General features: G+C 32.3%; 3 protein-coding genes across 4 annotated transcripts; 1 reads left to right on the top strand and 2 right to left on the bottom strand.

Moving 5' to 3' along the window:
- Positions 1-12,694: 12,694 nt before the first annotated feature.
- Positions 12,695-14,009, bottom strand: LOC134699091 (membrane-associated tyrosine- and threonine-specific cdc2-inhibitory kinase-like). The gene has a single exon (XM_063560778.1). It carries the CDS (start codon positions 13,856-13,858, stop codon positions 12,821-12,823), a length of 1,038 nt encoding a protein of 345 aa, XP_063416848.1. The 5' UTR covers positions 13,859-14,009; the 3' UTR covers positions 12,695-12,820.
- A 16,145-nt stretch (positions 14,010-30,154) lies between these two features.
- LOC134698894 (sodium-dependent noradrenaline transporter-like) lies at positions 30,155-70,560 on the top strand. Its single transcript, XM_063560572.1, has 15 exons — positions 30,155-31,026; positions 45,462-45,879; positions 48,602-48,733; positions 53,472-53,709; positions 54,221-54,359; positions 56,477-56,611; positions 59,369-59,472; positions 61,027-61,151; positions 61,826-61,938; positions 64,019-64,156; positions 65,530-65,629; positions 66,111-66,211; positions 68,142-68,321; positions 69,012-69,083; positions 69,685-70,560. Exons 1-15 carry the CDS (start codon positions 30,361-30,363, stop codon positions 69,706-69,708), a joined length of 2,685 nt encoding a protein of 894 aa, XP_063416642.1. The 5' UTR covers positions 30,155-30,360; the 3' UTR covers positions 69,709-70,560.
- Positions 40,332-42,204, bottom strand: LOC134698895 (uncharacterized). 2 transcript variants are annotated; one of them, XM_063560573.1, is made up of 2 exons: positions 42,095-42,204; positions 40,332-41,480 (listed from the first exon to the last, which is right to left on the bottom strand). In XM_063560573.1, exons 1-2 carry the CDS (start codon positions 42,142-42,144, stop codon positions 40,427-40,429), a joined length of 1,104 nt encoding a protein of 367 aa, XP_063416643.1. In that variant the 5' UTR covers positions 42,145-42,204; the 3' UTR covers positions 40,332-40,426. The 2 variants fall into 2 exon arrangements, with proteins under 2 accessions (XP_063416643.1, XP_063416644.1); XM_063560574.1 differs by having other exon boundaries at positions 42,081-42,190.
- Positions 70,561-72,089: the final 1,529 nt, after the last annotated feature.

Genomic DNA, 72,089 nt, shown 5'->3' with positions numbered 1-72,089 from the left:
GATAACAAGCACTTTCTAGGGATATGCCCTTTCATAAATGGAAAAATTGTACAATTTTTTAGTTTCTGATCTCTTAACTTAAGTTTGTCTCCACTAAATTTTTCTCATTTCAGAAATTAAAAAAGAAAATTTCTTCAGATATTTTTTGTTTGAAAGGATTAATATTCAACAGCATAGTGAATTGCTCCTAAACCAAAAGCAAAACAAATATTTTAAGTTCATTAGACCACATTCATTCTGTGTCGGAAACCTAAGCTGTGTCATCTATTTAATCACAATCCAAACTCAGAGCTGTTTCCAGCTTGAATGTTCTGTCAATACTAGCCCCAACTGTTCAGGTTTCGACCTCTGCAGTCGTATAAAGCTGGGCTCTGCAGAGCATCTGGTCCATTCATTTCTTTATTTTTCAATTTGTGTGAATTAACATTGTTACAGTTAATGATAATTACTACACTTTCATACCACAACAAATATTGTATTGGTACATGTATCACTCATATGTGTATCCATCATGTCCATATAACAAAAAAAATGAAAAGGAATAATTTTGCATTACCTTTTTAGATATGTAGACATATTAAGACTAATTAGTAGATGTTGATTATGTTGGCTTAAAATGCTTGAAATTCTATCAGATTACTTTTGGAGCAGTTATGAGTTTTTGAAGCATGCTAACAAAGGTTCTTTTGGTGAAATCATTTTCATATTGGTCAAAATAATTTTCTTTGCTTCAACCAGCTTTGGAGGAGATATAATCAAAGAATTCATATAAATCAGCACACAAGTTCATTTCCTAGATCATATATCCCCAAGCATCATGTCAGGCATTGACGTTACTAAAAACCAATAAATGTATTCTAATCTGAGGAACAATTTGACATTTTAACACTAAATTTAAACTAACGATACTGACGATCCACCACAAAGTAATATAAATAGAACCATACCAAATACCAATATTAAGCAAATACATATAAAAAAGAGGTGGTACATGTTTGATTGCTAAAGAGACATTTCTCCACAAGAGACCAAGTCCACACAAAAATGAACAACTACAGGTAACTTTACGGCCATAAGCAATGAGCAAAGCCAATACCGCATAATCATCTATAAAATGCCCTGAAATGACAATGTAAAACAATTCAAGCGAGAAAACTAATGGCCTTATTTTTAGCTTACCTGGCCCCAAGGGCCAAGTGAGCTTTTCTCACCACTTGGCGTCCGTCGTCCGGCGTTGTCCGTCGTCCGGCGTTGTCCGTCGTCGTCGTCGTAAACTTTTTACATTTTGAACTTATTTTAGAGAACCACTGAATGGAATGAAACCAAGCATGGCATGAATGTTCCTTATGAGATGCTGACCAAGTGTTGTTACTTTGTAGCCGATCCATCATTCAAGATGGCCGCCAGCGGGGGACTTAGTTTAACATAGGACCCTATGGGAAATGCATACAAATGACTTCTTTTAGAGAACCACTGAAAGGAATGAAATCAAACATGGCATGAATGTTCCTGATGTGGTGCTGACCAAGTGTTGTTACTTTGTAGCCGATCCATTATCCAAGATGGCCGCCAGCGGGGGACTTAGTTTAACATAGGACCCTATGGGAAATGCATACAAATGACTTCTTTTAGAGAACCACTGAATAGAATAAAATCAAACATGGCATGAATGTTCCTGATGTGGTGCTGACCAAGTGTTGTTACTTTGTAGCCGATCCATCATCCAAGATGGCCGCCAGCGGGGGACTTAGTTTAACATTATGACCCTATGGGAAATGCATACAAATAACTTCTTTGAGAGAACCACTGAATGGAATGAAATCAAACATGGCATGAATGTTCCTGATGAGGTGCTGGCCAACTGTTGTTACTTTGTAGCCGATCCATTATCCAAGATGGCCGCCTTTGCGGGACTTAGTTTAACATAGGACCCTAAGGGAAATGCATACAAATGACTTCTTTTAGAGAACCACTGAATTGAATAAAATCAAACATGGTATGAATGTTCCTAATGTGGTGCTGACCAAGTGTTGTTACTTTGTAGCCGATCCATTATCCAAGATGGCTGCCAGCGGGGGACTTAGTTAAACATAGGACCTTATGGGAAATGCATACAAATGAATTCTTTTAGAGAACCACTAAATGGAATAAAACCAAACATGGCATGAATGTTCCTTATGAGTTGCTGACAAAGTGTTGTCACTTTGTAGCCAATCCATCATCAAAGATGGCCGCCAGCGGGGGACTTAGTTTAACATAGGACCCTATGGGAAATGCATACAAATGACTTCTTTTAGAGAACCACTGAATGGAATGAAATCAAACATGGTATGAATGTTCCTAATGTGGTGCTGACCAAGTGTTGTTACTTTGTAGCCGATGCATTATTCAAGATGGCCACCGGCGGGGGACTTAGTTTAACATTATGACCCTATGGGAAATGCATACACATGACTTCTTTTAGAGAACCACTGAATCGAATGAAACCAAACATGGCATGAATGTTCCTTATGAGGTGCTGACCAAATGTTGTTACTTTGTAGCCGATCCATCTTCCAATATGGCCGCCAGCAGGAGACTTAGTTTAGCATAGGACCCTATGGGAAATGCATACAATGACTTCTTTTAGAGAACCACTGAACGGAATGAAACCAAACATGACATGAATGTTCCTTATGAGATACTGACCAAGTGTTGTTACTTTGTAGCTGATCCATTATCCAAGATGGCCGCCAGCAGGGGACTTAGTTTAACATAGGACCCTATAAGAAATGCATACAAATGACTTATTTTAGAGAACCACTGAATGGAATAAAACCAAACATGGAATGAATGTTCCTTATGAGGTGTTGACCAAGTGTTGTTACTTTGTAGTCGATCCATTATCCAAGATGGCCGCCAGTGGGGGACTTTTGAGTGAAATTAAGCATACTAGGCTGAATGTTCCTTTCCTTATGAGGTTGTGTTGTCACTTTTAGCCAAATTTTATACTTTTTTATATGATTTAAAAAACCCAAGTAGAATCAGGTGAGCGATACAGGCTCTTGAGAGCCTCTAGTTATTAAAAAAATAAACGAAAAACTTATATGTAACACATAAACAAACGACAACCACTGAATTACAGGTTCTTTATATCATGTTCTTAAAACTAGATATCATCTCCCATTAAGAAGAAAAAACACGTGAAAAAAGAACCTATTATGTGTTGCTCTCCTAGCTACAAAATGTATCCAAAATCAAAGATGTAGAACATACTCTATTATCATCATTTGGTAACTAATGTAATTACTGTCTCCGCCATGCCCGTCTTGAACATAAAAAAATACAAGAATGTGTCCAAAGTACACGGATGCCCCACTCAATCATTATCTATGTTCCATGGACCGTGAAATAGGGTAAAAATCTAATTGGCATTAAAATAAGGAGGATTATACTTTAGGGAACATGTGTACTAAGTTTCAAGATGATAGGACTTCAATTTCATCAAAAACTACCTTGACCAAAAACTTTAACCTGATACTCCCACTTTCCTTTTCTATGTTCAATGGACCGTGAAATTTGGGTCAAAAGTCTAATTTGGACTTGAAATTAGAAAGATCATATCATATGCAACTAGTGTACTAAGTTACAAGTTGATTGGACTTCAGCTTCATCAAAAACTACCTTGACCAAAAACTTTAACCTTAAACTCCCACTTTCATTTTCTATGTTCAATGGACCGTGAAATTGGGGTCAAAATTTTAATTTGGCTTTAAAATTAAAAAGAGCATATCATAATGAACATGTGTACTAAGTTTCAAGTTGATTGGACTTCAGCTTCATCAAAAACTACCTTGACCAAAAACTTTAACTTAAAGCGGGACAAACGAACGAACGGACCCACAGACCAGAAAACATAATGCCCCTCTACTATCGTAGATGGGGGGGGGGGGCATAAAAAAAATTAATAAATAACACTCATAATGCTCAGATTGGTTGTCATCGTGCAACATAGTTAATGACACCATATAGGAAAAACATAGAACTCATTTTGTCAAACATCCATACATACTATCCACACTCATCTGTGTCCACACTTGTTGGATTAACACAATATAAATATCCAATAGATAATATACAGCATAATATAACATTTATACACAAATTATACAAATCAAGCAAAGAATTAAGCTGAGAATGACATATAGACATATTTAACTAAAAATAAACATTTGAATAATTAACCATTACGTGCTTTTTCTGCAGAAAATAAATATTTTCCTAGGTTGTTTAAGCTAAGCTGTAAAAGACAGGCGAAAGATACCAGTGTGACATTCAAACTCATCGAAAATAAATTGACAATACTATGCACGTGTCACAGTGGTAAAATGGACAAAAATGGATTTTGAGAGTTTTCGGACATTTTGTAAAAGATTTTGTAAAATCACTGTTTTGTTATATTTGCAATATTCCACGAAGGCATTTTGTTATTTTTATTGTTTAAGATTTAAGTCAATTTTAGAAGATTAACCTTATCTAATTTCATGTTTGAATTTTTGTTTTCAATTAGTGACATTTTACTTCAAAATGATCTATTATTCGTATATTATATGACAAGCCAAGACTTTAATTCCAAAAATAAGTCTGCAAAAAAACTATGTTCAAATGTTAACTGTTTATTATCTATGAGCTAATTTTTCTGTAATCCCTTGATTGAATTTTCACACTCATTTAGAGAAATATTTGTCAAGTCTATACTTATAGGTTAAACAATACTTGGTCATGTTTTATGAAGATTTAAGCCCAAGGCGAAGCCGAGGGCTAAAATCTTCATAAAACATGATCAAGTATTGTCTGACCAATTTAGAACATATTCACACTTTCGAGTGACCTTACACAATTAGCCTTTCCCATTGTAATATTCAAACCTTTATAAGAGTTCACATTTTATAATGAACCAAATGTTAAACATAGGTAATCAATTCAATGGATGGAATGAAATAGCACTGACAAAGTTTGTGAGGACCGCATGGATAAATTGTTTTTCTTCTGTTTCAGGTAAAATTTAACTCTTATAAAGTTTGAGATTTTTTTCTTTTAAAAAAGCAACACAATTTTATATAAATCCCCTTTTTAAAAATTTGATTTTTTTATAAATATAAAACTCTGTATAAGCATTTAAATTCAGACCATTCAAGGTTATATATATATCTTTATTTCTCAACAAACCAAATTACAATGGTATAGAGATACACACAATAATTACATAGTTCATATGTACAAACATACAAAATTAAACGAAAGCAAGAGGAGGTACATATCATATATTACGATATACATATTAAACTAAATGATATCAAGTACATGAATTACCCAGGAGAGCCTAAATGAATATTTACAAGTCTTATATATTTGCACAAGTTACTAAGATCAGAAAGATTTTTACTATTCATCAGTTCATTAAATTTCAATGCATTTGGTTGATTTCTAAATTTTTTTCTCAAAAACTGTTTCGATCATCATTGAATACAGAACACATAAAAATATAATGAAATTCATCTCCGATGTCTCCAGAATTACAAAGTAAGCATTTTCTATTTTCTCTTGCAACGTTTTGCCATCTACCAGTTTCAATAGGAAATCTATGACTTCCTGTTCTCAGTCTACATAATGTAATAATATTTCTATCATCTAAATTTTTTAAACAATATTCAAATTCATAGTTTTCTTTATACATACGGTAGTTTATAGCTTTTGGCGATTCTTGCACGTTAGTGTGCCATTTCTGTTTAAATTGATCAACAAGATTTTGTTTAACAATATTATAAAGCCATGTATCGTTTACAAAATATTGGGTATCCCACACAAATGATAAACCAGATTCATCAAGAATGGATTTAACATGTTTCAGCCAAGTAATATCATTTTTATATTTATACAATGAGTACTTGTATAGTATTGCAGGAAGTTTTTCTTGTTTTCCAGACAACAATTTAGTCCAGTAGTTAATTATACGGAAGTTTATATCAATTTCCAAAGGATATATGCCCAATTCTCCGTATATCATGAAATTAGGTGTAGAATTTTTTACCTTAAGCAAAAGTTTGCAGAATTTCATATGAACCCTTTCTATAACCGAATTATTACCAAAACCCCAGACTTCACTCCCATAAATTAAAATAGGTTTAACAATCTTATCAAATAATTCAATTTGACATTCAATAGAAAGATGGTGCAATCTGCCTTTTTTTTATAACGTCGTACATAGCACACATTGCTTTATTTGCTTGTGCTTTTTTAGCCTTTAAAAAACTTCCTGTTCTACTGAATAAGACACCTAGATAAGTAAACTCATTAACAATTTCTAGTACAATATCTTCATAATTAAATTTAATATTATTAGGTAGTCTACCTTTAGAGAAAATACAATTTTACTTTTTTGTACATTCACTTTCAGTTTCCACAATTTACAGTATTCAGATAAAGTATCCAGTTGCTTTTGTAAGTCAATCTGAGACTCTGATAATAAGACTGTATCGTCTGCATATAATATAATAAAAAGTTTAAGATAACAATCTAGTTCAGTTTCTAATTCATCTGATAGAGATTTCAAACCATCTATGTTCTTTTCTATTAGAAAATCTTCTAGATCATTTACATATAAAGAAAAAAGTATAGGTCTGGAGATAAATTTTCCCCTTGCCTAACACCAACATTACATGGGAAAAATTCAGAAAATTCATTACTATTACAAATTCTAGATTTTATGTTACTGTACATATTTTTAATAGTATTAAACATTTTACCATTCACAGAGTATTTAAGTAGTTTTGACCAAAGTCCTGCATGCCAAACAGTATCAAAGGCCTTTGCAAAATCAATAAAGGCACCAGCTGAAGGACGCCTCCGGGTGCGGGAATTTCTCGCTACATTGAAGACCTGTTGGTGACCTTCTGCTGTTGTTTTTTTATTTGGTCGGGTTGTTGTCTCTTTGACACATTCCCCATTTCCATTCTCAATTTTACAATACAGTTTTTTCTTTTTCTGTTTTAACAGTTCAAATAATAGATGAAGTACAAAAATGCTATCGGTTGTAGAATATTTTTTCCTAAATCCAAACTGGTTTTCCTTGAGCAATAAGAAATTCTCTAAAAATGAACTTACTCTAAGATTGAGTACTGAAGTAAAAAGTTTACCCAATCAGCTTAAAATAGTGATGGGTCTATAATTTTGTGGATCACACCGATCTCCTTTATTCTTGTAAAAAGGTATAATATTTCCAATAAGCCAGGATTCTGGTACATTTCCCGAACTAAATATCACATTAAAAAATTTAACATAAACAGGCATAAAAATATTACATGTAGACTTTATATATTCATTTATAATTAAATCATCACCACATGCTTTTCCATTTTTTAGTTTTTTTTATACATGTAAAAATTTCTACCTCAGTAATACTACTGTTAATAATTTCATTCAATTCTTGCAATTCTTCTGTAATAGGTATGTTTTCATCTTCAGAAGTTGAAGAATTAAGACTTTTAAAAAATTCGTAAAGAACATCAACAGAAATATTATCTGTTTTACCCCTCTGTTTGTATTCAAGATCTTCCAAAATTCCTTTGCGTTGCTGTTTTTTAATGTGTTCATCTTCTGTCTGATTTCTTTTTTATGTTTTTTTTATGGATCTATCTAGTTGTCTCTTATAATCTCTCTCTGAGTTTTTCATTTGTTTTCGATTATTTTCCGTCTTAATGGATTTATACCTTCTTTTTGCGATACGGAAACATTTTCTAGTTTTCCAGCATTCTTTGTTAAACCATGGCTTTTGTACCTTTTTATCGAAGTGTTTGTTTCCCCCCCTTGTAATGAGATCCCAATACTTTTTCTGCTGATTCTAGAATGATAGCGTTTACCTGTTCAACCACTTTGTCTATGTTTTCTTTAGCTAGTATGCTAGTTTCTAGCATGTTCAACTCTGATTCTAATTCGCTTAACTTATTTCTGTCAATGCTCTCAACGAATTCGTTTTCTTTTTCAGTATCCCATTTATTTATTTATCTTTTTTACATTTTGATCAGCGCATGTTTATATTTTTATCTATAGCACAAGTTTGTTTAAATAACATAGTCAACGATAAAGGCGAGTGAACATCAGAGTATAATGACGAAAAATCATGAACTAGCATTTCATTAATACAGTATAACAATCATTATGGATATGTACAAATAAAATGCTTACTTTTTTTATTGATAACTTAATATGTATTGTGTTTCTCCATAAAAAAAAACCTTTGCTTTTCATATCAGCAGTCTGAAATTGTTTTCTTAAAAGAAAAAAATCCCTCAAATGCCCGGTTTATAACAAATACATATTATTTTACCTACATCCTTACTCCCATTGTTTTCGTTTATTCTATATTATGTTTACCATTAGAAAATTTATGAAAATTTGCAAAATTCAAAATAATTTGTTTTAATGTTTGCTCTTTCATCTTTAATCAGTAGGCTGTTTTCCAAGGGGAAATGCCTCATGTGGTGGTACACTTCATTAGTGCAGTTATTATTTTTGACTCATTGGTTAGTCCTGTTTTATTATATGCTTCAGAGGTATGGGGATTTGAAAATAAAGAAAGCATTGAGAAAATACACCTTCAATTTTGCAAAAACATTTTGAAATTAAGAAGCAGTACACCAAATTATATGGTGTATGGGGAACTCGGAAGATTCCCTTTGGAAACCATTATTAAACGTAAAATGGTGTTGTTTTGGAATAACTTGGTATCGGAAAATAACAAGTTATCTTCCATTATGTATAAATTAATGCTCAAATTACATTTTCAAAACCCCACAAAATTTAAATGGATTACGTACGTTAAATCCATATTTGATGAAAATGGAATTAGTTTTATTTGGCAAAATCAACTTCCATTGGATAAACTGGGATTAAAGAACATTATTTCACAAAAACTGAATGATCAATTCATCCAACATTGGTTTTCACAAATGAATAACTCTTCAAGAGGTGCATTTTATTCATTTTATAAAGAGGAATTTCGTTTGGAAACCTATTTGATAAAGTTGAAGCTGTGTGACAGGATTTATATGGCAAAACTCAGATGTTCAAATTTAAAAATTCCTGTAGAAACGGGAAGATGGTCCGGAATTCCAAAAAATGCACGAATTTGTCATCTTTGTGGAAATGGAATAGGGGATGAATTTCATTATCTTTTTAAATGTCAAAAACAGGAAATAAAACTGCTTAGAAATAAATATATTCCACAATATTATACTGCAAATCCAACGGAGTACAAATTGAAACAGCTTTTAACATTTTGTCATGTAGAACTTTACAAAAACTTAGCAATATTTTTAAAAATTCTTACACGATACTTGTGATTTATGTTGGTTTTTAGTTGAAAGTTATGGTAGTTTGTAAATTGACATTTGCTATATTCTCTCATGTATGTAGCATTATTATGTTTAGTGTGAATGTATTGAGTATAAACATGTGTATACGTGTATATATGATGTCCTCTTGTACACCTATGTGTCTGAGGTTTATTAATAAAGTATTGTCTATTGTCAAAAAAATTAAGAGTTCACTTTCATAATTAACTGACAATGAAAAGTCATTCATGTATAGCATTTCATAGTCCATGGAATACCATGTACTATGAAAATTAGAGGGCAAAAAACTGACTTTTCATTGGACGAGAAGGGGTGAGTATGTCCTAAAAGTAGTTTTGGTTTGTTATATAAAATATATTGTTATTTGATGTGTCAGATTAGATTTAGTATTACACTGAGTAGTTCCAACTCTGTACAATTGTATTCCATGCTGAACTTATTAACTTATACATCGCGCTAACCAGAGTCGTCTTTCATTTCAAAAGCTTGTCCTAGAGTTAGAGTCCGTGCAGACTTGTCGTACTGTTTATTGTGTGTGTGTGGGGGGGGGGGGGGGGGGTGTATGTGTGCTGTTCCAGGCCAACACATTTCCCAGTCACAGATACACCCAGTTCCTATTTGAGACACATGACTAAAATAGATAAATAGATCAACGACCAATAGTTCAAAAACACAACATAGAAAACTAAAGAATGAGCAAGTAGAACCACCACACAAAAACTGGGGTGATCTCAGGTGCTCTGGAAAAGAAAGCAGATCCTGCTCCACATCTAAATCATTCAAAATGATAAAAGGAGGTTATACATTAAACAGAGTGTGTATATTGAAATGTCTCGCCTGCTTTTCTGCTACTTAATGAATTTTATGTTAAAAAACATGCCAGGCACCGGATAGAGCTGACCAATCATATTGCTCATTGACATTCCATGAAATCTTGACGTTTATTCATGAATCAGTAAATAAGGTCAGATAGATGAACATTATTAAACCGACGTGTATTCTTTCAACTTACAATCATTCCATATATACCGTATACAGTTAGCTTGTTGTTTGTAACTTTTAAAAACAAACCTCAACACGAAGACTAAACGTTGATCCCGAATCCATGAAATTAGATCAAGGTCAGATGAAGTCTGTCTTACGAGACGTATACGTTGCGAATAATCCATAATATATTAAAAACATTTTTCACTGTAATTAAAGACAAGTCTCAATTTGAAGGAAAAAAAATCAAAAGTTTTTTGCAGAAGTCTCTGAACCTAAGAAAGAAGATTATAGACAACATACATAAGTCAGACAGAAACTTTATACTTAAAGCATTTGTCCGTATAATGCAATATATAGGCCTATCTTACAACCTATAAAATCGAATATATAACCCAAGAATACAAGTATCGTAATGTATTCAACGATCGACCGAAGAACTGTTACACAATAAACCATATTTAAGCAAACACAATATATACAAACTACTAATAATCAAAAGAACATAAATACATGTATATACTATAAAAAGTACTACTCTATAGTGTTCAAGTCAACACGCAATATATTGATAATTAACAATACCCCACCAAAAGATGCTCGTGGTTAAGAAGAGCAAGCTCAAGGTATTAGTCAATAAATGCTTATATGAGATCATGCATATCTTAGTGTTTGTTTGTAATAAAAACCTTCAACTATCAGTGGTAAAGAACATTCTGAGATTGGTCCCAGTTTTTAATATGATTCTAAACTCAGTCTTTTAATGTTAAATGTAGTGTTTTATGGACTTATTTGTGTTTTGTTGTTTTTATTTTGATAATACATGTATTTTGTAATTTTCTTATAGCTTCGTCTGTTCCTCTTTTATTTATTAGATTTGAATATCCTGCCTCTTCTTTTTTTTAAGTTTAATGCAAAGATTTCAAAATGTCAATTGGAAAAACTGTTTTATGGTTTATTTGGAAAATACTGTGTTTACATAGCTTGTCTACTTAAATATAATAGCAAAGATTGAAGCGGTATGATTAATAATTAGAGAAAACTACCAACTACAATTTAAATGGGGTGGATGAAACCAAAAAAAAGGCAACCGTACGGACATCACCAATGAGAAAACCTCATACGGTATTATAGATTTGTTTTACTGGGCTAAATCTGGAGGGTTACATCTTACAACGTCTATCCGATTCATTTTGCACAAACCAGTGCTAGGGTCGTCTTAAACTTGCTGTGAGGTGAGCGTTGGTGTTTCGTGTTGAAGGTTCCGAGATGAAGAACAACATTAAAAGAGCTTTCTTTGCTTTCTGTGTGTTTTGTTTTAGTTTTGAGTCATGGATGAATATTCCACACGTATCCATGTTTTTCCCCATTTGTTTATTGATCGAGCACAAATAAAAGACATAACGATATTCTAAGTAAATAAATTATTTATTACAGTGGCATGTTGAATAACAGTGTGTCATGTAAATATGTTTTAAAAAACAAACCATTAAGATGCACCAACCAAAATAAGTCACTTTCAAAATCATAAAAAAAATATTTTAATATCATGGATTTTTTAACAAATAAAAATAGTGTGAGTTATTTAAACAAAACCATTGCTTGCCATGTTAGTCTGAATAAATTGTTTTGTATCTTTTCCTCTTTTTTATTATTGATACAGAATTGGGAACAAATAAAAACCCAACCATTCTTTATTCTACGTAAATCAACCATTCTTGATTTACTATGTGAATAAACTATCTAATTAATCTTTATGACTGCCAAACAAATGCCACATGGAATTATTTCGGTGCGGAATCGTGTAACTTTTATTGTTATTGTTGGTAAATAACATAATATTTATATTTTTACTTTGTGTCCACATACTCTGTAATGTAATATATCTAGAAACCTAATGACTAAAACAAGTCGAATGTAAACCACTATAAAGGCTCCTTTCGCTGACATATACTGTTGTAATTGCATCATTTATAAAACAAATTAATTTTCGCCTTTAAAAAATGACTTGACCAATAGAATACTTTGTCTATTTGATGGTTAATGCTCGTTGAAAAGTATAAATCAAACATATAGGCATAAAACATATCGGATACAACAACATTAACTAAATAGTTGATTGTTTACTAGAAAACTAAAGCAATCTTTTGAAAAATTAACTAATGGCAGTTAATCAGATAACACGAAATGGCGGTTCTGTTTAAGTAAAAATGACCAACCAAGAAAAATTACAACACGAACTAAATATTTTACAGAAATATGAGTAAGCCATTTAAGAAATATATAATACTTAATACATTTTCTGACACATTGGAAGCATTTAATATGTTTACAAAGTGCACTGCACATCCGCTCCTTGAGAGAGTAATTTAGTTACATTGTAATTGACCAATAGGAAAACAAAATAAATATTCACTTAACTTAACATTTACAACATGCAAAGTTTACTTTATGTGCGAAGATATATATTCAACTACTTCATCGATTAGTGGTCGATGAGCCGGACAGGGATGCATGCAGAGTTGTCCCTGTACCTTTAAAGGGCTTGTCGGGAACATCCTTAGCAGATATCCCAGACTGAAGATGTCTGTTGCTTTTGTCGTGGTCTGTCCGCAGCTTATTTCGGGGCCCATGTGCGGGTATTTATATGCATCTGCTTCGGGTAGATCAAAACTCCGTCCTCCCTTTTGGCTGGCATGGCCCATATCAATGAATTTAATTGATAAATCATGGGTATTAATCATGATATTATCACTTTTAATGTCGTTAACAAGAACACCAGCGTCATGAATTACTTTTAAACTTTTTGAAATATTTAAAGCAATATGAAGCCATGCAGAGTGTGTTATCGAAGGGTTTGACAAAAGTTTGTACAATTCCATTGAATTTTCAATTAGTTCCTCAACTAAACATAATGGAAAGCTATTATTTTGTATTATTCCATAGACTTTTGGTGTCACATTTGAGTTATTTAGAATTTGCAATATTCTCGCTTCTTGAACAATGTAACTAAAGTTTTTGTGCTGGTCATTAGTAAAAAGTTTAATGGCAATTTTCTTCACCCAACAATCATTATGCAAATTGCCTTGCAGCACCTCAGCTGTCGCCCCTTTGCCAAGCACCTTTATATTGCCATTGTCGGAATGTTCAAAACTGATTTCATTGATGTTGATACTAGGAATATTTTGCTGCGGTGGTTGAATTGGTAATTTGTCTGGTTGAGATGATATACTGGAATTATTATGCTGATTGGTTTCTGTTTCTGCTTGTGTCCAAAGGGATGGTAGTGAGAGCACCGAAGTCTGGATAGATTGATATGACGGAATCATGGCACAAGTTTGTAACTCTGGCGATGTAACAACCAAGACAGCTGTTTGTACCAGTGGCGATGCCACAATCATGGCACATGTCTGGAACCGTGGCGATGCCACTGTCACGGCAGCTGTCTGTATCAATGGCGAAGAAAATGGCAACGATACCATTTCCTCAAATTTCTGGTACGATAGTGAGTGATGCGTCGTGGGAAAATTTGAAGATGGAAGTATCGTTGTGGAATATTGTGAGGATGGCAGGATCACGGAAGTAGTAATTGATGATGTTGAAGCAGAAGGAGAAGGATGTGGTGTGTGAGTCGTAATAAGAGAAGAATTATCTTCTGTGTCATCTTTCTTGGCATAATTCAAAGACATTTGATAAATTTCATGTATGTCGGTTTTTTTGTTATTTGTTGGATTAACGGCTTCCCATGCCAAGTTAAACAATATCTTGCTATCATGGGTCTCTGTTTTCATCTGAAAGAATTAAAAGTAGCCGTGTTATCGAAGTACAATAGTAACAGAAGATCGAAGGTAAAATGACAACGCATAAAAAAAACCAACAAAAAAAACAGACAGACAAACAAACAAACAACAAACAAACAACCACTTGTAGTTTTGTCCATCTGATGAGTTTAGCCTTTTTGCAACTGATTTTTATAGTTCGTTCTTATATTGTGTTGTTATACCACTGTCCCAGGTAAGTTTGTTTTGGGGGGAGGGGGTATGGATCCCGTTAACATGTTTAACCCCGCTACATTATTTATATATGTGCCTGTCCCAAGTCAGGAGCCTGTAATCCAGTGGTTGTCGTTTGTTTATGTGTTACATATTTGTGTGTTTCGTTCATATTTTTACATAAATGAGGCCGTTAGTTTTCTCGTTTGAATTGTTTTACATTGTCTGATCGGGGCCTTTTATAGCTGACTATGCTGTATGGGCTTTGCTCATTGTTGAAGGCCGTACGGTGACCTATAGTTGTTAATGTCTGTGTCATTTTGGTCTTTTGCGGATAGTTGTTTCATTGGCAATCATACCACATCTTTTTTTTATATACAAACCAAGGAACGATATCAATGTAATTTAAACCATCTGCATTTGTTTGTACCTGTCCAAAGTCTGGAACCTGTTGTTAAGCGGTTGGCGTTTGTTGATGTGGTTCATAAGAGTTTCTTCTTTTCTTTTTTCATTAATTAAACTTTTGGTTCTCCTGATTGAATTGTTTTACACTTTCAGGCTTGTTGTTTGGTGTGAGCCAATGCTCCTTTTTAGGGCCATACTTTGACAAATAGTTTTTTACTTTATATATATAATTGTGACTTTGATGGAGAATTGTCTCATTGTCACTCATGCCACACTACTAGTAATAACATTTTTAAAAAATTATATAAAACAAGATAAAACAGCATACATTGTAGTGTATAATCTGAACCTCAAAAATTATTGCAAACCAACTTATTTTTCCGGATATATTATTTCGTGTTTTCTTTTCTGTCTATCCGACTTTAGAGAGATCTATTTTTGTGATTTACTTGTATGTACATATTAGAGTAAATCAAAGTTGAACATAATTTGCAGTGATTAAGTGATTAAGTTTCGTTTATTTTTCTACACGCAAAATTTGCAAAAACAAATACATGTAGCTCCCGATGATATTTTGGTTAAATATAGTTATTTACGACGGCTAAGCATTCTGTTGCCTTTATCAAGTAAACATTGAATTTCGATGATAAGACGTATTTGGTGATAGTACAAACAAAGACTTTGGAATATATCCGTGGTATTTGGTAACACAAAAATATTCCTTAAAATTTAACATCATGATGTCCATATATTCTCTTAAAATGAAAACTTCATCTTTACCACTCCTATATAAACTAATCTTTCTAACTCAGTGCACTGAACTGGTAAATATATTCTGCGACGCATATTACAGGAGTTACGAGGAACCTGAGCTTCGAAATACGCGAAAACCAAAAGAAATGTGTACTAAAAAATGTATCTTTTTTCGTTTCAAGGTTAACGAAAATATTATAAAGTACAGTAATTATCAATATATTCCATTTCAAAGTTGTTTTATCTATTTCTATGTTTGTTGTGATTGTATATCTACGGATACATGACATGTTCTCTATTGTCCTTTTTAAAGAGGAAAAGACAAAGTAAACAAGCTTGAAAAAAAGGAAAGAAAAACTTGAAAGATAGAGAGAAAGAAGTAAAAATAGACACTAATAATACAGATGTGTCGGTTTTCAATTTCACTTACCTCCGGAAACAATTTCTTCTTTCTGGGTAAGACAAAACTTCCACAACCAAACTGTGGAACATAATACTGGAATTGTGTTCCTGATATCGATGCTCGAGGGTGTAGCAGCTCAAAAAACATTTTGTAGAATCTTAGAATTCGTTACGGCTATCTTGCAACGTTTCGGTGAAACATTAGCGCAACCAAGCAGATTGTCGCGAAGTGTGCCATTGGACAAGGCTTATTGTGACGTTACGACATTGTGTCGCTGCAAGAATAGTACAGATCAAACAAGTAACAAGTTTGCCAAGAGAGGATACACGAACAAATAAAATGTTCTTGTTGCTTCTATTCCTTGAGATTTTTTTATAATTAGAAAATTAAAAAAAAAAACACAGTGAAAGCCTTGAATAAGCATACCAACATGTGGAATTATTGCTAATTAGAAAAACTATGGTAAAAAATTATTTGTCAAGCTGACATGAGCAATGACAGATTGCTTGCCAATTTTTTATGATACAAGAAACAATTTGCCGGAAAATTATCCATCACAGTTCGACCCTATTTGCAATATTCAGTCCACAATTGTCGTCCCTTGACCACACATATATAATAGTCCCTAGTGTTGATAGTGGGTTACTTGCCAATATTTTTTTTATCCCCCTTCCAAATTAATTTCTCCATGTTTCATGTCTCAAATGGCAAGTAGGGGGTGAAATTACACTGTGAAAAAATTGGGTCCAGAACTTTAAAGGAAAGTAGTGATCATTTGGTCCATTTGAAAAAGGTTAAAAACTAGCACTTAGGAGGCTATCAAAAAATTTCAAGACGCCCTAAACATAAAATTGTCCCTATTTCGAGTTAGAGTCGATAAAGTTTTCTATAATTTTGATATAATTTGTCCCAAAAGTAGTACACCACACTGTAAAATTTTCATTGAGAAAGCGCAGGTACGGGGCGCCGAATGGGTCTCTTGTGATTTTGTACAAAATTCAATTCTGGCATAACAAAATCATTTTTGTATTACAAAACTATGTGATACAGACTTGTTTTATTAGAACTTCAATTTTGTGATGACAAAATTCATTTTTGTAGACATATTTCATTTTTGAAGAATTTTTGTAGACAAAATTCATATTTGTAGACAAAATTCATTTTTGTAGACAAAATTCATTTTTGAAGAATTTTTGTAAACACTTATTTGAATACAAAACTGACTTTTGATATCTGATATGGAAATTAAAACACAGCAGTCAATTGTGTGAGACAAGATTCAATTTCTTGAGACAAAATTGACTTTTGTGTGACAAAATTGACTTTTGTGTGACAAAATCGACTTTTGTGAGACAAAATCGACTTTTGTGAAACAAAATCGAATTTTACTTTTTGTGAAACAAAATTCAATTTCTAAATTTGGTCCCACAAAAGTCAATTTTGTAACACAAAAATCAATTGAATTTTGTGACGGTGACGAATTCAATTTTGTGACGACAAAATTGACTTTTGTGAGACAAAATTTACTTTTGTGAGACAAAATCGACTTTCGTGTGACAAAATTGCCATTTGTCTCACAAAAGTCTTTTTTGTCTCACAAAAGTCTTTTTTGTCTCACAAAAGTCTTTTTTGTCTCACAAAAGTCTTTTTTGTCTCACAAAAGTCTTTTTTGTCTCACAAAAGTCTTTTTTGTCTCACAAAAGTCAATTTTGTCTCACAAAAGTCAATTTTGTCTCATAAAAGTCATTTGTTTTATAATTTTATAAAATAAAAGTCAATTTTGTGTTACAAAAGTCAATTTTGTATGCTAATTAGTTCACAGAATCCAAACTAAATGAATTTTGTCATGACAAAAGTTCATGACAAAAGTTACTTTTGTCCACTGAAAGATAATTTTGTAATGACAAAATTTTAAATTTGTAGTATGCTGCAAATTTTGTTAAACTGAACTCCTTTTTGTTGAACAAAAGTCACTTTTGTCCGTACAAAATTGAATTTCGAGTACAAAACTACAAGAGTCCCATTCGGCGCCCCGTAGTGCGTGGGTTTTTTTTAATTTTCATTTATGTTCTAAAAGAAATGCACTACGAAATAATTGTGGTATCGGACCTGAACAGATAACAACAGAAGGTCAGCAACAGGTCTTTGATGCAGCGAGAATTCCCGCATTCGGAGGCGTCCTTCAGCTGGCCCCTAAACCAATATATATATATATACTAGTTCATTGATAATAAACGTCATACTAAACTCCAAATTGTACACAAAAATCTAAAACTAAAGATAATACAAGACTAACAAAGGCCAGAGGTTCCTGATTTAGGACAGGCGCAAAAATGCGGCGGGGTTAAACATGTTTATGAGATTTCAACCCTCCCCCTATACGTCTAGCCAATGAAGAAAAGTAAACGCATAACAATACCGTACGCACATTAAAAGTCAGTTCAAGAGAAGTCCGAGTCTACTAGCAGATAACTGACATGCCAGCCCCAGACTTCAGTTGGACTGATATGAATTATATGAATATCAGGCTAACTCCTTTCCGTTAGGGGTTTGGTATAATACCATCATAACATATATGAGAAGAACATAACCCGTGTCATGCCAACAACTGGTTTTAAATAAATATGTTTAGTTTCGATGCAAAGACCCTATTAGTGAATCAATATTAACGCCAACATATGTAATCTTTAATGACTTGACAACAGTATCGTACCTATATCCCTTCTAACTTCACTGAAATAAGTCTATTTAAAGTTTTTTTTAGCTTCTGATGCGAATACTGAAATTTGAATTGAAAGGGCAGTGGTCATTGCTAGCATTGGTATTATCTAAAGTTAGTTCTGAATCATCTCTTTAGTATACATACTGAAGTCGTCATTATTAAGAGTCAAAATATCATCAAAATATCTAAAAGTGTTATTAAATTTGTGTATCAGATGTTGTTTCGATGGGTCCTCACGGAAGCGCATTAGGGACATAGAAAAAATAAAACTGGCAGTGAACTTTTTTTTCAATTCGATAGGAGCGAGTTTAATATTAAATTCTCATTGGACCATTGTTAATTTTAATTCATAAATTAACTCAATCAAATAATTACCCCCCCCCCCCCCCCCCCCCCACACACACACACACAATTTTTGTACGGTAAGTCACATGAAATTGAAAAATTGTTTATATAAACCATGTAAACATATGATATTTCTCTACGCTAACTTATAAAATGACAGGAACATAAATTTGTTTACGATTTGTTTTTGGAAATTGTTAAGATATATTTTGATTTATTTTCTTTTTGTTACATTGGAATTTGCTTATAAACCTTAAATGAAAATGTATCAAATTTTATATTTATTGGCAAAATGAAGCCATTAAAGTATCAATTAAGCCACTTTTGACATTTTGTTTTCATAACAATCATGACAATTATTTGCTCATTATTGATAAATGTATATATATTGAATTGATTTTAACTACAAAGCTGTTTCAGTTATAAAACTTTTAGAAAAATGCAAAATAAGATATTTTCAAAATAAGTGTTGTCTTGTTAAAAAAATTCATATCAAAACTAAATTGTGACTTTGTGTCCTATGACCTTTTTATACTTTTTCGAAGATTATATTTGGGTATTTAGCTATACCATACTAAAACGTTTTTGTGATTAGGTTAATAGGATAGGAACGACAACTCTTGGAGACAAATATAAAATAAAACAAATTAAAAACAAAGTTATACATACCAATGAAACTTTTAAACAAGGCTGGAATATGTTTTTTTTGTTGTTAAATTTGATGCTGATTTTACTTTTGAATGGAGACACTAATTTGGTCACTTTCCGCCAATCAAAACAAAATTATTTTTGTCTTCCCAAAACTGAATTTATATTGATAAGAAAAGGAAGATACCTTGTCAAAGAGAGGCGAAAGATACAAACTGAATTCATCAGTCAAATTTAGACTGAAAAAGTATGTAAAATAAAGACCAGAACACAAAACACATCATAGAAAAAGTAGAAAGACGTACTGAGAGCAACACGAACCCCGCCAAAAAGACAGGGATTAAATTAGGTGCTCTGAAAGGATAAGCAGATCCTGCTTGCGTCACATGGGACACCCGTCGTGTTGATCATGTTACAACAAACCCTGGCCTATAATAAGTTTAATTCGGTAAGTTACAGTCGGAGCAAATAGGACTGGATTGTTGTTCCGACAATTGAAGCATATCAGCAACATGAAAACTGCTTTAAATAACGATTATAAAAACAAACTGTCTTGTCAGTTGTTCCTTGAACGGTCCTTCTATTGCAATAACTCTGCAGTTTGTACCTCAATTCAAAGATCACCATTCTTATGGGCGATAAGTTTTTGCGCCAAAAAGTAACTCATTTGCGCCACAACTTAATATTGCGCCAATACTTCTTTTAATTGCGCCACCGAATTTTCTAAACTATAGGTATCATTTGCGCCAATAAAAAAATCATCTAATTGCGCCAATTTAATTTATTTTGATTTATTTATAACAACTAAATGATTGACTTCCCTCTTCTGACTTCCTTTATCCGGCCTTATGACCGACAGTTCTTTTCCGTTTATTTATGCATTTTATTATTGATACACTCAATCAGCCTTAATGTAATTGTGCCACGTTGTACAGTATATATCCAAATACTAGTAACAGCTATGTCTGTTTTTCTAAGTTTTAATTAATTTTCCTAACTGTAGACCTTTCACGGGAAAAAAACGCACATTTGTCATACATGTTTTAGATACATATGCAATGAAAGGTAACTCTCCTTTAAAAAGTTGTGTTTATTAACAGAAACCATGGAGAGGAACCACTCTCTCATCTGTGTCTGCCTCTTTTCCATCAATCAAGACAAAAATGTTTGCAATCAACTAATTTAAAAAGTAGTGCACCAGTGATGCACAACATTCTGTAGACAAAAACAAAAGCTATAAACATAAAAACATTGATATGTTGAAAACTTCATTTCAAGATTTCTAAACACAATTATATCTAACCACAACAATTGTTAGAACTATTACATAAGGATCAAAATATTACATCATTTTAGAATTTAGGTTTACCAATCTTGTAAAGCATTTAAATTCATTTAAAACAATTATCACAAAAAAAAATGGAAGAACATGTAATTATATATGTGACGGAAAATATTATCCATAATGAAAATAGTTAAAACAAAATCACACTTACAAAACTAATAGACAGGAATTTTCGTAATCAGTTTCAAGAAACAATGAAGACTTTATTTTGGAGAAAGCTACAATGTATTTTGATCGACAGTTCAACCTCTGACCTTCCATCTCCAATATGTCAGCGTAAAAAGAAATAACGACATGAATCTTGGAATACAAAAGCGAAAAAAAAACCCACCAAAATTGAGCTTAAAATGAAAATAGACTCTGTTAATTAACAAAAATGAAAATAGAATCTGTAAATTAACAAAAATGAATAAAGACTCTGTAAATTAACAAAAATGAAAATAGACTCTGTGAATTAACAAAAATGTAAAACAAGTATACAAGTAACGTAAAAAGAAATAACGACATGAATCTTGGAATACAAAAGCGAAAAAAAAAACAACCATAATTGAACTTAAAATGAAAATAGACACTGTAAATTAACAAAAATGAAAATAGACTGTAAATTAACAAAAATAAATATAGACTCTGTAAATAAACAAAAATGAATATTGACTCTGTAAATTAACAAAAATGAAAATAGACTCTGTAAATTAACAAAAATGTAAAACAAGTATACAAGCATGTGTGACTTTAAAAAGGAGACAGGAGATGGGATACAAAACATAAATAAAAAAAATAAATATGACGAGTAACTGCATTTTAAAATTTTATTTTTGAAGTTATATACATGAATTGTGCGGTATTGTAAAATTTAACTATAGGTTAAACAAAGCAAAGGTCCAAAACTTAATATGCATGTTTATATTTTGTGCATTTGTTTGGTATCAATACTGAGAATATTGAAGTTAACATTTAGCAAGTGCGTTTATACAAGATTTCGACCTTTGAACCATCAGAGACGAAGTGCCAAGACTAAATGTGAGGTATTGATAATCAGAACAAGTAGAAAGTATGTTATATCATATATTTATGTTGACCCAGAAAATAGACGCAAGGAATATTAGTTTATCATAACAACAGAGGTATAAATTACACATACGATCAGTACCATTTGTTAATGTGATTTATGCTTTTTAATTGGATTAATTAGGACAACTTCTTACTTATTAATCGTGCAAAAAACTTTTCCTTGATCATTAACATTGCCATCTGTTCTTGTTTATGCTGCTTATTTTCAAATCGATTCGATCTCAAATAGTTTTTTTTAAAATGAAAAAAAAAAATGAATTGTTTCAAAGAGATGTAACTCTCAAACGGGATGTTAAATGATTTGCAGCCTCACATGGTAGTATATCATGGTGAGATCTACCTATTTTCCAAAAGCAACGAGGGCGGGGCATATAGAAAAATAAAATAAAAGGAGCATAACTTCTAAAGGGGATGATGAAATCATACACAGTCCCATCTGGTAAAATTATGATGAGGTTTATCATTGATCCATATATATAGTCATAATTACTTCAACAGATACGGCTGCCGGTATGTAAAAAGATTTAAAGAAAAGAAAAATAAAGAAAAACATTAGAAAAACCAGAAACTGTCTTTTCTCACGTGTTTGGAAGACCCTTTAATTATCATAAATATCGATAATCAGGCAAACAGGTTTTTTTTATGCACATTTTAAAACAAAATAGCCAATGATTTCAGTTTCAAATATACAGGGAAGAACACAAATTAGTAAATATATTGAATAGTAGAACCAACAAAGAGGAACTTCGAATCGGAAAGTTAAACTGAAAATGGTATTTCAAAGAGTAATCCCTGGCTGATAAGAAAATCAACAAATTTTTGGCTGCCATGAAGAATTATACATTTATAAAAAAAAAATCAGGGCCATAGTTGAAATATAACAAGATGGTAAACAAATCCATTAAAAAGATTCTCACGGGAACAATTTGGTGAATTATAGTTTTTTTTAGAGGAAGGGGGCGGACAGTTGCTAAAACGTTGATAAAGGGCTGCGCTTTAGCGCATGATACGCCCGTTGCTCTTTTAACTTGTCTTTTATGCTTTAAATGAATTTATATGATCAACTAGAAATAGTGTGAGCCCTGTCAAATACCCCCCCCCCCCAAAAAAAAAAATAATAGATAAAAATGCACAAAAAAATTGGCACTACTAAGGCTACCTCAAATTTAATTAAGTTTGTTGTCTTAATTTTTCATCCATACATAAAATTTTGTGAAAGTGTTAGTTATTGTCCTAAAATTGGAAAAATCCCCCCTTTTTTAAGCATAAAAATTCATAACACGGAAATGTAAAATCTGAAATTTATAAAAATTGAAAGGGAGCTTACATCAATAGATATAAACAATTCATCAAAGTTTCATGGACATTGGTGAAAGCCTTTTTGAGTTATTGTCCGAAGTGTTAAAAATCCCCCTTTTTTTATGAATAAAGCCCCATAAATCCAAAACTTAAAATCTGAAATTTATAATAATTGAAAGGGAGCTTACATCAATAGATATAAACAATTCACCAAAGTTTCATGGACATTGGTGAAAGCCTTTTTGAGTTATTGTCCGAAGTGTTAAAAATCCCCCTTTTTTTATGAATAAAGCCCCATAAATCCAAAACTTAAAATCTGAAATTAAAAAAAAACGAAAGTGAGCTTACATCAATAGATATAAACAATTCACCAAAGTTTCATGGACATTGGTGAAAGCCTTTTTGAGTTATTGTCCGAAGTGTTGAAAATCCCCCCTTTTTTATGAATAAAGCCCCATAAATCCAAAACTTAAAATCTGAAATTAAAAAAAAACGAAAGGGAGCTTACGTCAATAGATATAAACAATTCACCAAAGTTTCATGGACATTGGTGAAAGTCTTTTTGAGTTATTGTCCGAAGTGTTGAAAATCACCCCTTTTTTAGGAATAAAGCCCCATAAATCCAAAACTTAAAATCTGAAATTAAAAAAAAGGAAAGGAAGCTTACGTCAATAGATATAAACAATTCACCTAAATTTCATGGAAATTGGTGAAGGTGTTTTTGAGTTATTGTCCGAAGTGTGGACGATGGACGGACGGACGGACGGACAACGGTATACCATAATACGTCCCGTCCCGGGCGTATAAAAACTGTTTCTGGTTGTAAATGTTGTTCACATTTTGATTTACACGCGATCGATTTTGCTGATTATGTATTACAGAAGACAGAAGCGCTTACCACCGTAATAGTTGCACTGATGTACTAATATAGATCTATGGTCAAACCGGTGCAGTAGAAGTACGGACAAAGACTGCACCTAAAAGTTAACTGATATTCACAGGCAGGTGGTATATTTCGAATTGAATTTATTCAGTTCTCGAAATCTGCTTACAATCTAAAACAAACTGTAAATCATTATTCAAAGCTAGATGTATCATTTAAAATTGAACAATCCTAAATTATATGAACTGCTTGAAATCATGTTGCCAAAAATCTGAAAACCAGTGCTATTCGTGAAATTTCCTTTGTAAATACTTTATCTTAAATCTATAGAATTAATTTGATTAATGATTAATATAGAAACATATAGATATTTTTAGAAATATTTTCATCTTTCGCTGTAGGGAGCACTATCTTCACGACAAGTTTGTATATCTTAACATGTTTTATCACAAAAATAATCGTAAATGTATAAAACATTTTACAGATATTTGATAGCAACTAAAAATTTAACTTTTGCTCTTGAAAATTCCATGTTTTAAAATTGACGTAGATCATAGATTTGAAACCTGTTTTATAGGTATTTTAATAGAGTTGTGGTGAATACACCTACATTTATATTTGGATTGTATACTCATTAACTTCAGATTGGCAAAGTAAATTACCCTTGAATGTATGGTATCTGATTATGAATCGAGTAAATGGATGAAAAAATATTTGCTGACTTGAGAACTAAAGGACTCCATATCGTTGTTCGAAGTCTGAATATTATAAGTATAAACATTTTCTCGAATTTGCAATTGAAGGCCGAATTTTTCATATTATAAGTGACTGAATTGGTCGGTTGTACATTAACCTTTCTCAACCGATATCTGAAGTTTCAAGATCTAATCGAAGAAAGGGACAATTGATTAGGCGTTCATGCATCGAGTATTGGATTCTTGACAAAGGAACAAAACTTAGATTAGATAATTCAATTGGTTTCTTTTGTGAGTCTGGCGTTGAGGTGTTGCTGTCTCATCAACGTAACCTGGTCATATGTACCACCATCCATTTCAATCAAGTATGTTTTAAAGCTTTACCTTGAAATACAAAACATTTACAGATATTATCATAAGCATTTTCTTAAGAAAGACAATTTATTTAAGAAGGTCAACGTAAAATCACAGTAAACGCAAAATTGCCTCCGTCAACATATCGCAGACAAATCATTTAAGGTGGTACCTAACACTACAGGGAGATAACTCTGTAATATCAGCTAAACGATTTAATTCCGTTGCGTTGTACAGGCAATATGAAGCTTCTTAATGATTAAAATTAGTGTTTGTCGAACTGCTTTATAACCAGTGTATTTTTTCTGATAAAACGCTTGGTTCAAACTTTTTGATTTTTTAATATTTTTGTTAAAGGGTCAAAGTAAATACTTTGTCAAAATTTCATGAAAATTAATCGATCCAAGTTAATTTTAGTGAAAGTGTTGGGTACCACCTTAAATGGATAAAAAGACCGGGGGATAACATTCATCCCTGTTTAAGATCAACTTTTTCATTTGAACAATCAGACTCGTAATTACCGAAATCGACTTTATTGTTCTCATTTTTCTGAACAGTCAACTGACTATTTTGGGCATGCAGACGTCTTTGAAGACCGTTGTTTTCGCTAGGTTTTTCTGCTACAGTTTTTAAAATAATATAACAAAAAGCACACGATTGGTAAAAATCGTCTTGTTACTCTGTTGAGTTAGTTGTAGATCTTGTCTTGCAGATCGTTTGCTATTAAAAGTTTCCATTTATCTATTATTGTTTTCAATTAAGGTTATATATAAAATGACAGGGAAAAATGGTAAAATTAGTCATTCAAGAGTAATAACTCATATATAAGAAGTCGTTCGACACTATCTCAATATTCTGAACATTTCCGTTCCATTCAGATTTTCTCTGGCTATAGTGGTTTTAATTAATAGACATATTTACTTTTTACAGTATGCTTTGGTTTAGACATGTCGAAAATGTTTGTAAAAGTTAACGGGCGACACCACAACTCATGTGGACCTTTCAGCTTGGTAAACAAACCAAAAAGGTGACCTTTGCATCCAGCGCCTGTTGTAAATATTACTATATAGCATCTGCATAGTACATCCGCACGTATGTTATATATTACACTCTTGCAACCTTGAAACTAGGTGGTGCCCCATGCATTGGGATATAAAATATAGATATTGGTAGATTAGAATGATGTTAGGTTTGGAACTGATGCTGACACGATAATAGAAATTTATTTCTTGACTATCGTAAATTAAGTATCTCTTTATATAGTTTTTACTAGCACGATCAATATTGAATTAGAAAAATAAAATAAATAATTCAGAAGTTTGTGTTTGATTAAAAAGGCTTACGAGCAAAATTACAGCAGGTATTCAAATTTATATATAGTTGTTTAAAATTAACGCCCTTTGTCACGTTGTTGAATTAACTTGATAGAATCTAAATACAAACATATCTTTTAATGAAAAATATTAGCTTCTGCTAAAAGAATTTAATTTCCTAATATATTTCGGTAATGATGCTCTATTGAAAACAGACAGAGGTATTCAGCACCAGAACACATCTGACATGTTCCACATCACCAGTAAAATATAGTACGATTTGACAACGAGGTTTAGCAATGGTTCTAATCCAAAAGGTGCCCTAACAAGCACACTAAAAATTATTAACAAAAAAGCTATATATGTATTTACAATGAAAATCGTAATAATAAACTCAGAATTATAGCATTTGAGTCAAGAAACAGTGAATGAGACATATGCTCTTTGGAGTTTCAGGTTGAAGATGCTCTCAACATACTGGATGATAAAAGTTTTGTCATACTAGCTGATTAAGCCTAAAAACTTTCAGATGAAAACACCATGTCATGTTAAACTGGTTTGAATCAACAATATATCTGCTTATTCCACTTACGCACCGCACACCTACGCCAATAGATATAGGAAGATGTGGTATGACTATGAGTGCCAATGAGACAACTCTCCATCCAAGTCATAGTTTGTTAAAGTAAACCATTAAAGGTCATGGTACGGTCTTAAACACGGAACCTAGGCTGTAACCGAACAGCAAGGTATTGAGGGTTTCAAAAATTTAGTACCTTTCTCGCTTTAAAAATATTATTTCACATTTTGTCATTTTGAGGTCTTTTATACCATCATACTTTGTGATATGGCTTTTCCTCATTGTTGGAAGCGATACAGTTCCCAATAAATCACATCATCATCATTTGGTATTTGGTTGATAGTGGTCTCATTGGAAGTCTTACCACATCTCAACATTTTTATATGTTTAGCTCCAAGTTTTACTAGGTTAACCGTTGGTAGTTAACAGGAGAAGTGTTTCGGTCAATTTTCTCGCCAATTAATACTGTCAGTTTTATTAATGAAGCAGAAAAAGGATGGATGTATCATTATTTCGGTGTCATTGTCTAACCAGGGGTGCAGCTGACTAAAACCAGACAAATCAGTATTCTCAATTAACTCGTGTTTAAAATAAATACATGGCAGAGGTTTATATGAATCTGCACTGTAGTTTGGCAGTGTCAGACACTTTAGTACAATACTTTCTGTTTCAATTGGAAAATCAATCCTTTCTGTACACAATTTATCTTACTTGATATAAACAGACACTTGAGGATTTTTGACTTTATAATAGACAGGTGGTAAATCTCGTACCGATCTGTTGACAGACATAAAGCCACCTTGGCAGATCTAGCCGCTTTTTTTAACCTTTCCGATTATTTTTTGCATTTGTTTGGTTTGTTATTGTTTATCTTTCCCTTCCAAATGTAGATTTGGTACAGCTCTTTAAGTTTTTCTGTCTGAAATACAGCACAGAATAATTGCAACACGAAAAAAATCAGATGTAACAAAATGAAAAAACATACGCGAACAACGCATTTTTAGAATAGTTTGGCTATTATTACTACATATCAATCATTTTTCTTATTTGTAAATAAATTTTAATGCGCGATAACTTTCATATTTGCGAAATCTACAGGGGCCAAAGTGCGAAACCACACTCATAAAAGAGTGGCGAAAGATACCAGAGGGACATTCAAACTGACAACGTCATGGCTAAAATAGAAACAACCAGACAAATAAATTAACATATCCGATATCATCTGAGAAACGGATATTCCGTCATGGTAAACCAACTCGTGATGGCGTTCGTACAATTAAAGAAGCCGGAATAATTTCAACTACACCATTTTGATCTGTTAAATAGCTTCCTTATAAGCAGCAACCTTCTATCAAGGAAATCATAATAGGAAAAAGAAGCCCGGGAATATTTTATCAATTGGGAGATACATGTATATACTTCGTATGAAGGTGATGGTGGAATGTTGCGACATAGAAATAGAAAGTTCACAATTGTTGTTGCTACAACAAAGGAAAGTTCCTAGATGTGTACTGCTATTTAAACAACAATGTGTAGTATAGTGAAAATGGACGCCATACTAAACTCACGTATAAAGCCTCGGAGACTTTTACCTCCATATATATAAACATTTATACAAGTTGTTTATGCCATCAGCGCAACAAAAGTCTAGTAGTATTTGGTCGAACGCGCTGCTATTGTAATTTCCGTCTATAATTGGGACGGATGTTCATCTGTTCAGAATAAAGTGCATCGGCTTGAATTGTACATTTTCAGTTTTAAAACGAATAATTATAATATATTTTAAAATAATATGTGGTATGATTGCTAATGAGACAACTCCACATGAGACCAAATAAAACAGAAATTATCAATCATAGGTCACTGTAAATCCTTCCACAAGGACCAAAGCCCATAACGCATAGTCAGCTATAAAAGACAATGTAAAACTATTCAAACAAGAAAACTAGCTGCCTTAGTTTGTATATTTTGAATTAAGCAAACAACTGTCATATTTATGTTTGAAGGAAAATGGGCTTACACTTGGTTATCAGCACAGCTAGCTTAACCTTACACGTGTATGCCAGTTGTAAATAGTTCTGTTACGTTGACAAAATTATGCGAGCGAAACAAACAAACATAATTGGTAAACGTGAAAATAAAAACGTATACTCCTATTCGTCTCGACGGAGTTGTGTAATCTTGACATATACAATGTTCTGTAATGCCAATGCTGGTATGTATCATATGTTTTTGCAGTTTTCACTATTTTATTACGAAAAAGCACAAATGATTATATAAAACGATAAAGACCCCCTCCAACCTCAACCCCCAAAAGGGAGGTCTTACTCGATTTTTCCCGAAGGAGTTTCAATCTTTAATAGTTTTGGTGCATTTTCAAAATTTATCAACTTTATCTACAACATTTTTTAAGATAAAATTATAACTTTTACATGTTATAAATGAGGGCATTATACCACAAACTATATTTTAATGCATGAACCGGGAGGTCTTATTTTCTCTAAGAGAGATGATTACCCAATTATCCATTTATAACTAAAATACACATACAAGATTTTGAGCCATCCACTTTCTTTTTTTTAATGACAATATTATCAGAATTTCCAATTCTTCATAATGACATTTTCCAAAATTTGTTCCAAATAATATTGATACTAGATGATTATAAAAACTGCACAATGTTACTGTCAATCCTGACGTAATTTATTAAACAGTCAAAGGTGAACGTTCATTCCAATGCACACCTTTCTCAGAATGCCAAAATACTATGCACTTAATCGCGAACGTTATAGCCTTGCCCCTAAAATGCATCATTTCAAAATAACTATAAAAGATATCGACTCTCGTGGGAGAACTGATTGAAGTTTTATTGTTTGGATGTATGTTTCCTCTTTTCTGTATTACCTTTTTGTCTACGAAACATAATTGAAACATAATTTATCCATTTGATAATAACACCTCAAAGAAAAGGCGGAAGGAACATGTTTATAGGTCTCTAATTATGTTTAAAATAATAATTTTATCAATGGTGTTGAAATTACATCTGCATGGAAAAACATTCATTGTTATTTTCATTATTTTTATCATAACTGACGGGAAGTTATAAAATTATAATGCCGTAGACTCATACAGATTTTGATTCTTTTTACTTTTTACGAAAGAAGATTTCTATATGAATGACGGAACTAACAGAGGTCGTTTGTCAAATAGAAGACGATTCAAAACTTAATACAGAAGAAACAATATCCGATGAACAATTAGATAATGATATACCTCAGGAATATGTTATTCATCAAAATACAGGACTTGAAACCATTTTCAGTTCATTCGTGTTGGAGAATAATTGTGAAAATGCACTGGAAGTTCCACAAAGCCAACATGCAACAAATGAAATGCTTCAAAACGAACTTGAAGAAACCCAGTGTTCACCTTCTCTGGACGAAACGACTCAAACGAAAGAACAAGAAGGCCAACCAAATGAGCTTGCGTTCGAAAATGACATTGAAACTCCCCGAAGTCCAGCTGGATCTGAGGGAAAATCCCCGAATGCCCCACGGAGTCCACCCGTTTTTAAGTTTACTTCCGAATGGTACTATGAAAATCCGGAAACAGATAGTGATTCTAGTTGTTGTGTAATAAAAGGAGACACCCTGGACCGCCGTTTATCCAGGGACTCATTCAGTGCAGAATCCGATGTAGATTTGGAACCACTTCCAATAGTATCCGAAAGACGTAGTTCAAAATGGAGTGCAACAATTTTATTTGTGGCATCAGAAATTCAGATGATTATAGATCTTGCCGAGTTTTGTCCTGACGAAGGTTTTGTGAACGCCCCCAAAAAGGTTTGTTGCTTTTGATTTTATTATTTATAAAATTGAAAGTTTATGTAATAACTTAATATTTGATAAAAGCAAAAAATCTATACAATATACAAATTAAAAATGCACAAAACATTGACTTTAAAGTGTTCGGACTGAGAAATAATATACCGGTATCTGCTTGACCATTGAACAAGTTGATTTAAAAAGTCTTACTCTAAACCTGGAAACAGTATATCTAAATTATATGTTCCTGTTTAAAGGAAATGCAACGTTTATTCTCTGTACCACAAAAACTTAAAAAAAATAATTAGATAAATATGAAATTCTTATACTGTTGCGATTGTAAAAGCAACAAAAAAATTAACAGATCACAAATAACAAAATTTAATGTTTATATTAATTCTATCAGAATATAGAATAGGAAAGGAATTTTAAAAAGTAATCAGTTAATAATCCTTTCGCCAGGATTTTTTTTTTTTTTATTAAAACAAGTTATTCGTATCTGTATTTCTTGCAAACACTAATTCGATGTTTCACGTCATATTGTTGGTTAAATAAATGTATTTTTTTAAGGAGACAGATTTAGAAAAGTTTTTTCCAAACTTGTTTCCAAATCCGATATTTGAATTTCATGTAACAATGTTATACTTTAGTGTTGTAATTTTTCATCAACTATTCAACTAACCTAAACACTACTTAGTTTCAGAAGGAATGTATAAAAAAAAAAATAACGAAAAAACATTCGCAGAAATAAACGACATGTAAAATAGATTATTGTTAAATATCAAATTGGTCGTTGTCAAAGTACAATTACAGGAACTAGATTATTCGAACAAAAGAACAGTTTGTTTTTACCTTGTAATCTTAGGTGTTTAGAAAGCATTGGCACTATACTAAGCATACGTCGTATGTTTGTGTCTTACATATTTGTTTTTCGTTCATTTATTTTATATAGATAAAGCCGTTTGTTTTCTCGTTTTAGTTGTTTTACATTTTCATTTCGGGGCCTTTTATAGCTGACTATGCGGTATGGACTTTGCTCATGGTTGAAGGCCATACGGTGACCTAGAGTTGTTAATTTCTGTGTAATTTTGGTTTCTTGTGGACGGTTGTCTCATTGGCAATCAAACCACATCTTCTTTTTTATATATAACAATTAATTATTACGAACCCTGAAATTCATAGTTATAACGAAAGCAGATATAACATTCATATTTGTAATGTTTCTTAAAAGATTGAATCTTGTAAACAGAATTTTTGTGCTTATCATATTCTCATTAAGAAAAATGTCGGTATAGTAGTACAAATCATAAACTAGTGTTTTGTTTTCAGGTTACAGATTTTCTAAGAACATGTCCTATTGTGCATTGACCTTGCTTTACTTCTGTATCATTTTACCTTGCACTCCATTAAGAGTTACTGGCTCAGTTCTAATTGTGACACAAAAATGATGTGTTGTTTCTAATGTATTAAGTCGAGGGGAACATGATGACTGTCAATAAAACGAGAGGTTTTAGCGCTATAAAACCAGGTTAAACCACCATTTTCTTCATTTGAAAAGGCCTGTACCAAGTCAGGAATGTGACAGTTCTTGTCCATTCGTCTTTGGTGTATTTTTTCACTTGAATTTGCCATGTGATTATGGACTTTCCGATTTGATTGTCCTCTGAGTTCAGTATTTTTGTGATTTTACTTTTTATATCCATTTCGATCGTTAATTTTAAAGTTGCATTCTGTACCTTCTTGGCAGAACACACGACCTTAACGTGCCTAGGTAACTAAGAAAAAAAAACCCAACAACATTTCTGCTTGCTGTCAGAATACTGCGTCTCAGCAAGTTGACCATCCTACTTCGTATTAAACATTAGTGAGCTAGTCCGCCAACGAGTGGTAGTGATAGTCTAATCGAAAGCAGACTTCACTTTCATATCTGATTAACATGTTTTCGTCCTGAATATTGCTAAATATTGTTTCTTATCCCTCCTATTCTTATTTCAGGCTGCAGGTGCATGTTTGACCAAATTAAATTTATCATGTGAGGTGTGATAAAATTGATTACTTAATCATATATGAATTCTATTTTATTAACCATCAAATTTATCATTATATCACTATACCCTGAGATCAAGCTACGCCAATAAAAATTCCAGGTGTTGTAACTGTATTAGCGACCTTGCACCTGCCAGAATAAACAAGTTAATAGGGCGTCATTGATATAAAATACAATAATTATCAAAATGATAATATATGCCATGTGTATCATTTACAGCTACCTGGTAAGCAGGAATGTCTGAACTTTACCTTATAACATTGCTCAAAGTTCAAATGCATAACTGTTTTTCATCGAGGCGTTGTGTTCACCTTCAAGTTTGTTCTATATAAAAGTTGCCTCGCTGAACCTGCTGAAGTGCTCATCACTGGGTTAATATACCGTACCGATTCTATCATGTAAATTTGACGATAACACTTAAATAGTTTTATTCTCTCTTGCCATTGAACCCCTAGTAATTACAATTTTATCTCACATAGACAAGATTCCAATGTAGGCTGAGATACCTGTCGTTTCAGAAGATATTTTACATATTATGAATGCAAAATATTTTTCGTTAATCGGGGCCTCATTGTTGAAAGTCGTACGGTGACCTATAGTTGTTAATGTCTGTGTCATTGTGGTCTTTTGTGGATAGTTGTCTCATTGGCAATCATACCGCATCTTCTTTTCTTTTTTTTTTTTTTTACATATAAAGACATGTTAGGAAAACGTCAATGAAACAGAATTCAAACAAAATATTAAAATCAGAAATATAAGAAAGGCGAAGGGATATGCATGACCCTTGACACAAAATAAGTACATGTATAGTAAAAAATTAAAAATAAAGCAAAGACATAACGCTTTTATTAATAATTTGAATCCAACCTGTAAGTCTTCTGGATTCGACTGTAGACAATAAAGCCAAACTCATTAAAAGTATAAAAGCTTGTATTCCTACAAAATTGAAAAGTTGCATTGAAATCACATAAGGTTCCAGACTCTAGAATTGAAAAGAATTAGCGTTTTTTTTTAGAAAAAGAGTAAGGGTTCAGAACCAAACTTGAAGAAAGGCAGACAACTGGCAACGTTACCAATAAAGAAAAGTGACGAAAATACAAACAACAATTAACAGTCGTCATAAAAATATCCAGAGAAACAAATCACAGTAAATAACATTCTACACAGAAAACCATACAACAGTTCATGCAACATTACACACAGAAACATACAACAGTTTAAAAAACACGTCACTTAACAGAGAACCAAGCAACAAATCACATCACAGTTCATAAAACACTATACAGAAAACCATACAGCACTTCATAATACACTACAGAGAGAACAAAACAACAGCACACACAACACACGAAAAGTTTACAACACACTATAAAGAGAACCAAATAACAGTCACAAAATACTACCAGGTAAAATATACAACCGTTCATAAAATAAAACAAAAGACCATATACCAGTAAACCAAAACGCTATATAGAGAACCAACCAGCAATTCTCAAAACACTACTCAGAGAAACAAACAACAGTTCTTAAAACACCACACAAAGAACCAATTAAAAGGTCACAAAAATCCTACACAGAAAACAATACAGCTGTTCACAAAATATTACGCAAGGAACCACCCAACAGTTCACAAAACATCCCTAAGAGAACCAAACAATAGTGTACAAAACACCGCACAGAGAATCCAACAATAGTTTATAAAACACCGCACAGAGAATCCAACAATAGTTTATAAAACACCGCACAGAGAATCGACAATAGTTTATAAAACACCGCACAGAGAATCAAACAATAGTTTATAAAACACCGCACAGAGAACCTAACAATAGTTTACAATACACCACACAGAGAACCAAAAAACAGCAAACAAAACAGTTTAAAGAGATTAAAATAACAGCACACAAAACACACCATTCAAAACCATACAACAGTTAAAAAAAACACTACTAGTATATACAGAACCAATCAACCGTTTACCACAAACTATTAAGAGAACAATTTCAGAGACAAAACACCGTCCAAAAACACCAAACAGTGAATCATATAACTGCGCACTAAACACTTCACTGAAAATCAAGCAACAGTTGACAATACACTATACAGAGAACCAACAACCGCATAAAACGCTACACATTTAACCATATACCAGCACACAAAACACTATATAAGAACAAAACAACAGATGACAAAACACATAAAAGAAAATAACAGAACAGTTAACAAAACACCACACAGAGAATCTAACAATTATAGTTTACAAAACACCACACAGAGAACCTAACAATAGTTTACAAAACACGACACAGAGAACCTAACAACAGTTTACAAAACACCACACAGAGAACCTAACAATAGTGTACAAAACACCACACAGAGAACAAAACACCACACAGAGAACAAAACAATAGCGTACAAAACACCACACAGAGAACCTAACAACAGTTTACAAAACAACACACACAACCTAACAATAGTTTACAAAACACGACACACTGAACCTAACAACAGTGTACAAAACACCACACAGAGAACCTTACAATAGTGTACAAAACACCACACAGAGAACATAACAATAGCGTACAAAACACCACACAGAGAACCTAACAACAGTTTACAAAACACCACACAGAGAACCTAACAATAGTTTACAAAACACGACACACTGAACCTAACAACAGTGTACAAAACACCACACAGAGAACCTAACAATAGTTTACAAAACACGACACACTGAACCTAACAACAGTGTACAAAACACCACACAGAGAACCTAACAATAGTTTACAAAACACCACACAGAGAACCTAACAATAGTTTACAAAACACGACACACTGAACCTAGCAACAGTTCACAAAACACCACACAGAGAACCTAACAATAGTTTACAAAACACCACACAGAGAACCTAACAATAGTGAACAAAACACCACACACAGAACCTAACAACAGTTTACAAAACACCACACAGAGAACCTAACAACAGTTTACAAAACACCACACAGAGAACCTAACAATAGTTTATAAAACACCGCACAGAGAATCGACAATAGTTTACAAAACACCACACAGAGAACCTAACAATAGTGTACAAAACACCACACAGAGAACCGAACAATAGTTCACAAAACACGACACACTGAACCTAACAACAGTTCACAAAACACCATACAGAGAACCTAACAACAGTTTACAAAACACCATACAGAGAACCTAACAATAGTTTACAAAGCACCACACAGAGAACCTAACAATAGTATCCAAAACACCACACAGAGAACCTAACAATAGTGTACAAAACACCACACAGAGAACATAACAATAGTGTACAAAACACCACACAGAGAACCTAACAATAGTTTACAAAACACCACACAGAGAACCTAACAATAGTTTACAAAACACGACACAGAGAACCTAACAATAGTTTACAAAACACCACACAGAGAACCTAACAACAGTTTACAAAACACCACACAGGGAACCTAACAACAGTTTACAAAACACGACACATAGAACCGAACAATAGTTCACAAAACACCACACAGAGAACCTAACAACAGTTTACAAAACACCACACAGAGAACCGAACAATAGTTTACAAAATACCACACAGAGAACCTAACAATAGTTTACAAAACACCACACAGAGAACCTAACAATAGTTTACAAAACACCATACAGAGAACCTAACAATAGTTTACAAAACACCACACAGAGAACCTAACAACAGTTTACAAAACACCATACAGAGAACCTAACAATAGTTTACAAAACACCACACAGAGAACCTAACAATAGTTTACAAAACACGACACACTGAACCTAACAATAGTTCACAAAACACCACACAGAGACCTAACAATAGTTTACAAAACACCACACAAAGAACCCAACAACAGTTTTTTTTACAAAACACCACAGAGAGAACCTAACAACAGTTTACAAAACACCACACAGAGAACAAAACAATAGTTCACAAAACACCACACAGAGAACCTAACAACAGTTTATAAATCACGACACACTGAACCTAACAACAGTTTACAAAACACCACACAGAGAACCTAACAACAGTTTACAAAACACGACACAGAGAACCTAACAACAGTTTACAAAACACCACACAGAGAACCGAACAATAGTTTACAAAACACCACACAGAGAACCTAACAACAGTTTACAAAACACGACACACTGAACCTAACAACAGTTTACAAAACACAACACAGAGAACCTAACAACAGTTTACAAAACACCACACAGAGAACCTAACAACAGTTCACAAAACACCACACAGAGAACCTAACAATAGTGTACAAAACACCACACAGAGAACCTAACAATAGTTTACAAAACACCACACAGAGAACAAAACAATAGTGTACAAAACACCACACAGAGAACCTAACCATAGTTTACAAAACACCACACAGAGAACCAAACAATAGTGTACAAAACACCACACAGAGAACCTAACAATAGTTTACAAAACACCGCACAGAGAATCCAACAATAGTTTACAAAACACCACATAGAGAATCCAACAATAGTTTACAAAACACGACACAGAGAACCTAACAATAGTGTACAAAACACCACACAGAGAATCCAACAATAGTTTACAAAACACGACACAGAGAACCTAACAATAGTGTACAAAACACCACACAGAGAATCAAACAATAGTGTACAAAACACCACACAGAGAACCTAACAGTAGTGTACAAAACACGACACACTGAACCTAACAACAGTTTACAAAACACCACACAGAGAACTTAACAATAGTTTACAAAACACCACACAGAGAACCTAACAACAGTTTACAAAACACGACACAGAGAACCTGACAACAGTTTACAAAACACGACACACTGAACATAACAACAGTTTACAAAACACCACACAGAGAACCCAACAACAGTTTACAAAACACGACACACTGAACCTAACAACAGTTTACAAAACACGACACAGAGAACCTAACAACAGTTTACAAAACACGACACACTGAACCTAACAACAGTTTACAAAGCACCACACAGAGAACCTAACAATTGTTTACAAAACACGACACAGAGAACCTAACAATAGTTTACAAAACACGACACAGAGAACCTAACAACATTTTTTCAAAACACCACACAGAGAACCTAACAATAGTTTACAAAACACCACACAGAGAACCTAACAATAGTTTACAAAACACCACACAGAGAACCTAACAACAGTTTACAAAACACCACACAGAGAACCTAACAATAGTTTACAAAACACGACACACTGAACCTAACAACAGTTGACAAAACACGACACAGAGAACCTAACAATAGTTTACAAAACACCACACAGAGAACCTAAAAATAGTTTACAAAACACCACACAGAGAACCTAACAATAGTTTACAAAACACCACACAGAGAACCTAACAATAGTTTACAAAACACGACACACTGAACCTAACAACAGTTTACAAAACACGACACAGAGAACCTAACAATAGTTTACAAAACACCACACAGAGAACCAAACAACAGTTTACAAAACACCACACAGAGAAAAAAAAACAATAGTTTACAAAACACCACACAGAGAACCTAACAACAGGTAACAACACTCCACACCAGAACATTACAACAGTTCACAAAACACCACACCAGAACATTACAACAGTTCACAAAACACCACACCAGAACTTTACAACAGTTCATAAAACACCACACAGAGAACCTAACAATAGTTTACAAAACACTATACACAGAACATTACAACAGTTAACAACACTCCACACAGAGAACCTTACAACAGTTCACAAAACACCACACAGAGAACAAAAAAATAGCACAGAAACACTTCAATCAAAACAAACCAACAGTACACGTAACACTACATAGAGAACAACCAACATTTCACAAAACACCAAACAGATCTAGAGAACCTTACACCTTACGTTTTATTCAACTAATAGTATTTAATTGTCCCCTTAGCACCTTCTAGTAGATCAAAATCAAATTTAAATTCTCTATGTCTCCATGAAAAATCAAAACTTTGAGTATATACATGTATCTATCAAATATCCGTAAACCGACGTAGGTTCAATATAATAACTTGGTTACTTCACCTAATTTATTAGAGTAAATAGATGCTTCTAGAATAAATGTTATATTTCATCCTTGTCAGTCAAACGAGATCTTATGACATATATTTGATCTTTAGAGTACTTTTTCGAGACAAGTAAACAAATCCAGATGTAATACGAAAACACCCATTGTAATATAGGATATTATTCGACTAGTTTGTAAATACCCCAGGTAAGAAACAATATCAGTTACAATTATCGTATTCCTTGACAATTTTTTAAATTGTTTTGTAAATTTCGATTTATATCGCTTTTTTGTTTTTTCTTTTCTTTTGACCAGTCAAGTTCATTTCTGGTTATCCCAATATATATAAAATTCTTTCCTTTCATTTTGTTTTTTTTCCTTTCATTATGTTTTATGAGAAACAACTGAATTTTAACACTTATGATACATCGACCTATTGTTCAGCTGATAAAATATTATAATACAAAAAAAGCTGTCAAACTTTACGGCTATTCAATTCCTGAACGGATCATTTTCTCTGGCATTCGCTACATTTTATTATAATTATGAAACATGAAAAGTTTTCTTGTATACACGTTGGTTTGCTATTTCTATCACCAATGTTAAATCGCGCATAACGTTATCCTCTTGCAATCTCATTATTTCAGCTCACACGGCATGCATAAGGGCGCGTTGTTTAAACACTTAAAGTATATTAACTATTCGTTAGCTATCATAATTGTCTGAAATGTGCGAAATAAAACAGCTAAAGTTTGCCTGTATTAACGATTATACAGATTTCATTTATTGTTTTACGATCGATATGTCAAAACAAGTGTAATGGAAAGACAAACTTATAAGTTGCATTTCATACTAGATAAAGATCAAGTCTACACTGTCGCGCTTTAAAGTTGAAAATAAACGGCAATTGATCCGCTCAAATATTATTAACGGACTTTAATTTTTTTTTTCTCACAAATTACGACAAAACAAATCTTGATACGTATTTTAAAAGAGTTGGTGCTGATTTTATAAATCACAATATCATAAATTAAAAAGAACCAAAGAAAATTCATGGAAGACATAATTTATTGTGCAAAGTTATCGTTACTCTGTATTTATAAATGATTATAATTCATTTTTCATTTTTTTCATTATTTCGTATTCGTACATGCTTAAAATAAAGTTTGATCTTTTTTGCAATTTTTTCATTATTTCGTTACCATACATGGTCAAATATATTTTGCAATATTTTCATTATTTTATATATAATTATATTCTTGTTTTTCACATTAAAATCTCTACTGTTTTGTTGAAAATGTATCGGGAAAGGTTATCGCAGAAAAAACAGCCATTCTGTATATCGGTGGGGTTCCACCAAACATAAAATGCAAGGTAACACAGTCCTACTATAGCTACAATAATCAACATAGAAAGGAAAAATAATCTTTGGTTGTCCCATGTGATAGTGTGCTTCTGAATGCGAGGTTGGCTGAATGCGTTGCATTGGTCTCCTCCTCCAATGTCACATGGATCCCCTCCAATGACACAAGGGTCACCACCGACAATAACGCACGGGTTTCCTCCTCCAATCACATCTACTCTATCAAAATCTGTAGCTAAGTTTGAATCCCTCATCGCCTCTAGAATTTGTACCTTGACTTGATTTGAATCAACGTCTTTCCAGAATGATAACATATTTTTGAATTTTGATTGATCTGCAGCAGATGCCACAACGGAAATCGCAGACGAATTTGAATCGTCGTCTGCTTTTATCTCATCTTCCATAAGTCCAATATCTTGTAACAAGGATTTTATTTTATACTCGAGTTCCATTTGTAAATCTGCTTCCTCCTTGGCCTCTTCTTCTTCTCTTTTTTTTCGTTGTACCTCTTCTTTTCTTTCGTTCTCTGCTTGTTTGATTAGTTTTATTTCCAATTTGTAAAATCGATTTAAGCGTTCACCGAGATGATTAATCTTCTCTTTCCGGGTTAGATTTTGAAATGAAAGATATTCCTTGCCCATTATAACTTCAAGTTCGGGTGAATATAACTTCTTTGTGGCGCGCATCAACTTGTTAACGATAACTTTTGTGTCGCATGTTTCAAATAAGGATTTTAGGGCACTCAGAATTCGCATGTCTTCTGTACTCATTTCGTTTGATAGTTTTGTATGCTCCTTCATAGCCTGAATGCTTGTAGTATTTTTAGTTTCGTTTGTCAAAGGTACCAAATAGCCCATTTCTCCAGCTTCTGAAATCTGAAATTTGCTTATTTGCTTATTTATCCATTTTGATTTTTGTACTGTATGTTTTGTAGTTTCCGTATTTGGTTCTTTGTTGCTGTGAAAAAAATTATAGAAATGTCTGTCAATAATTTTAAGTAAATTTGAAGCTGAAAACAATATCCATTAAAAAGTATATAAATATGGTTCTACACGTACCCATACAGATACATATATTTATTTCAAGTCTTTTTTTTACGTATGCCGCCACTCACGGCTTTGTTCATATTATCCTAACTCTCAGAATTGTATTTGAATTAGTCTTATTTATTCATAACGGACCCGTCTTTTTATAATTGGCGTATTGTTTTTTTTTTTATAATAGACCTGTTTTTATTGTGATGGTCCTGTTTTTTCACAATGGCCATATGTATTCGTAATCATGCATTGTTAGTCTGTAATCGATTAGTTTTGATTTTACTGATAAACGGTTAGTTGCATACATAATGAACTAAACTGGTTCTTAAAATAGGGTAATATATTTAATCTTCGGGTGCAACCCTCATATAGGTTTGTAACCATAAGCCTAGTCTATACCTAACATTATAACACTGGTCCTTACATAACACATATGAATCCTGTTCCTGAGAACACTAACACAAATTCAAAAATGAAGACCCGAATTGATTACTTCAAAAATTAGTACACAAGAACACACCGGCAATGACTTACTTTTCCACATTTACCGCGATATAGACCGTCGGGCTTCCAGCGTCGGCCATTTTGGACGTTGTAATGTTGAATCGCGAATGGCAACGTGTGTATAACGTCGCTATGATTGTATTGTGTCGCAAACGTTTATACTCTATCATGTGACTGTAAATGTAGCAGCAGATAGATGCATCACCATGGCATGGTATATGGTATATGAAACGAGTACAATAATATGATGTACAAAAACGTCTCTAAAATATCAAAAATAAAAAATGTGTCGCAAACGTTTATACTCTATCATGTGACTGTAAATTTAGCAGCAGATGCATGCATCACCATGGCATGGTATATGGTATATGAAACGAGTACAATAATATGATGTACAAAAACGTCTCTAAAATATCAAAAATAAAGAATGAATGTATGAATGTTAACTGTGTACATGTACATGTATTCTGTTTTGAGGGCCTCAATGAAAATAAGACTAGTTCTAATTAGGTTACCATCTTTAAAATAAAGAATTTATATTATTATTATTCTTTAGAATTGACAACATACAAAAGTTTATATAAAGGTTGTACCATACACACTAAACACGACGAGCATACTTTGAGCTTGAATAAATAACTGCGAGAGCTAGTTTTTATTGAAAGATAGAAGTTATGATTTAGCTATTAAAGAAATGACTGTGATCTATTTTTGTCTATGAAGAAATAACATCAGCAATGTGGTGCACACTGAATAACCGGCGTAGTATGGCACAAGTGTGTCTATGAGCTGATAGACAAAACACTTTCAACCAATCAGAAGGCGTGTAACTACCAAATTTAAGTTATTAACAAAGAACATTATTCTAAATGACAGTTTGATAAAACCAGTGACGATTTTAAATGTTCTACACAGCAATGTATTTGATTATTGACTAAAATTATATGTTTTACAGTGTGAAGCCAAAAAAAATTAAAATGGCATTATACAGAAGTATAAGACAATTCAAGCATTTGTCGTAAATAGTAAAGAAGTATACAATGAATATGTTGTAACTCGTATGTATTAGATTAGGGATGTTTTAATAACCACAATAAAGAATAGCTTAATAAGCTAAGGATTTTTCCATAATGGGATACAGATTAATCATTTATATTTTATTAAAAAAACACTATTGCTTTGTAAAATAGCTTCTTCGTTCTTTAGTGTTCCCACAGCGAATAATGAAAATAACTTTTTTACTGACACAATATGGTAACAAACATCATATTGTTTTTCGTTCATTTTTTAAAAACATAAACCAGGCCGATAGTTTTCTCGTTTGAATTGTTTTATTAGTTGTTAATTTCTTTGTCATTTGGTCTCTTGTGGAGAGTTGTCTCATTGGCAACATACCATATCTGCTTATTTATATATTGACTATTATCTTAGGAATATCTAGAACAATTTTGAAAAGTATCAAACTTGTCCTTCAATCTTACAAGAACCCTTTCATATTTCAATTTGCCAGTGAGTAAACTGAAAATAGTGACATCGACCTTGTCTTAAATTATGTTCATTTTTTGTTTGCTAACAAAACAAAACGAAAGGACATTTGGCAACTTAAAATACACAAGAAAAGTGGTTTATTTTGCATTCCTTTACCACAACTTAAAGACGCTTTTCAAAAGGGTTAACGAAATCTTAATTGCGTTATGTATTGTCTTCAATTTCAAGAGTAAATATTTACTTCTGTGTTACAAAATATTTCGTAGGAACAATTTATTTTCTAACATTGTACTTAACACTGTAGATTGTTGTCTCTCTGTGATACCTGTTTTATACCATTGTTATAATCTAAATGATTTAACAGTTAACTTTTAATAAAAACACTTTGATCTACAATTATTTGTGAAATATCAAAACTTAAGATAGCCATCTGCACTCCCATTCAGAACCGTTTTAAGATTAATTTATAAGCCGATAGCAGAAGCAAGGTTAAATGGGTAAGCACTTGTGCTCTGTTTTACATACGACTTTAATTGTATAATCATTAACGTATTATTAAGTATTTTGAAGAAGTGTACTGTCATTGTATACTCTGAAAAGGCAAACATTTAAAAGTGATGTAAATATTTGTGGTATTCTAAACACGTGTTAAAATGTTGATCTTCATAAATTATATCGTTTTTTGTTTTGTTGGATTTCTGTCTTATATGGCAAAATAAAATTTTATTCGGTTTAACAATCAATGATTATTGTATAATTACGAAGCAAATTTGTAAATACTTTTGTACAAATACGTGTCTGAATTGAGTAATTTTAGAGACCGAATTATATGTTTGAGAGTAGGGCGAAAGGTGTCAGACGGACATTCAAACTCATAAATAAAATAACCAATCTGACAACGCCATGGCTAAATGGCTAAAAGAGAAAACTACAAACAGACAAATTAAGGACACAAGACACAACATAGAAGCTAAAGATAGATCAGAAATTGTAAACCAATTAAACACTTTTCTCCCCCCCCCCCTTCCGAAAAAAAAAATAAAAGAAAGGAGAACATTCGTTTCAATTATAAACTTTTTCTATGACCTGTTAACGTGCAATCACTTCAAGGTCTTGAGAAAAAAACACATCTTTAATATCGAACTAAAAGAATTAAGAATTATCTTTACATCTGAAAATATCACCGACGCCAACTTGGTTCGATATTTTAATTAAGTAAAACATACAAATACATAAATCCAGACTCGTTTAGAAAAGTGCCAAATTAATACTTTTAAGAGCTGGTTGTGAGGTTAAGATGCTCCGATTAATTTTCTCGAAATAAACAAGATGTCAACAATTAGAAGGCACCGCTGCACAAATAACGTCACTACACACGCGTTGCCTGAGTTTGTTCAACATGGCGAAAGTTAAACACCCTATAACACAAGAACTAATAAATCCAGCACATTCATTCTGACAAATAATAACTCTGTTATTGATAAATTTTTCTCAAATTAAAGGCAGAATCAACTACATATGAAATTTATTGTCTGTCCCAATTTGAAGTTGATATTGAAAATTTTAGGTCAACAAACGACGCTTCATAGTTTGTACCGCCGTGTATGAACTGTACAATCTCGCAAAGAGACAATATAAGTCAGACAAACATAAACGTTGTACATACGGATTCAGAAACAAGACCATACTATTAATGAATTTGTCAAAATCTTACAGAATGAAATGACGTTTGAAACTATTTACATGTGTCTGTGTCCATGTAGAACATTTCAAGACACAGTAATGATGTTATTTATCTGGAATACATGTATTTGAGAGTTAGATTGTTCATCTATACCTTTGAATTGTTAGTATATATATATATGGTGGTAATTATTCAATTTATTACCGAAGACTATTATGATTTTAGGGTGATCCTATAGGTGATGAAAATTCTAATATAATGGCAGAGGAAGATAGATTGATAGAACTACAACCTATAAAAGACAAATTTACAAATGGAATTTCTTACGAAACTTATCAAATACCTCCGCACGACACAGTTATTATGAACGAAGTTTACACGGGTAGTAACGGTGATATTCCGAACGACAATGATCCAAATGAAGATCCACCTAAAGATCAAAAAGACGAAGAAACACAGGACTCTAACAGTGAAAAAGATAAACATGAGTCTCAGAGTCCGAATGTAAAAGATGACGGCGAAATAAAATTCCCAGTGGAAAACTGGTCGAAGAAAAGTGACTATTTATTAGCAGCAATAGGATATTCAGTTGACTTGGCCAATGTTTGGAGATTTCCATATCTAGCTTATAAAAACGGTGGCGGTAGGTATAGTTCTGTATGAAAGTATTCCTGCGTTCACAATCTCTTGGTGTATAAAATACTTGCTTAAATTACCCTTAAATTACGCTTAATGTTTTTTGCTATTGTTTCAATGTTAATCACCGATCTGAGGAGTCCTTTCAATCAGAATTTTATAGTTTTTTTTCTACCACTGTTCAGGGTAGAGGTAGGATTAGGCGCGCATATACATCATTTGCAGCCCGATACAATATTATGTATACCTACCGTAAGTATTCCAGTGTTGTTTTCTTTTGTTGGCTTGCTGTCAATTGAAACAAAAAGTAGTCATGCAGTACTGTTTGTCATTGTTATTCATCAAGTGTGCATTATCTTATTAATTTGCGAAGAATTTAGGTAGACAAAAAATACTATGATTCACATTTTAGAGTCTTAAAAACAACATAAAAACAATTGTCCCCCCCCCCGTATAATCAATAGATGATTGAATTGCTTAGAACTTTTTCAGTTTTGTATATTAAAAATTTTAAGCAACCTCAGACGACTCTTCTGTCAAAGAGAGTAGTATTATGATAGTTGTTCCTCGCAAGATATTTCCCTGTCATATTTTTTGCGAGCACATTCACCGAGATTAATGTCTTTAAGTAATTATATCTATCAGAGTTGACATATATGAGAAAACCATCTGTTTCAAAGATTTATCGGGCATACCATCTTCTTTTACGTGTCATTTACATGGTAATTAATACCATTCTATATCATTGCATACATTTATATATCATATTGAACTTTATAAATGCAACTGTTTTGTTAATAATTTAATTTCATAAGTCTAGCAGTCTAAACAAAGACGATAGTGTATCATAACAAGTTTCAGACCGTTAGTTTTCTGGTTTGAATTGTTTTACATTTGTCATTTCGGGGTCTTTTATAGCTATCTATGAGGTATGGGCTTTGGTTATTATTGAAGTCCGAACAGTGACTTATAGTTGTTAATTTCGGTGTCATTTGATCTTTGTTGAGAGTTGTCTGATATGCAATCAAATGACCGTGATATAAGCATTTGATATGTATGCATGTGAGCTGTTAAAAAAAAGTCGGATCAAAGCTTGTTTGGAACATGATAATAATAGTTTGTGATTCCTAAGTTATTTCCTTACAGAAACTTTAATGATTGACAAACAAGCTTCTATAAATTTGTCTTTCGATTTTTGATTCTACGTTGAAGACACAGATTTATAGATGAGCTTTTAATTAAATTAAATGCTTTCAATAATGACTTTATTCTTCCGCAGTTAAAACAAATAGTTTCAGACGCTTTATTAATCTCAATATTCAATTCCTTATCTTTTAAAATCTTTTATGCTCTTATGTTAATACATTGTAAACTAATTATTCCGTGGTTGTTGTTTTTTAATGTGTTACGTACTTCTTTTTCGATCATGTTTTGTACATAAATTAAGTAATTAGATTTCTCGTTTGAATTGTTTGTCATTGTCATTTCGGGGCCTTGTATAGCTGACTATGTAGTTTGGGCTTTGCTCATTGTTGAAGGCCGTACGATGACATGAGAGTTTAAAATAAATTTGCAGAAAGATTTAGCGAACATTGAGAAAATAACAGACATATAGTGACTCATGCATCAAAAAGGGGAATACGCCGAATGGGAATCACAAACAGAAGGTAGAAGAAAGATCAAGTAACAACTTGACAATAAATCCAAATAAGAGACAAGAAAACATCCACAATAAGTTTGCACTGAATGAGTCTATCAAAAACCGGGTTTTACTCAGAAATGATTCCTGCTTCACAAGTGGCACACGTCGTATATATAATTTTCATCCGTTTACAAATCAATCCACAATATAGCACTACCAACAATGGTAGCCGCCATTAAACTCTATTTAGTAATAGCAAAGCAATCCGTTATTTCCATTTACAAATAAAACAAATAGTTTCAGACGCTTTATTAATCTCAATATTCAATTCCTTATCTTTTAAAATCTTTTATGCTCTTATGTTAATACATTGTAAACTAATTATTCCGTGGTTGTTGTTTTTTAATGTGTTACGTACTTCTTTTTCGATCATGTTTTGTACATAAATTAAGTAATTAGATTTCTCGTTTGAATTGTTTGTCATTGTCATTTCGGGGCCTTGTATAGCTGACTATGTAGTTTGGGCTTTGCTCATTGTTGAAGGCCGTACGATGACCTATAGTTGTTAATGTCTGTGTGTATGGGCTTTGCTCATTGTTGAAGGCCGTACGATGACCTATAGTTGCTTATGTGTCATTTGTTCTCTTGTGCAGAGTTGTCTCATTGGCAATCCAATCACATCTTCTTTTTTGGTCTTGATAGTCCAGTTGTAGATAAATGAAGTTTGTTGTGGCGAATGTCGGAGAGATATTACTTGGTTTATGGAGTGATGGCTAAACTGTTCGAGCTCAATTACATATAACAGAAAAACATGTCTAAATGGCACTCATACCACATCTTCCTATATCTGTAATCGTCCTTTAGACAAAGAAAACAACAAATATTCAAAATAGAAAAGTCAATTTCAAGTAATAAAAATGATAAAATAAAATCATGTTTATTTCTGAAAAGGGACACGAACGCTGCAACAATCTTGTTTCTCTAAAACTTTGACTGACATAGCAAATACTGTTTCTTGAACAAATATGCGTAAACTTTAAAAAAAACTCGATTTTAAATAAACATCGACATTAACTTTTCGTTTTAGGAGCCTTTATCATTCCGTACTTTACTGTACTTATATTTGGAGCCATTCCAGTGTTCTTCATGGAGCTAAGTATGGGACAGTTTACACAAGAAGGACCTATACATGTCTGGAAGATGGTGCCCTTGTTCAAAGGTAAAATTAATAGGGTATTCATAAGGACACATTGTGCAAAAACCCCAAATAATACCGATTGCAATGTGAATGCCGCGTGTTACTGGAATGACCTTCACCAAGCACAGTCATGCATTCAGAGTCCAAGCATTCAATTAACTAGGATACTTAAAAACATTTTTGAGAAAAAAATATGGGCATTTAAAGAGCAAATAAATACTACATTCAAGGTCACCTTTAACTGAGGGAGTTGCAACCTGAGTCCACTTACATGATCCATAAACTAGTTTTATTGCCATTTCATATTTCTAATCGCAGTATTATCATCTATATTTTCATGTCTTTACAAAAAATATAAGCTTCCAATACAAATTAATTTTATAGCCAACACCTTTAACATCAGAGCAAATCTTTAACACAACGATTTAATGATTTAGCACATCAATGGTCTATTAATATAAATAAACCTTGATAACTTATTTTCGGGTTCATAAAAAAAGGTAAAATCCTCTCACAAGCACGTCACGAAAAAATAAATAAGCTTCATTTTAATTTCAGCGTTACAAGTATTTGAAATTCCTAACTTCATGATTTGCTTAAAGTGGATTTGCTGGCTCCTAAAAGATATTAAAGAAAATTAAGTGATAACATTGTTCAAACGCATGCGTACTATCATCACATCTTACTTTTGAAATATTTGTTTTTTCCTGGGTTACGCTATAACACTCATCTTGTTTGTGAAGTCTTTTACATGAGAGTTTAAAATAAATTTGCAGAAAGATTTAGCGAACATCGAGAAAATAATAGACATATAGTGACTCATGCATCAAAAAGGGGGACTACGCCGAATGGGAATCACAAACAGAAGGTAGAAGAAAGATCAAGTAAAAACTTGACATTAAATCCAAAGAAGAGACAAGAAAACATCCACCATAACTTTGCACTGAATAAGTCTATCAAAAACCGGGTTTTACTCAGAAAGGATTCCTGATTCACTAGTGGCACACGTCGTATATATAATTTTCATCCGTTTGCAAATCAATCTACAATGTAGCACTACCGACAATGGTAGCCGCCATTAAACTCTATTTAGTAATAGCAAAGCAATCCGTTATTTCCATTTACGGATGCAATTACTCAAATATTATATACCGACCGTGCGAGGGCTTTTAAGCCAGTCAATGTCGTTAAAAAAACCAGTAAGTAAGTAAATAGTATATATTGGAATATAACCTTACTTGGACATTTGGTCACAATAACGCCAAAAGAAACATTTACGGCATTTGTTTGTATGTTGTCGAGAAAATTCAAGACGACCATATAATTATACCGCAGTCAAATCAGGTATACCTCGAGACCACCTAGGAAGTTTGAAAATTAAGAGGATATATTTGATGAAAAGTAATTTGTATAGTTAGAAACATGCAATAATGGTAACGCCTGTAAACTAATTGCATGCTATAAAGTATAACATGAATGATTTCTACATGTTAACAAATATGCAAATAATCTTAAAACAAAAAACGAAAGTAAATGCACATTTTACAATATCACAATTTATGTCTTTTTGATTTCTTCCATCATTAAAATGTACTCAATGCTAAATTCAGACATTCAATATTGAAGGGGAGATGTTTCATATCATTTGAAGTCTATGACGGTGGTTTTATAATTATCTAATTAAACATGCACATTTTCGTTACCGTTTGGAAAAAGTTATTCGTGTTTAATAAAATACTTTCCTTTATTGGGAAACCAAAGTCTGCACTTACTGATACAAAACATATGTACACAGTTCGCTCTTTCATTTCAATATAATATTTCACTTTAGTAGATATTGAATCCGTTTATATAACGGTTGGTAGATGCTGTCGATTTTTATTAAATATATTATAAGTTATTACTTGATCTTTTGTTTTGTATTGCCGACTGGGTAACATAACGTTTTATTTCTTGTATTTGTTAAAAATATAATTTTGGATGTAACGCGTCTTCTGATTGGCTGACGTTATTTTATTATCAGCCCATAGACATCATTTAGTTATGTGACCGTGACGTCATCAACGTTTTTTCATGGTTTTCTACGGTTTAAAATGGAATTTAGAATTAAATTATAAGAAATGACTGTACTATGTTTTCTGTTTATTCGGAATAACATAAAAAATGTCGTGCACACTGTTAACTTAACCCGCTACTGTGAACCAATTTTTTTTAATGTTATTTCTTCATAGACAGAAAAAATATTACAATCATTCCTTAGATAAAATAAAAAAACTATAAGCAGGGCTAACATTTCTCTTTTATCTTCCCAATTGTATGTATATCTGTCTATTCCGCTAACCAAGGGAAAAGGTGATTATAACTTGTGGTTAATAAGTTGTAGTGAAATGATAATTGCTTGCAATAAAATTAAAAAAAACCAATTGCAAGTAGTTTTTAAGGTGGTACCCAACACCTTCACTAAAATTAATTTGGCTGGTTTAATTTTCATAAAATTTTGACAAAACATTTACTTTGACCCTTTGACAAAAATATGAAAAAAAAATAAAATTGAACCAACCATTTAATCAGAAAAATTACACTGGTTACATAGCAGTTTGACAAACAGTTGTTTTGATCATTGAGAAGCTTACTATTTCCGTAACATCATAACGTGATTAAAACCGGGTTATCTCCCTGTAGTGTTAGTTTTTAAAAACATATTTATTTATAGTGGATTGGGAAACAAGTTTTGCAACTTATATAAATCCTTTTCCACTTTACGGGTGCGAGTGCTGCCTTGTACCGGCATTAGCCTACTTTTTTTTCGAAATCTACAAGGGTGTCTTTAAAGTGCAAGAGATATGAATCTCTCTTAACACGGGTCAGCCATTTATCGTCCACTTCCGACGGACTATCATCATTTCCTCAAGACCATACTCGCAAATGGTGTCAATGGAAAGCCGAAAATTGAGTTCTTGGAATTTCATCTCGAACGGGAATCGAACCAGGAACCATTGTGTTAGTAGTCCGATGCACTAACTAGTGTTAGGTACCACCTGAAGTGAAAAACTAAACGCTTGCAGTTAGATTTAAAAACTAAATGCTTTGTTAAACGTCACCATTGTCCGAGCCGAAAGTTGATGTTCTTTTTCTTATAAAATTCATTGGAAGGCACCAAGACCTTGTTGATAAACATTCCATATCAAATTTATAAATAATACATGGTGGTCTTGAAGTATTGTTTCTGGGTTCTGACGTTGTTTATCTTCGTAATAACGTGTTGTATTACTATTTTATTTAATCTGTCTTTGTGAATATGACTTATAGTCGACTATTGGTGATATTCATTTGACTTGGCTCGGTATCTCTATGTTATTTTGCTTTGGTAAATTTTGTATTCTTGTATATGCCTTTTTGTTTTTCTTTGTTGACACCTGCTGTACCTCTATTTTTGACATTTTGATCTGTATGCCTGTTTGTTGTGTGAATCTGTTTGTTTTGTTCACATATCGTTGTCAATATAATGGAATTTTTATGCGATTGTCGAAAAGGTGAGGTGTTTAGCTAGCTATAAAACCAGGTATTATCTACCATTTCTACATAAGAGAATATTTGTTCGAGGTTAGGAATATAACAGTTGTTATCAATCGTTTGATGTGTCTGAGCTTTTGATTTTTCCAATTTGTTTAGGGACTTTCCGTATTGAATGTTCCTCGGAGGTCGGTATTTTTGTTGTTTACTTTTTTGTTTAAATTGAAAAATTGAAAGCTTGCAGTTAAATTTAAAACTGAATGTTGTGAATGTATCAAGAATTACATATCATGCAAACTATTTGAAATATTTTTTCTTATCAAACCGTCTTTATCTGCTTTATGGTCAAAATTCAACCTATAAATGATTGATCCGTTTATAAATGTTATAATCTTCACCGGCACATTCAAGTTTGATATCAAAATTAACTATCCACATTTCATGCAACGATGTTTGGGTATAAATAGATTTTCAAACCGGTTCAGTTGCTATTTATTGATCTAGTGCAATGTTAATATCATCATTTAAACACCTGTTGCTGAAAACTAAATTCACAGCTAATAAAACTAATAAACGGAAGCATATCTTTGATCAAAAGCATGCCAGTTTATAAAGATACTAAACTACCGAAAATACATCATGAGTACCATGTTACCCAAATGTTTGAAAATAAAACGTTAACTTAAAATTCAATTTATCCGCCTATACTCTACTTCTAGGACATCCAGTTTGAAATCAATGAAGTTTCTTGTGCTGTCTTTAAATTATGGCTCGAAAATTCAATTTGTTTAATAACTTTAAAATGGTTAGAAAATTCATAAACGTTTAATTGTTAATAAACATTGATATCATATAATAAAGTTAATAGGACATATATCTACTGATTGTTTTTATTTACGATACATTATATAAGTATATTTAATTTCTATATCTTTTTTCCAATTGAAGAAAAATGTCATGTCTTTTCTAAATAACAAAGTACACAAACAATGTGTAAAATATTTGTATTTATAACATAATGGCGGAGTTTATAATTTAAAAAAATACTTTGTTTTCTTACAAAAATGTCGTTTCAAAAAATGGAACTATGTGACGAAATCAATTGACCTCCATTGAAAGATAACCACTCGTATCAATTGAATAGCTACTATAAATGTATAATCACATAGATGTACTGGGCGACAACCACATACATAATGAAAATTGATGAAAACGTGATACTGATAATCACTTTCTATACTTGTAGGTATTGGTTATGCCTCTTGTTTCATGGCCTATATTGTAGCCTTTTACTACAATATGGTCATCGCATGGTCATTTTATTATATGTTTTCATCATTCACAACGGGGCTACCATGGACGACATGTGATCATGAATTCAACTCAGAAAACTGCTGGCAAATTGAGTGGGAATCTAACGAGACATACTACAACAAAACGTACAATAGAAATACATCTGTTTCGTCAACGTTCGAATTCTTTGAGTAAGTATAAGTAAAGAAAATGAGGCTAAACAGAATTTCTACATATTAACACATTTATGCTAAATAGATCTTTGTATTTTTATATAAACGGATCCTACGATATACCTGTATGTAAAGTTATATTGTTAAAATAGAAATTTGAGACAAAGTTCCAACTAGTTCCAAATAAAAAGTAAAATCACACATTACTGAACTCCGAGGAAAATTCAAATCGAAAAGTTCCAAATCCCTACTACAGAACTACACATTGATATGTCACAATTACATGAAACAATGAGCAAAACCCATGCCATATAGTCAGTTATAAAAGCCCCGACCAGACCTCAACCAACGACAACCACTTATTTACAGACTCCTGACTTGTAATCCACGGATACTAAATGTAGCGGAGAGTAAACTTTTGTGAAAGTGCCCGACCTTCCCTCACAATCTTAACACTATTTGGAATGTTTTAACTTTTGACGTTTGAACAATGACCTATATTTTTTATATGAGTTTTATATTTTTTTAGGCGTGGTATGTTAGGACTCCACAAAAGTACAGGGATATCTGATCTTGGGAATGTTAAATGGCAATTAGCTTTGTGTACAATGTTAACGTTTACCATTCTATACTTTTGTTTATGGAAAAGTGTTAAAAGTGCTGGAAAGGTACGTTTATCTTATGACATAAACTTGTACAATATTATTTAGCATCGCTTTAGGATTGTGTAATAATTTTCGTTCGTCTCTTCTACTGATAGCTGTGATACCTGCATCTAAATAGAAACAAGAGTAAGTTTGAACCCAAATCATGTTTGATAGCGCAAGGATTTCAGTTTCAAAAAATATATTTCCTTTTACTCAACGTTCCTGTTTACAAAACGTCCTAAACAAACAGTATAATCCAAACAACCTCGTGCTGAGTCAATAAAGTTGAGTGCACCATAGAAGGTTTTCTTGCATTGGTCCATATTTGTACTTGATCAGATGTGTTTTTAGTAAAACAAAGACCAATAGACATGGCATTGGTTGAATGTGGATTAAGATATATACATTTTTTACAGAATGTATACTTACATTTTACCTTTAATTGCCAGACACACTTTGGAGGATAGCAGTAACTTGAACAGATTTTGAAAATATAATATTAGGCATTTTTCAAAAAACACTTATATTTGGCGATTACGGACTGTCCTCCAGAATATTTAATTTTCTGTGCGGGTATTACATTTTCTGTCAAAGGTACTAGTATATCTGATGTAGGTGCAAGTCAACGGAGCCTATAATACATGGTTATTTCCCAATTTACTGAGAATGTTGTCTCATATCCAATCTTTTTTACTTTTTACTATTGAAGATATTTTCAGAGATTTTATAGAGAATTAAATGTATTAGTTTTTGTTTATTTAGCATCTTTTGCGTAACATTATTTTTTTTATATTTGCTCGAATTTTGTAGATACGAAGAACTCAATATTCTTAAACACATCAACTATTTATCATATATTAACGATCTTTATTTAACTTTTAAATGATTAATTGATGTTTGCATAACAGATGGGACTAGTTTGCGATTGTCTTTACACATTGTATATTGTATACACTTGCGTTTATTTAGATTAGTACAAAATTGATGGATATATAATTATATATAAACGATTACTAGTATCTGTATCAAAAGTCAAAGCTGGGGCAATTGATTTTGATACATTGATAATGTAGAACGAATTTATTTCTATAATTTGTAACACTGGTTATGAACCTTGAGCTAGCTTTCAGCAAGAGTGAATATTCTTTGTTACGTTATAACTTCATATTCATTTACAAGAACTTGTGTGGGTTTTCGTTCGTTTACAATACCACTTTTAAAGACTAAAGCATTTGTTTTTAGAACTGATGGTTGTCTGATATGTAACCACTGGGTCGATGCTCTTGCTGGCGGAATTTTTATTCCCCGAGGGTATCACAAACGAAGGAGTCAGCACTTCTGTGTTGACATGAACTATCATTGATATTGTCATAATCATAAATAATCATTAATTAACTGTTCACAATACTTTGATTTTTTAAAAAGTAAGGTTTTTGTACCCCAGGAACAGATTGCATTAGCTGTATTTGTCAAAACTTTTAAAAATGTTGGGTCCCCAATCCTCTCCACCTTAGTACTTTATTTGTGCTTTTTAACTTTTTTGATTCGAGCGTCACTGATAAGCTGTTTGTAGGCGAAACGTTCGTTTAATGCAAATACAAAATTTCAATCCCGGTATCTGTGATGAGTTGTTCGGGTTAAACGAAAACAAAATAAATCAAAAATGTCATTTAGTGATCACAGAAAAGAGATACCACATGGTGTACAGATTTTTGCGAGGTGTGTGTTAAAATTCAATTACTATATATTCTTAAATTTATAACATCCTTCAATTCGTGAAATGAAAATTTTTATTGTAAAATTTTACCGGTACTTTTTTTGTGTAATATGGATGTATTACTGTAGATGAATATGGGAGTATATATTAAAAGTCTTGGGGTTCATACATTTTTAAAGTTTTACTGCAGTAATGACTGTTCTCGATCAATTAACGCATTTGCTGTAATACTTTGTTTTATTTTTGTAGGTTGTATGGTTTACAGCTACAATTCCCTACCTCATTTTAACTATTCCGTTGATCAGAGGTGCCAATACTTTGTTTTGTTTTTATAGGTTGTTTGGTTTACAGCTACAATTCCCTACCTCATTTTAACTATTCTGTTGATCAGAGGTGCCAATACTTTGTTTTGTTTTTATAGGTTGTATGGTTTACAGCTACAATTCCCTACCTCATTTTAACTATTCTGTTGATCAGAGGTGCTATGTTGCCAGGTGCAGCAGAAGGCGTCAGTTATTTTATTACACCAAATATGAGCCGCTTAGGTGATCCACAGGTACACTCATTTATACCAAAAATAGTTATGTTTTGTGAAATTAATCAAAATAATTGTTTATAATACATACATGTATATGTTGTTTAAATTCTGCAAGATTTTCTATCAAATCGAAGATAAAGGATCATTTTTTCTGCGTTCGGTTTCCGAATGTATCACAATCAACGCTGTGGACCAAACTTTAATATAAACAAAGATGTAAATGAAAAATACACCGCCCTATCATACGGTCTTGGGAAACAATTTCAAGTACTTGTTTGAGTACTTTCGCTGTACCAGCTCAAGCGAGAAAATCAATCTCGTTGAGATGATTAACAATAATCTATAACTATCTCCTTGGTTAGTAAGAAACACTAACTTGATAGTTGAAAAAAGTTCATTTTACTTGCAAGGGAGACAGTTTGAATCAGTCAGCATTTAATGACATTAACAATACATAGTCAATTTGTTTTGAAAACTGCGCAATTGCAACACATGCTGTACATAAAATATATTATCATACAAAACAAAACGCTCGTATTTTTATAAAATATTTGAGAAAACAACATAATTACCCCAATACATCAGTTGTTCAGCTTTAGTTTGCCATAAAGTTGTTATAATTCCGATATTCTGGGGGTCATAATTTATAAGAGAATTTCAGTTTTTGACAATTATGATTTTGCAACAAACTGTTCAAATGCATTTTAACAAGACTGATATAAACGTTACTTTTATCACATTTTGAATTAAGACTTATCTTTCTTTTACTGTAACGCAAAAATACAAAACCTCAACTGATGCTACTAATTGCATATCCAATGTATTTTGAATTTTATTGGGCATCTTTAAAACATCAATTTTAATCGGCGACTGTGGACTGTCCTTCAGAAAATTCAACATTCTTTGTGGTTGTGCATCTTTTGTCTTATGTATATCTGATCGAGATGGAAGTCAATGGTTTCTTTAATATATGGCTATTTCCCAGTTTTATTGAGACTGCTGTCTCATATCCAGCCTTTATTCCTTTAAACTATTGAATATATTTGTAGAGATATAATGGACAGTCAATCGCTATATTTTTATTTTAAATTTTGCATCTTTTGCATAATATTCATTTTATATTTACTCTGAAGTTAAAATGAACTCAATATTCTTGAATATTTGATTTTTTACTGATGCTACTTCAATGTAATTTCACATCAATGTATCTTATATTGTGAAAAGAAACCATTTAAACAAGAAGGCTTAATTTCCTGACAGTTGTTAAATTGTACCCAACTTGGATCTTCTGCTCTAAGAACTTCTCGTCCTTTTTCTGAAAACGTTTATCTGAAGGTACCAAGACCTTTTTGTTAAATATTCCGTATTAACTTCACAATTAATACATGATGGTCTTGGTGTATAGATTCTGCGTACTAACGTTGTTAATCATCTGAACAACGTGTTATATTGTTCTTTCGTTTGTCTTTGTTCTATACTATATTATTAATATTACTTTTACTGTTCGAAGTGTTTTCTGTGATAACCATTTGACGTGGCCCGCCAATGTGTTTGTAATACTTATCATTTTTGGTGTGTTTTGAATGTGCAACGTTTTGTGTTTCTTTGGTTGTTATAACGTGACTCTGTAATTTAAATATCCCGTCATTATGTTATAGTTCTATTATATGTCCTTATGTTATTGTTCTTTTATAAATTTGAAAATACTTTGAACGACAAACGAAAAACTATTTTACTTGCGTAGTGGTATTAAATGCCTGTACCAATAGTTATCAAAGGTACCAAGTTAGGAATATGACAGTTGGTGTCCATTCGCCTAATGTGTTTTGTCGTTTGGGTTTGCCATGTGATTAGGGATTTTCCGATTGAATTTTCCTAGAGTTCAGTATTTTTGTGATTTTACTTTTTGATAATCACCAAAAAAATTAATATGGAAAACTATAAATTGTATGCGTCAGATGCGCTTTTATGATTTACCTTTGTCAGGGTCGTCCTTGAAAAACATAGGAGAGCCAATAATGTACAAGAACACAAACAGTTGAAGAGCTTAATGACCAAAAAAGCACTTAAACAAAAGCTGCGTCCATTTAAGGTCATCACTGCAACAGGATTTTGATAAGCATTCACATCATTAACTTATTTTGAGTCTATTACAATCTGTCCTAGGTGATTAACATATTTTATAACTGGTATGAAAACTAATTATATATTTTGTTTTATGTTTTGCTATTTAGAGTTGAAGTAATATAGAGAGGTCTCCTGATCCCGAAATTCCGGGCTTAAAACCCCTCATGAAATCCCGAGGCCCGAATTAAAAAAATTTGAATCCAGACATCCCGAATTCGAAAAAAGAATTCCCGAATCCCGATAGGATCAATCCTGAAATCCCGAGCTTGAAAACACCCAATACCGACGTCCCGAAAAAGGTCATGGCTCTCTCAATATAAAAATATCGTTAAAACCTACCACATTTATAAAACTGTGTGTAATCCTGCTTGATTGTCTTTGTGTGCAAAATAAACAAATTACAAAAAAAAATTATTTTGTGAGCAACTGGAAAAACCATGAAAGATAAACGCCCGTCCAATGCACGTGGTTTTATTTCAAATGTACAGTTTGAATAGATATTTAAATTGGTCTTTCAGAATGTAATTGGATATTTTGTTGGGGAGTTTGTTATCAACGTTGTTTGAACTCTGTTTGATAGCGGTCTTATTGGCGATCATACTAAACTGCCTTATTTAATATTTGTATTTCTATCTTTTGTAATCACAGGTTTGGATTGATGCTGCAGTACAAATTTTCTTTTCTATCGGAGCAGGATTTGGCACACACATAGCTTATGCTAGTTACAACAAATTCAACAATAATTGTTACAGGTATATTGATAATGTGTATTTCAGAATGCTTTAATTTTGATCATGTCTTAGTGTTACGAAATATACCAATCCGCTATTGCATACCGTTTTATCAGCAATTATGACTAGTGGTTTGAATATGATATAAAGATAATACCGGATACAACTGACAGTATGTAGATACTACTTTCCCAAAACTCATTGGTTAATTTTAGTTTTTCCCGTGTTTGTAACGGAATGCAACATGCACGTATTTGACTACCGCACATAAGTTTCTATTTGTGTAATTTGCGGGATATAATTGTATGTACGAATGACCCGAATAGTTGTATTTTCAGTTAAACTACAATATGCATTCTGTGCTTGCATAATATTCTATAGAGAAAATCGGTCTTGCAAACGTATGATTAAAATAAATTAAAATTCTTTCTAAAGTTGTTTCTCGTTTAAAATATTGATCTTACCTGTCTTGGTCCTAAGCTGTAATCCGCTTGTATTCACTTCACCTAAACATCCGGTACAGCCCAATTTTGCAGGGCAAAATTCTGCCCTTGAGATTTAAACGAGGTTGGACGATCCTTTGCAACGGAAAATATCATAACAAGTAAACAAACAGAACAATTTGTTTCCTGTAGCAAAGAAAAGCAATAATTAATGCGTAAAATAATTTTCTATTCTAAATGTATATAATCTATTGTATTACATAACGGGGAAAATATCTAAAACGATGTCAATTTGATAAATTACAATTCCGCTTAACTTCATGAATAATTTTGGCACATCAACGTGACTTTATACAAAATGGAAACTTTTGAACTGAAGGCTATGGTTTCATTTAAACCTATGAACAAATTGTTTTATGCAATTGCTGGAAGAAAAAAAGAAGATTCCTTCTTCTTTGCGATAAAGTTTCATGGATTGTATCATTAAATAAACATCATGTTGACAATGTGTAGTAATATACACGTAATTTGATTGAACGACTCATCAGATTCTACTATATATCGGGTCTCATCGGCTGTCTATGAACAAAGTGTAGATATCAGTCGATAACCAGTTTATCTTGTTCCAGAACATAAAAGTAGAAACAAGGCTTTTCATCATCTACCAATAACTATTATTTACAAACAACATAATTGATAAGCAGTTCGTTTTATTTCAAAAACACATGTTTCTAATGAATAAACATATTGGCATATACGTGCTATAACGTGTCCAATAAGTTTTAATAAATATGTCATTATAAAATTGAGAATGGAAATGTGGAATGTCTCAATGAGACAACAACCCGATAAAATAGCAGAGTGAATTCAAAGGTCACTTATGGGTTTTCAATATAATGAGAAAATCCCGCACCTTGGGACCGCCTTTATCTATCCCCTTAAAAAAGGTGTACTAGTTTCAGTGAAAATGGACGTCACACTAAACTCCAAAACATAGAAATGAACTTAAAAAAAAAAGATACAAGACTTACAAAGGCGAGACTCACCTGACTTGGGACGAGCGTAAACAAATTATATATATATTTATATCTATAGAATTGAAACTCATTACCATTTTTTTGTATAATTGCAGAGACTGTTTGATTACAGCTGGTGTTAACAGTTTTACGAGTATATTCTCAGGATTCGTAGTGTTTACATATTTAGGTTACATGGCAACACGGCAACACAAACATATTGATACAGTTGCTCAAGAAGGTATTTCTAATAACAATATATGTCATAATTACTGTTGTTTTGATCTGAACATATATATATATATATATATTGTCTAAACTCGATTGAATCAATTTTCGTTTAGTGTTCACTCTGTTCGTTTACTGTTAAATTTATGCATTTCCCTTTGGATAGATCATCAATAATAATTGAACGAATGCACAATGATTTCACAAACTTGGAAAAACATAAAGAGAATCTCGAATACTACCAATCTAATTAAAATTAAATCTCTCACTCGCTCTTTTTGTAATGCTTGATCGCTGCATGCGACCAAGCATTAAAAAAATGAGCGAGTGAGAGAGTTAATTTTAACTAGATTGGAATACTACTGAGTTAACTGCAAGGAAAATGTCGTAAAAAGCAATATCATTGACCAGGTTCTTGTTTTGCTATTAATATCTAAAATTGCTTTGTAATTTATATGATATTTTCGTGTAGAATGCATTCACAAGGGAATACATATTTAGCATAAATTTGGTGAATGAACAATAACATCAAGCAGATGCAAAACGGGGTCTGCTTTCTGTAGATACGGAATATATGACTTTTAGAGTAACACATAATAAATACGTTTCTAAGTTTGTTTTCATCATAAAGATCGTCTTTTATTATATGATTCATATTATGACTACGTGAACTTGATATATTTTCAGGGCCCGGACTAGTATTTATTGTCTATCCAGAAGCTATCTCTACTTTACCTGGATCATATGCTTGGGCCGTTATGTTCTTTTTTATGCTTGTTACACTAGGAATGGATAGCGCAGTATGTAATAATACACTTTAAAATTGGCTTTAGAAACATTCTTGTAAGTTACAGGGCAGATACTTTTTCTACACAAAAAAAACAAATATGCAGAGGTGGTATGATTGCCAATGACACAACTATCCACACGAGTTCAAATACATTAGATGTAAGTAACTTAAAGACTCGTACGGCTTTCAAAAATGATATCAACTCATACTGGATGGATAGCTACAAAAGGCTCTGAAAATAAAAATGTAAAACAATTCAAACGAGAAAACTAACAGTCTGATTCATAAAAAAATATATATATAATGCATGAACAAGTTGAACGACTGTACTACAGGTTAATTGACTGGGACAGACACATACATAATGTGGTGTAGTTTATCATGATTGCGAGGGCTGAACCTTCAACATATCATATGGGACAGGGGTGTAACAATAAATCATAAAAAATTACCGTATAGCGGGTTATTTCGCGGATGTATGATTTCGCGATTTTCATTGAATAAGCTGTTCAAATATTTTGGCGCTACACTTTTATCAATTATTTTGCATGTCCACTTATAAATTGGCGGAATTCCTTTGATCTTTCCGCGAAATAAGTGAAAATGTACACCTTGTGAACACAACCCGCTATACGGCACTGTAGGAATAGATTGGCTTAACGAAAATTATCGGTACGAGTAAGAAAAAATAATTAACATAAAAACAATAGATACCAAGCACCTAAATAAGATTACTCGCAATTACTGAAGGCTTGACCAAAGCCAACTACAACTTATAAATAAATCATGTTCACCAACTTTTATAAAAGGTCTTCTTTCTGAATATTTCATAATTATGTGACTATACTTTGACGATAATTAAATATTAAAAAACGAAATACGACAGTTATTTTCGTTTTCATCCCACAAAGACGCTATTCAACATCCGTAATATATTCAGACTTCAAACTATTTTGATTCAAGCACTTCTAAAGAGTCCAAGATAGACGAAACTCGTGTGGGCTTCTACATTATATGTCTGGTTACGTTGACAAGTTGTTTTAAGATGTTTAAAAAAAAATGACTATGTGGGTTGATTGAGAACTATATTTTACAAAAGAACAGAAGATTTGTTGTTTTCATTTTGGATCTTAGAATTACCAATCAACACGTACGTGAAGAATGAATTATCAACTCCTGATGACACGATATTCCATTGCATTCGTTTCCTTTCAATATAACATTGATAGAGGGTTGATGCGTACCAGGAGCTATTAAACTAGGGGTTCTTAATGGTATAGTTAAAGTAAACTTTTTGAAAGTTTATGGACAGACTCAATAATTATTAGGTGATTTTTTTTTAACATCTATGTAATAGTTGTTATCGGTAACGTTCCAATCCAGAGTCCTTTCCTTTTAGGTAACTGATGTGACATCAGTAACATTCCACAAAGACAACTAATGGAACAGGGAGTCTAATGTTTCGGCATTTTCGATTTTCATCAGTTTGTGTTACTCAGTCTTTTATTTACTGTGTAATGTTTGTGGGCAATTAATTTACCGTCAGCAAGATTTAGTAATTACTTTGTCTGGTATTTGTCTTTTTACTTGATCCTTTTATTTGTTTCACTCTGAGTAAAGTATCTCCCTGTTTTAATGATAAAAACCCCCACAAAAAACAAACAAAAGACAAACACATTTATTTTGTTTTAAGTTTTGATTTTGATGGAACACCTACGATATTAGAGGAGCATTATGTTTTCTGGTCCGTCCGTTCGTTCGTTTGTTCCACTTCAGGTTGAAGTTTTTGGTCAAGGTAGTTTTTGATGAAGTTGAAGACTTTTGATCCCAATTTCACGGTCCGCTGAACACAGAAAATGAAAGTGCGAGTTTCAGGTTAAAGTTTTTAGACAAGGTAGTTTTTGATGTAGTTGAAGTCCAATCAACTTGAAACTTAGTACTTATGTTCCCTATGGTATGCTCTTTTCCCCTTTAATGCCAATTTTACGTTGAATTGAACATGGACAATGATAGTGCAAGGAGGGCATCCATGTACTTTGGACACATTCTTGTTTGTCATACACCAGTTTGATAACATTTCTTCATTTTAGTTTGGTGGATTAGAATCTCCATTAACGGGTTTTCGGGACCAGTTCTACAGAATATTCCGTCACCGCTGGACAAGAGAAATCTTAACTATGTGCATAGTAATCTCAGCATTTTGTTGTTCCTTACCTTGCACCACTTACGTAAGTTGTTTGAAATGCATTTGACATGTAAACTGTCATGTAAACATACATATCATTGTTTATTGATTTTATACATTTTACTTTATATATATTATGAAAGTAAAAACATTATAACTAAATACATATAAATCATGGCTAAGCCAAAAAATTAAGCCATAAACACATTTGTATTTTCAAAGAAGTGAATGTCATTCAATTGTCAAGATGACAATTTTCTTTCAGAGTTGAGAATTACACAATTCTAACAGGCATCTGCGAAGTTCTACTAAAATAGTTTTGATAACATTTAACCTTATGTGTTGAAAGTTGCACAAAGGAAATTAAACTAACTGTCTTTGTTGTGACGTTATCACATAGTAAAATAACAAAAAACTTCAAGGAAAATTTAGAACGGAAAGTCTCCATAACAAATGACAAAATTAAAAGCCCAAGTACTTTAAATGAATGGAAAACAACTTCCATATATTTGATTTCTCACTTGTAAGACTGTCGCATACAATTCTATATTATTTGCAACAACTTGTAAACAAAACAAACACATATAATATGTAAAAATATCAACAAATAAAGGAACAGCAGTAAACATTGTATTTAAACCTTAATCACTGTAAAAATAATATGTCAAGAAAGAAACGAAAATACATATGAATAAAGCATATTAGTAAAATTGAAAGATAAGAATACCAAAATTGACCATAGCATTAAAACACAATGACCGGATGTACAAGTATCGAGCCACGTCAAAGGGATATTACATAAGATAACCTTTTAGGCATATGGATTGGGGAAAAGCATTTGATGCACTTAAACTTATAGCAAATAAGAAAAGGGATTCCTTTCTTTACAGGACCTATGTGTTTGGAAAATGTATTTTCACATGAACCCATTCCATGTAAACATACTGTTCAAATATTGCGTTGTTATGCGTACTATTAAACTGATGTACTTATGCTAATAATAGCTGTCTACTTTTTAACTATTGCTTTAAAAAAAGTAAGCAGAACCATGCGTGTATGGTTAACTAATAAGATATTGTTGTATTTTAGCAATGTTTCAGTTCAAGAATTGTTATAAATTTAGTTAAAAGTGAAAACACTCATTAAGTGAGAATCGTATGTTTTTCATAGAGATGCAATTGATTATAATTTGCATATTTCACAACTACCACTAAATAATCAATTTGATGGGTGAATTCATTGAAAAAAGAACTTATGAAAAAAAATCCAAAAATATATCAATTTGTGAAATATAAAATGTGAATTTATTGCATGTTGGATACCTTCATTTAAATAGAATGATAATTACTTTATAAATTACATCTAGGTACATGTATATGTAGTTTATATAAATCTACTTGTTCTTTCCACTTCCAGGGTGGCATGTATGTATTCAAAATTCTTGATACATTTGCAGCAGGAACATCTCTCCTGTTCATTGTGTTATGTCAGGTCACTGCTATTGCATGGGTTTACGGTAAGTGCAATTTCTAAAATAGAAATAAATATGCTTTGTACCAAGTCAGGAATATGACAGTTGAAATCTATTCGTGGGATGTGTTTTAGATTTTGATTTTGCCTTTTGATTAGGGACTTTTCGCTTTGAATTGTCCTTGAGTTCAGAATTTTTGTGATGTTTATTTTTTTCAAACATAACAACCCATAAAAAGACTCTTAGACAAACTAAAGGTTTAATGCTGAGTACGGGATGAATATCATGTCCGGATGATAGACATATGATTTGTGTCCCTTGGGTTTCTAATATTTTAGAAATCAATGAAAAGAGACTGATCCAAAACAATTCTAAACTTAAGTGAAAAGGAAACTTAAATGCTATGTGTCTTTCAAAAACTGCTGTCCCCCCAAAAAAAACCGACACAATTTTAATATAAATAAATTCTAAGATAGTTTTTCTACGACCTTATTGTAGTATTTAACACTATTGCCCTATCTTTCAGGAGTAGATCAGTTTTGTACTGATATACATCAGATGACTGGACATAGACCAGGACTTTATTGGAGACTTTGCTGGAAATTCATATCACCTACATTCCTAATGGTATGTTCAATGTATCTTCATTTGTTTGTTTTTTTTGTCTTTGAGTTATCCTTCTTTAGACAATACAGAAGGAGCATTAAATTCTGTGTTACAATACTGTATTTGTTTTGATGTGCATAGTTTTTGATGTGCATAATTTGAATATGAAAGTTTGAAATATCCCAGGTTTAAGTCCTTGTTTGTCTATAGCTATTCTGGAACAGAATTAAATTTTGAAGATTATCGCCTACTGGAAACATGTGGGATGTCTGTTGTCTGTATACCTACAGCCTCATGTCATTCAGTTTTGAATTTCAAAACGTACTTGAACCTATAATGGTTTACTTTTTAAATTGTTACTTGGATGGAGAGTTGTCTCATTGGCACTCACACCACATCTTCCTATATCTTTTTAGAATATAAAAGTTTAAATTTAGATATGCTTAGTCTTGTTAAGTGCATTAGTTAGTTAGCAGATATTGTTCAAGTTCAGTAGCTTTCAAGAATGTGACCTGCCGAATTAGAATATTTTCCGTATTTGTTATCACATAAGCAACACAACGGCTGCCACATGTGGAGCAAGATCTGCTTACCCTTCCGGAGCACCTGAGATCATCCATAGTTTTTGGTTGGGTTCGTGGTTGTTTTTTCTTTAGTTTTCTATGTTGTTTCATGTGTACTATTGTTTTTCTGTTGTCTTTTTCCTTTTTAGCCATGGCGTTGTCAGTTTATTTTCGATTTTTGAGTTTGACTGTCCCTATGGTATCTTTGGTCCCTCCATTCAAACATTTCACTATGTTTTTTATACAGGTAAATGACAACTATAGAATATTCAGAACAAATCTTAATTGATTTGAACAGTATTAATTTAGCATTAAAGTTGTATTATCATCAAAATGGACGTTGTTTCATATCAAACTTGGTGTATCATGTTAGCATAAGTATTCGCAATACCGTATAGCGGGTTATTTTCGCGGGGTGCAAATTTTCGCTTATCTTCGCGGACAGAACTTAATCGCCAAAATAAATTCCGCCAAATTAAAATTGTACATACAAAGGTATTAATAAAAGTTTTTAATCCGCCAAAATAATAACCGCCAAAATATTTCGTATACCTTGTTCAATGAAAATCGCGAAATTTTACACCCGCGAAAATAACCCGCTATACGGTATAAGGTAAAATGAATTCAACTAGCTTGCTACCATTAAGACACAGTAACTATAACTAATACCCTAACGGGACCACATATGCTTTATTTATTGAAGAACACATCTTACGCTAGTGACCTGATTTAAATCAATATCCCTACATTTGATAATCAATGTATTCAAATTAATGTTGAAATGATGGAACGTTTTTTAATACCTCTGTATCTAGGAAATGAAACTGATCTACGGCTGAAAACATAGTGCTACAATGAAAGAAACCTTCGTTTTTTCTTAGTGGAATTTCGATATACATGGTTGCAGCAATTTAATATTGAGCCTGTACATGAAAATCTTATAACATAAATGTCACGGAGATTGCGCAAACTGTCCTTTTTTATTCGATCGAAACTGATGAGTGTTCTGTTCACATAACACATACATGTATGGGGTACACAATTGTAAGCCCGTTTTATATGATTATGAATTTATTTAAACGGTTGGTTTCTTGAGTATTTGATGTTGTAGTTCTGCGTTCAAGACATATCTCTACGGATGACATTATTTATATTTTAGATTAGATTATCTTCACGATATACCTGAAATCACAGCGGGTTTAAACAGTATTCATATGGTCGGTGTAGTATTTTTGAATCAAAGCATTTACTTTATCTTCTTTTTAGTGTTCGATGGTATAAAGAAGTTGGAACATGTTTATAATGCTTTCATATTGGTTGATAATTTTAAACAGGTTCACTTATGTTTTTTTTAATCATTGCATAACATATTTTTTTTTTTTTTCAAGATTATTGTGATATCAAGCTTTCTGCATTTCCAACCGTTAATATACAAAGGAAGTCTTGGCACTTACACATACCCTAACTACGCCAATATAATAGGATGGACAATCAGTGGACTATCTATGTCTTTTGTACCGATATTTGCAATTTACAAGATAATAAAGACTCCTGGAAGTTTAAGATTTGTAAGTATTCAAAATCACAAAATGAATCGGAACGGGGGAGGGCAACTAAACATTTTCCAAAAGTGATTAACCTAAAATAGTAGTAATCTATAGTTGTAATTAAATAGATAAATAACGATTCATTTCACGTTTTATCTTGTTATTGCCGTTATCTTCATATCACAATTTTTGTTTTATTGTAGATTCAATCATATGTTAACTATTTTAATATTAAGAATAATACAAACTGTAGCCTTCTTGTATACTGACCTACAATCAATACTGTCCCGACTGTCCGTATTCATTAGGCATAATCAACCATTTATGATGTCCCACTGGAAACCATAATAATGGCAAAGAAATTTGACAGGCTTATTCCGTTTTTAAGCAGCTGAGAATTGGCAGATATATTACATGTTTTTGACATAAGAAGGAAAAAAATATACAAGAAAATAATAAGCCGTCAAGGATCAAAAGTTGACGAAAGAGAGGCGAAGGATACCGAAGGGACATTCAAACAAGTCGAAAATAAATTGACAACGCCATTGCTGATAAGTTACTATTTTTTTATTCATTTGAATTTTCGACTGACACTTCTAAAAATCAACAATACACCCTCGAAGTATTGATACACAATTAATAAGCTACAAGCATGTATTTTGTCGCCCACGACCCCGTTCACTTATTCGACGCTTTCCTTTGTAATTTCAGAGAATAGCGCAGTGCATTTCACCAAATTGGGAGCAGGAGGAAGTCCAAAGCGGTGACATTAAAAGATTCCAGGTATATACATGATAAAATTGATAAACTTTTTCCGACAAGTCATGACATGTTGTCTGTGATTTAATGAGAACCAGTTTAACGTTACCCTAATGAGATATAAAATCTAAATTGTGATGACTTATATGAAGAAAATATCGGTGAACATGAAACTTCGAAGTATATACAGGTTACACATATGCATATAAATGTTGAGTTAAAGGACATGTATTTATGGTTATGTATGGTAAATGAGACAGCAAACAAAAAACAAAAAACAGAGATGAAAGATACCAGAAGAACAATCAAACTCATAGATCTGTATCTAGTTGAAACTTATCCATACTGACTTCTAAAGAACTTTAGAGAGTCATTTTTAACAGGAACATATGTATACACAAATCAAAAACAAAAACAAAAACTAATACACAGTGAAAACGATTATAAATGCAAAATAACATCAAAGTTAATATGATTAAGATATATTTATTCATTATTGTACGTTTGTGTGGATGTATGCATATGACATTTAAATTTTAAAGGAATTTAGTTGCTTTGCGAATTACGACAATATTGAATGTTGAAGTTTATGAGATTAATAGTTATTCCATGAATTTACTTTCAGAGGAAGCACTGGTTCAATGTCTAACTCTAATGTTGTCATACAATAGATAACAACCATTGTAATCAGCTATCTGTTGTGTTTTATACTGGATGTAAAACAGTGTTGTCAAAAACCAGTCCATACCCATATATGTTGTTGGTGTATATATCACAAATGAACCATTCTACAAGAGAGATTATAAAGCATGCCAAGCCGACCAATGGAATGAGGTTTACCAGCATATGTGTATTTTCCGGTTGTGCAAACTTAGAAGCATTAATGTTTTGTCGAAAAATGAAGAATCTTAACATTCAATCATTACAAAATCTTGCATTTCGAAAGTGCAAATTGTGCATCAATTATTTACCCTGAATAAAACATGACCTACGAATATTAACATTTAGTTATATATTTTATGACTAGACATATAATACATGATAAATGTAGGAAATAAGATAACAAAATTGACTTTATTGCAAAATAACTTTTTTTTTAAATTTTTGCACCACTAGTACATATATCTGATATTCAAAATAACATTTACACCTTTGATTTGATAAACGGGAGAATATTGAAACATGCACGTTCATATAATGATAAAAATAAATTGTAGTAGTTTTCATCTCCTAGGTATAATGAATAGATCTTAGTTAAGATCCGAATGAATATTGGATCATTTCACCCTTCACGTCTTGTGCGGTAGTGATATCAATGTAGTTTGTAATTTAGAAATTATAAAAGCACGACTCACTTATTCGACGTTTATCTATATAAGATATTCTTCAGAACAATCACGGCCTACATATTTTGCAACAAAATGTATCTAAATTTAGGATAACTCATCTCGAAATATTTGTCATATGAGGATTGTATCGTAAACAAATTGGTTTCGATTCGTTTGACGGAAATGGAAATAAAAAAACATATGTTGAAATTTGTACGTCTTTTCTTTATTTTACAATGTTTTCCTCCTTATTCTTTACCCTCATTGTTGGTTTGATGTTCTCTCTAGACCAAATCATTCATGCCCACATAGTTTACATGATACATTCTGCTTATAATTTACAGCTTATGATCTAAAGATAAACTCTTATTTTTTTTTATTTGGGATATTTATTACATTCTATTTCATGTAACATTGTTTCACTTAGCATTTTCAGCACTTTCGTTAGTAATGCATTCAAATCATTACACATACATAGCATAACAAAATAATTGGTCTGATTTGTAATAAAGTTCTACATATAGAGCAATAAATAAAATCTAAATTCCTGTATTTATTGTAAATCATTTAGAAAGTTAATCCCCGACTTAATCTTTACTTAGTTTTACCATCAACTAAACTACATATTACACATACACGGCAGACGAGCAAGGAATTGTAAGCTAAATGGAAATGCGGAAAAGGATCATACCGTCCACACAATGGCAGATACCAATAGAGAACTTACTATCGTCTCTGTTTTGTATTTTCTGTAAATTTTAATAGATTTCTCCTACGAAACATGAAAAACATATTGCTGTCCATACTAGATTTTTTCTAAAGTAAGGTTTATATGCGTGAATAGGATGTATAAAATTGTAAAAAAACACATTTTTCTTGTATATGACAACAGTTCCACATAAAGAGGAAAGTCAAAGAAAATTAATTTTCGCAATCAGCAAATATTTTCTGATTTTGTTTTTAATCAAATGATAGTGGTATCCATCAACGATCTCGTGGGAGTAGCCAATTGATATAGTAGATGTCAGCATCATATAAAATATACAAATTTGCAACACAAACACGTAAATTTCTCATCGAAACTATTACTGGTATGTTGTTCAAATGTATCAGTTGATCTTAAGTTTGGAAAGTGATTAAATATTACATAATTCACATTATAATTTGGAGAAAATAAAAAAAACAACAACCCAGGATTAATTTGCACTCTTTGGTATTGTAAAAAGATAACAAGGTGTAGGTATATGTAAACAAGGAACAATCCATGTAGAGGAAAACATTATTTATACATGTATAGTCTAATAACCTCCCAATATGCATATCCTGCATCTTCTTAATACCCAATTCGTATCAACTGTTCTGTTGAGGTCGATATAATTTAGTACAAGAAGTAAGTCCGAAAGCAGTTTTAAGGGAACTAAATTTAATTTAGTGAACTATATAAATACTATAGAGAGTATCAAATATGTTCTTTGAAATATACAAATAAACGGTTTTGTAAAAAGGAACAGTTTCATATAAACACAAATGATAAATAGAAATGCCCTATATTTTCGCAATAAGCAAACTTTTGAAAATGATATTTGTATTCAGCCATGATCTCGTTTATTTACCTAATTAATATAGTAGTTGTTATCACAAACTGGTTCACGACAATGATGTATGGGCGCTCCTAATTAAGATTTCAATGAAATTGTTCTAA

The sequence above is a fragment of the Mytilus trossulus genome, unplaced genomic scaffold, assembly GCF_036588685.1.
Source record: "Mytilus trossulus isolate FHL-02 unplaced genomic scaffold, PNRI_Mtr1.1.1.hap1 h1tg000024l__unscaffolded, whole genome shotgun sequence".
Lineage (NCBI taxonomy): Eukaryota > Metazoa > Mollusca > Bivalvia > Mytilida > Mytilidae > Mytilus > Mytilus trossulus.
This window is presented reverse-complemented; position numbering and strand designations above follow the sequence as displayed.

Coding starts and splice junctions, on each gene's coding strand:
- LOC134699091 (XM_063560778.1), bottom strand. CDS start 13,858: ATGGTATCGTTGCCATTTTCTTCGCCATTGATACAGACAGCTGCCGTG.
- LOC134698894 (XM_063560572.1), top strand. CDS start 30,361: ATGACGGAACTAACAGAGGTCGTTTGTCAAATAGAAGACGATTCAAAA. Junction 48,734..53,471: donor GATGGTGCCCTTGTTCAAAG/GTAAAATTAATA, acceptor CTATACTTGTAG/GTATTGGTTATGCCTCTTGT. Junction 59,473..61,026: donor TTCAACAATAATTGTTACAG/GTATATTGATAA, acceptor GTATAATTGCAG/AGACTGTTTGATTACAGCTG.
- LOC134698895 (XM_063560573.1), bottom strand. CDS start 42,144: ATGGCCGACGCTGGAAGCCCGACGGTCTATATCGCGGTAAATGTGGAA. Junction 41,481..42,094: donor ATCGCGGTAAATGTGGAAAA/GTAAGTCATTGC, acceptor TTTTTTTCACAG/CAACAAAGAACCAAATACGG.